At 41.4% G+C, this 72,089-nt stretch overlaps 1 protein-coding gene across 1 annotated transcript; it reads right to left on the bottom strand.

Moving 5' to 3' along the window:
• Positions 1-30,779: 30,779 nt before the first annotated feature.
• LOC124293537 lies at positions 30,780-32,010 on the bottom strand. The gene is made up of 2 exons (XM_046734640.1): positions 31,198-32,010; positions 30,780-30,915 (listed from the first exon to the last, which is right to left on the bottom strand). Coding segments are annotated over exons 1-2 (696 nt in total). The 5' UTR covers positions 31,892-32,010; the 3' UTR covers positions 30,780-30,913.
• Between the last annotated feature and the right edge of the window lie 40,079 nt (positions 32,011-72,089).

Below are 72,089 nucleotides of genomic sequence, written 5' to 3' on the forward strand. Positions count from 1 at the left end.
TGGTATAAAGTTTCCTATGCCTCTACACAAAAACAACATTTCAAAATTTGAGAAACTTAATGGACTCTCCATCAACTTTTATGGTACAGACCAAGGTGATCGGAAGAAAAGTGAAACTGTACCGATTCACCTGAGTCAGAAAGAGGCTGTTGAAGCTGTAATACATCTCTTAGCGACAGAAACTGAAATCACCGATGATGACGATGATGTTGATATGGAAAATTATGAAAAAATAGAATCTTTTATTTTACTTGTATTCGAAATCTGTCTCGATTAACAAGTTCTCAAATTTCTAGCCGTGATGGTCGTACTTGGTTATGTGATAGATTTTTGACTCACTTTCAATCTAAAAGATGTTTGACAAAGCACAAAGTTTATTGCATGAGTTTGAACGAGACCAAAGTTGAATTACCCACGGAGGAGAAAAAGATACTGGAATTCAACAATTTCAAGCACAAAGAAACCGTTTCATTCTGCATTTACGCGGGTCTTGAATATTTGACGCAACCTACTCATATTCAAGTGTCAGAAGACAGAACGATTTACCAGAACCATGTTCCGTACAGCGTAGCATATTACCTCCATTGCGCCTTCGACGATTGCATTTTAACGTTTAAAATTAACCGTGGAGAGACTCGCATCCAATGGTTTGTAAATAAGTTGGAGAAATTGGCACATTCGTTACGAGCATATTTCCACAACTGTTGTACCCATACAACCGCTTAATTGCAATCAGCTTAACGAATTTAATTTATTAACGGTGTGTCACATTTGCGACAAACTGTTTACGCTCGAAGAGGTCAACCATCGTGATCACTGTCATTTCACTGGAAAGTACCGTGGTGCTGCTCACCGAGGCTGTAACCTAAATTATCAGAACTCACATACTATCCCGGTGATATTCCATAATCTGTCAGGTTACGATTCGCATTTTCTGATCAAAGCATTGGCGACAACTTTTAAGGGTACTATTCAGCTTCTACCCGTTGATAAAGAAAAGTATATTTCGTTTACAAAATTTGTTAAAGGAACGAACCTACAGATTAGATTTATAGATTCGTATCGTTTTATGCCCAGCAGTTTCGAAAAATTGGCAACGTATTTGAATGATAACCAAAAGACAATCACACGTAAATCTTGCACTGGCTCCGACAAACTTGAGTTATTAACCAGGAAAGGTATTTTTCCGTATGAGTACATGGATGGTTGGAGGAAGCTTGAGGACGTTCAGTTACCGCCCAAGGAAAAATATTATTCAAAGTTGAACAACCAAGATATTTCAGATGAAGATTCCGGGCACGCATGCATAGTTTGGCATGCTTTCAGGATTGCAACGTTAGGAGAGTACGCAGACTTGTATTTACAAACTGACGTTTTTCTATTGGCAGATGTTTTTGAAAACTTTCGCAGAGTTGTTGCGCAACATATATCCTGGACTCGTTCCATCATTACACCGCGTCCGGGCTGTCGTTTGACGCAATGATAATTTGTACTGACATCGAGCTCGAGCTTCTCACCGACGCAGATATGACTATGTTCATAGAAAAAGGAATTCGAGGTCGTGTGTCCCAATGCTCTCAACAGTATGCAAAAGAGAATAACAGGTACATGGGAGATGCTTCCAATCCAGAGCTAGAGGGGTCGTACTTTATGTACATCGACGTCAGCAGCTTGTACGGTGCTCTCATGAGCTATGCTCTACCGTACAATTCCTTTGAAAGGATCTGAAATTTCAAGCAAAGTCATGTTCTTACCATTTCGGACGAAGCCGAGTTTGGCTACATAACAGAGGTAGACTTGGAATGTCCCGAGGAACTGTATGAAATGCACAAAGATTTGTCACTTCGCCCGGAGCACTACATACCTCCGACCTCAAGTAACAAGCAACCGAAATTGACGACCACGCTACTCTCCAAGCGAAACTACGTTATTCATTATCGCGTTTTGAAGCAATGTTTCGCGTGAGGTTGAAAATTAGGTAGAATTCATCGAGTTCTCAAATTTAGACAAACAGCGTAGCTTAAAAAATACATAGATTTAAATACAGATTTGAGAAAACAATCAAACAATGAATTCGAGAGAAATTTTTATAAATTAATGAATAACGCCGTTTCGGGTAATGTAATGGAGAACGTTCGGAAATACAGATATGTTAGATTGATTACGAAATGAGATAGAAGGTATGGTGTTAGAGCTACTATAGCCTAACCAAATTTCCACAGCTGTACAGTCTTCAATGAAAATATGATAATAGTTGAAATGCGTGAAACGAGAGTCAAACACAACAAACCAATGTATGAAGTAGGGTGGGTCAAAAAAATCAAGAATTTTTTTTGTTTGGATCTGACACACGAAAACTAGTTGCCAGGTACTTCTAGAAAGTACTCACCAAGTATAAGCTCTTAATATTAACGGGAAGATTATGCTCATCATAATTTTCCATTTTCAATTTAGTATCATATAAAAATGGTCATATCTTATCAACAATAGATCGTTTGACCAATCGCAAAGTCAATATTTGTAGGAAATTGAACGCTCCACAAAAATAGTCTCGTATACTTTTTTTATTAATCCAACCATTTAAAAGATATTCAAGGTCAAATATTGAAGTATTTTAGGGAAAATAACTTTTTTTTTTGAATTTTGTAACTTAATAAAAAATAATTATTGTCTAATGAGTTTCAATTATTTATATAGGAAATTGAACGCTCTACAAAAAAGGTCTCCTGTAGTTAATCGATTAATTTAGCCATTCAAAAGATATTCGCAGTAGAATTCCAATGCCTACTGATTTCAATAGGTTTTCAATAAAGATTTTCAATTTGTTTATTTGATTCGTGAATTTTGAGATAATTAATGTTCTATTTCCGGAAAAGAAGGTTTTTATTTAAGAAATATCATTTAACATGTCAGCAGAAAAAAAATTCTATTTTACCATATGAAATTTTATAATTCTATACAGTATTGATTCAATACTAAGTAGTTTCAGTATTGATTCAATAATGTGTAGAATTACAAAATTAAATCCTAAGTGATTTCAGTATTGATTCAATACTGCATAGAATTATAAAATTTCATATAGTGAGATAGAATTTTTTTTTTCTGCTGACATGTTGAATGATATTCCTTAAATAAAAACCTTCTTTTCCTGAAATAGAACATGAATTATTTAGAAATTCACAAATTAAGTGGATAAATTGGAAATATTTATTGAAAAAATATTAAAATCAGTAGGCTTTCAATGCGAATATCTTTCGAATGGCTAGAGTAATCCATTCACCACAAGAGACCTTTTTGTAGAGCGTTCAATTTCCTATAGAAATGATTAAAACTCATTTGACAACTCATCGAACAACTCTGCGGAAGTTTTCAAAAACGTCTGCCAATAGAAAAACGTCAGTTTGTAAATACAAGTCTGCGTACTCTCCTAACGTTGCAATCCTGAAAGCATGCCAAACTATGCATGCGTGCCCGGAATCTTCATCTGAAATATCTTGGTTGTTCAACTTTGAATAATATTTTTCCTTGGGCGGTAACTGAACGTCCTCAAGCTTCCTCCAACCATCCATGTACTCATACGGAAAAATACCTTTCCTGGTTAATAACTCAAGTTTGTCGGAGCCAGTGCAAGATTTACGTGTGATTGTCTTTTGGTTATCATTCAAATACGTTGCCAATTTTTCGAAACTGCTGGGCATAAAACGATACGAATCTATAAATCTAATCTGTAGGTTCGTTCCTTTAACAAATTTTGTAAACGAAATATACTTTTCTTTATCAACGGGTAGAAGCTGAATAGTACCCTTAAAAGTTGTCGCCAATGCTTTGATCAGAAAATGCGAATCGTAACCTGACAGATTATGGAATATCACCGGGATAGTATGTGAGTTCTGATAATTTAGGTTACAGCCTCGGTGAGCAGCACCACGGTACTTTCCAGTGAAATGACAGTGATCACGATGGTTGACCTCTTCGAGCGTAAACAGTTTGTCGCAAATGTGACACACCGTTAATAAATTAAATTCGTTAAGCTGATTGCAATTAAGCGGTTGTATGGGTACAACAGTTGTGGAAATATGCTCGTAACGAATGTGCCAATTTCTCCAACTTATTTACAAACCATTGGATGCGAGTCTCTCCACGGTTAATTTTAAACGTTAAAATGCAATCGTCGAAGGCGCAATGGAGGTAATATGCTACGCTGTACGGAACATGGTTCTGGTAAATCGTTCTGTCTTCTGACACTTGAATATGAGTAGGTTGCGTCAAATATTCAAGACCCGCGTAAATGCAGAATGAAACGGTTTCTTTGTGCTTGAAATTGTTGAATTCCAGTATCTTTTTCTCCTCCGTGGGTAATTCAACTTTGGTCTCGTTCAAACTCATGCAATAAACTTTGTGCTTTGTCAAACATCTTTTAGATTGAAAGTGAGTCAAAAATCTATCACATAACCAAGTACGACCATCACGGCTAGAAATTTGAGAACTTGTTAATCGAGACAGATTTCGAATACAAGTAAAATAAAAGATTCTATTTTTTCATAATTTTCCATATCAACATCATCGTCATCATCGGTGATTTCAGTTTCTGTCGCTAAGAGATGTATTACAGCTTCAACAGCCTCTTTCTGACTCAGGTGAATCGGTACAGTTTCACTTTTCTTCCGATCACCTTGGTCTGTACCATAAAAGTTGATGGAGAGTCCATTAAGTTTCTCAAATTTTGAAATGTTGTTTTTGTGTAGAGGCATAGGAAACTTTATACCATCATACCGTAGCACTGAGCTGAAATGCGGGTACGAGCTGGTCGCGTTGGAATTGTTGTTGTCGGCTGGGAACAGAGCTGCGGTGACCGACCAAAGAAAGCTTACTGCCTTCTTGTTTCTGATGTTTACCACAGCCTTCTTATCACTGATATGCTTAGGTCACGGGGTATGCGTGTACAGACCACACAGGTTTATACTGGTTAATGTTGACGGCAAGATTTATAACTTCAAGTAACGACCAGTCTGAATCCTTTTCCTGGAAATCTTCCACCTTTTTGAACAAACGCTCTGTCGCGTTTTCGATGAACCATTCGATAATATCCGATGTCTGGAGGATGATATTATTTCTCGTATTGAAAAAATTGATCTTTTTCACCGTGTGATCATCTTTTCTAACTTCAAATTTACAAGCCGGGATAACTTTGGCTCTCAAGCTCCTGTCTTTCCTTCAAGCGTTTTTTAGTCTTGTCACACCAAGCGTCTTCTAGAAATGTCTCCACAACTTCGTGCTCCATATTCACGATGGATCCAGTTTGAAATCCCCCCTCAAAAGCTGATTTTAAATCTTTCCAGTGAACTGGATCATTTCTTCTTTCTTCCCGCGTACCTCCACCCGTTGTCTGAATACGTTTAAATTTTTCCGCGGGCGCTTTCATGAGTCCGATCGTTGTGATAATTCTCGTCTCTTTTTCAATCGATGAAGCCTTTCGCAAAATTTCGGTGAGAAGCCGAATCTTTCGACTTCCGACTTTCATCCATTTTTGAATTTCTGGTGTTAATGATGATGATCGGCTCAAGATTTTGTACGCTTTTTCCATAATATCGATTAATCTCAAGCACTTCGTGGATTCCATCTTCAGCTTTTTCCTCCCGTATACTTGACAAGTTGATACTGAATGATCATTTGCAGTGATGAGCGTACATTTCATAGGGCAGCTGTACGTATGTTTGTGTGTGCGCGCGCTGTGTTTTGCATTCCTAGAGCGATAGTAACCCAACACCGCAGATCCTTGGCTCTGAATGTATACTACTGCAGCTATCGGTCAACCTTACACTCCGGTCTTGACTAAACCCGTTCGAAATTTATCGTAGAGTTCACATCACAGTGATAAGCCAAAAAGAATGCCATGTGGATGATAACGTATCGACATTAACGTTGGTAAAAAACAATCCTCAGAACCATTAGTAGTATAGAGGCACTTTGGGGTGTCACTACAAACCCCCCTAGCACCCCTCTCTGGCGCCAGCTCCTCGCCTGGGAGTGACTTTGGGACGCCTTCCCCTTCCCCCGCCGCCCCTCGCCATGGAGCGAATTTTGGGGCGCCTTTCCCTTCCGCAGCCGCCCCTCGTCCAGGAGGTATTTTATTCTAGAAGCTTCTCCGGACGACCACCCCTTTCCCGCAACCCCTTGCCAAGGAGCGGTTTTTCCGCCTCGAAGCTCCGCGGCTCGTCAGCCCTTCACCCGCGACCCCCTCGCCCTGTGGTGAATATCGTGTGGCGACCCCTTACCCCGGGTACCGTTGACCACGAATCAGATTCCGGACTCCATGGGATGGCGTCTGGGCCTGTGCACCCTGACCATGCGACGATCTCTTTCCCCTTACCCTGGTGCCCCTGGCCGTGCGGCAGACTCTGGGGCCACCTACCCATCTGCCCCGCTACCTCCGTTCACGAAGCGAACTCTGTGACTTGGATGTTTGGGATTACAGGTCTTCCACCCCGGCTCTCGTCCTTTCTCCATCCCTGCTCTCCGCGTCGGGTGCTCGTGTCACTGACCTTACCCAGCCGTCAGTGTTTATCCTAAGGTTCACGTGTGTTTGGAAAACATAGACCTGGTCACTCTCTCTCTCTCTCTCTCTCCATCTTAATGTAAGACTATAGGCATACTCAGATGTACGAGGATGCGGGCCGGTGGGTGAGGAAACAGAACTCAATGGTGGATTGCATACAAAAATTGAATTTCATTTTCACAGGTTTATTCAGACAGCGCAAGTGCAAATACCTACATGGTTATTACTATTTGTTTGCTTGTTGTTGGAGCTGGATGTTTTTATTTGTTATAGTTACAGCGCCCCACATCACCACTATACTTATAATAATTATAGCAGTCACGAGCAAAGACAGTACCATCCATGGATAAGGCTCTTCTTCGGGCACGTACAATGGTCCATCTACAACATCTGCGTTCGCTTGGCGGGGTGTAGCCGTGTTGATCCGAGACTCCTTGCACGAAAAAATTCTCAAGGTAACACATACGTTGTCTGACATTTCCTCCTGATTTATTTCGAGTTGTACGGTGCCCTTGGTCATCATTGTGAAATAGCGGACAGGAGGTTATCCCGATGATTAGTGATGGTAGTGTCGAAATAGTTTGTTCAGTTTCGATGGCCTGCTTGATTTCAGCAGCGAGGTATGATGGAAACAGCCGCGTAATTTCAAGGAAAACAATACTGAGGTAATTCTCGGCAAAGGTAGGATTCGCTGACGACGCGATGTGTTTTAGGACAGCGCCGTATTCTTTCTCCGCTATTTGCCTGATGCGATGAAGACTCGGTTCCTTGAGGTGCGTCAGATTCACTTTCTCGGCTATGTATGCGACGTATGATTTCTAGCACTCGTTTACTGAATGGGCTAAACGCTGAAGCCTTCGTAGCCGTTCGTCGACTCACACAAATATAGCTTTAAGTCCGTTAGATGTGGATTTCTGCATTACAATAATGGGTTGATACACTTTCTGGCGTTTGGCGGGTGACTGAAAGTTCTCATCCTGGGTGGGCAGTCTGATTTCTTATCTTCTGAATCGGTGACGTCGGATTCCGTAGGTATTTCGAATCTGACGGCTCGCTGACCATGTGCTGTTGACAATTCGACGTTGCAGCCACCAAGCTCAATCCGATTAAAATACCATTCGGCATCGGTGTATCCTTCTACTTCATCGGAATTCCGATGCCTCGTTTGATTCGGGCGTCCCTTATCAAACTATATCAAGCTTACGCCGTTGATTATATTTTGTTTCCACGATGGGGAGTAAGACAGATGTAAATATGTCTCCAGAAAACCCAACGATCTCGATAGGCCTGTATCAAACTTGCATTAGATTTACGGCTCGAATTCGGTGCTATAGTCGGTGCCAACAGTTGCAGTCTATCGAGGTATGTATACGTAGACATTGCAAGAGAAGAAAATAATGGGAAGGGTTACGGGTGTAGACAGCATGGTTCATGTTATACACGCAATGTTTGGGACTTGTGACGGCTCGTAGGCTGGCTCGCGCTTTTCCGACGTACAGCCTTAGGGTATGTTGTTTGTTATGCCTTAGTGGTCGATGAGGGAATACAAAGGGGCCTCACCGGTCGTATCATTTCGTTGACGCAAGATGAGTCTACAATCTCCGTAGGTCTGCATTAGGTTTATATCTCGTTTCCGTTTCTGAGGCTGGTGCAAACAGATTCAGTCTATCAAGGAATGTATACGTAATCATTGTAACAGAAGAAAGTTGATGAGAAGAGTTGTGGGTGTATACAGCATGGACCATGTTATACCTGTGATGTCTGGGCCTTGCGTCGGACAGTAGGCTGGTCCCCGCTTTTCTGACGTACATCCTTACGGTATGTTGATTGATATGCCTCAGTGGACGAAGGAATACAAAAGGGGGTTTCATCGGCTGTATCATTTTGATGTCGCAAGATGAGTCTACAATCTCCATAGGTCCAGTATGCATTAGGTTTATAACTCGTTTTCTATTCTAAAGGTGGTACAAACAGTTGCAGTTTATCGATGGCGGTATACATAGACGTCGCATGAGAAGAATATTAACATAATTCTCAAGTACACTTGTTTCTAACCGTCACCAACCGCCGAATCAGCTCCACGATGTGAGGTAAGAATTGCGAGTGAATCCATCGGATCGTTTTCTATTTTATCTCTAAATTTCATATGTCTCGACGAATACCCGTTCGCCCGTTAATGAAAGTAGGCTTTAGGGTATGCAAGTTTTTCAACAGGATAAATGACGTCAGCTGTACAACTTTGTTCGATTATGAGAAAACCATGATTATCGCTATCAATAAATTTGTTTTGCCAGACGTAGCAGGCAGCCTCCGCGTTGGGTCCGGGTGGCTTTGTTTTATCTTTTAGCCCGGCTGCGGGTGTCTCACTGCGAACCGCCGCGGAAGGTCGACGCTAGCGGGCTATAGTGAAATTTCGTACACTTAGCTCAAGAAGCGGGGTGGTAACGTATTGTAATAGCATTTGGCATAAACAAAACCCAACCTGTTGAACTAATAAATAGTTGTGGGCCCGGAGATCTTCTCAATTAGGAAATCGTGGTGTTGCTGAAAACAACGATTCTCTCTCTTTCAATTATTGCCATATCTCTCTATCTAATAAAAAAGTTTCAAACAAATGAACGTAGAAAAAGATTATAATAACAATAGTAAAAAAAGATTATAATAACAATAGTAAAAAAAGATTATAATAACAATAGTATACGCATGAAGTTGGCGGTGGGGTGAGATACCGAAAACAAAACAGAAAGCATCTAGCAAACCCTTTGACAGCTGTCATCGGCTGTTTATGACAGTCTTTGACAAATATCTTTATAGGTATCTGTTTCTGACGCGCAAAAAATGAACATGCAAACGAAAATTATAACGATGATTCCCGACAGGAATTGTCTTTTTCGCGCGTTGGCGTATTGTGTATACGGCACTCAAGATCGACACGCAGAGGTGAGACTGAGTATCGTTTCAAATATAGTGGATAATTGGTCTACATTTGCGGGTTTTATTACAGGTAATGAGTCAAACGGTGCTGTGATTAGGTGACCTGGTGATTACAAATCACATATGAATAAAAATGCAATATATGCAGCTGCGGAAATTTTTAAGATATGTTAAATCGAGTATCGCGAAGAACAAATTCATCCACACCGGATCGGATCACAAAATGGAACACAATTCTCGCTACTCTTCACCGGTGACGGAGAGAGTGGACACTTTGATGTCTTGCAAAACCAAAATAAAATTCAGATAGTGAGTAATAAGTATGAAAAGTAACAATCAAATAATAGTAAATCTAAATATATCACCGAACAGTCAAAAGGACAGCCAGGATTTACGATGACAATGGAGAAAGGAGGAGTTTCAAGCAGCAGACAAGGCGATGAAGATGGTGGATGGTCGGAAGTATCACAAAAGAAAGAGGAAAATAAAATTGTAAGTGCGAAGAACCAAATAAGCCATAGAATAATATCCACCAAATATTCGTATAACCAGGAAAGAGGACGACCAGGATCGATGTTGACCACAAGAGAAAGAGGTGTTTTGCGGAATGAACATCAACGCAAATATAGAGAAAAAAATAATATAAAGAAGGTGATTCTGGAGAATAACCGGCAGAGCGGCAGTAAAAATAATTCAACGAAGGGTGTCGAAGAATTAGAAGAATCGATTGCGATGATTGATTCGGAAAATAAATCGAGAGGACGACCAACCAATGTGATGTACATAGAAGAGCGAAAAATTAGACGACGGGAACAGCAGCGAAAATATAGGGAAGCGAACAAAAAAAATCATACTGGCTTTTCAAACAACGAACAGAAAGGAGGAGTTTCAACCAGCAGACAAGGCGATGAAGATGGTGGATGGTCGGAAGTATCACAAAGGAAAAAGGAAAATAAAATTTTAAGTGCGAAGAACCAAATAAGCCAGAGAATAATAATAAACAAATATTCCTATAACCAGGCAAGAGGACGACCATGATAGATGTTGACCACAAGAAAAAGAGGTGTTTTACGGAGTGAACAGCAACATAGATACAGAGAAAAAAAAAATATAAAGAAGGTGATTTTGGAGAATAACGGGCAGAGCGGTAGCAAAAATAATTCAGCAAGTCAAGGAGATAGACAGATATCAATAGAGAAGGAACACCAATTTTCAACCAACGAATGGAAGCTTAGATTGATGAAAAAAAGAAAAGTAAGCACAGAAGGAATTGAAGTGGACAGCAAGTGCAGGACCTGTCATTAAATCAACATGAAGGAATTCGCCTGTCTACTAGACAATGCGTAAGGAAATAGTGAGGCGCGAAGCGCCGAACAACGAGGCGCGCAGCGCCGAGATGGGGTTGGCGCGCGAAGCGCGCAGGGGCGAAGCCCCTAGTTTTTAAAATAATGCAATCAATCGCCGATTAACGATCTCCGTTACGCGGTGGTGAAGGCAGCTAGCCAGGCTAGGAGGGTCAACGCGAGTCTTGTGCGTGTGCGCCCTGTTTTCCGTCGGGAGCTGTTGTTCCGCATATCACATGCGGAATTGCTTCGGCATTTGCGACAACTTCTGGCGGTCTGCGGGGCACGGGCCCTGGCGCACCTCCACAGCACCGGTGCGTCGCGGGGCTACGAGTGCCTTAGTGCAGCCGCGAGTGTGATTCGCCAGCGGGGTGCCGCCCGCGTCGCCGTTGTTCGGGCGCTGATGGCTGAGTATAACGAGCGAACCGGTAAGTTGTTATTTGTGTTGTGCGCAGTGTACGTTTGTGTGGAGTTTGATTACCAGATCTTCAGAGTGGGGTAAAAAGATAAAAGAAAATATGTAATATGGAAAAATTTAGATCAAGTTTTCCAACCGTTAGAATTCCGCGCGATGCTGGGGGACTCCGCGGAGAATGAGGCGGCTCTTTGCGATGTCGTCGTCGACGCCACCGATAAGGTGATTGCGTCGCAAGGCGTAGCGCTGTGGAGGCCCGCCAAGGAGCCGGTTTCTACCGCTTGTGACCGTAAGTCCAGATGATTGTCCGTACGCTGCAGCGCTGTGCCGTAGCAGGGAGTTGTCATGTATAAATACGTTGTGCGCGAGTGGTATATCAAAATTTCCTTCTGTTAGAATTCATGATGGTCGATACCAGCGAGAACGAGGCAGCTCTTCTCGAGGGCTGTGTTTCCTGCGAGGAGTTGGCGCTTGCGGAACAGACATGGGTGGATGAGGCGATGGTGGACGATAGGACCGCTGAGGAGCCGATTTCTGTCGGAGCTCGTGACGGTTAGTCCAGATGATTTGTCGGTTCGATATGCCGTATACCATGGAGTACCCGTGCGTGAATACGTTGTGCCTGAGCGGTGTTCCAAGAGTTCTAGAAATCTTCTTTTACGCGTGTACTGAAGGTTATTGTGTCCGTTGCAGAAATCGATTCATCACAGGCGTCGAGCTTAGTGTTGTCACGTCCAGGTTTGTCAGAAGTGTTGGAAATTCAAGGTATATAGGAAAAGTTTGAAAACAAAAATGCAGACCAGGTATTCTGATATGAACTCACGAGCAATTTCTTCTCTGGTGGGGGCGGGTAATTAGATCCGGTCGATGCTTATGAGCTGGCGGTAGCAGAAGAAGAAGAAGGTGACAATTATTCTATATCCCCAATGGATGAGGTGATAGTATTCTCGTGGCCGCAGACGCCCGAGAGTGGAATATTCACTCAGATGAGCTATACACCGCCGGCGATGGACAAAGATATTTTTTAGGGCAACTAATCACGCGGGTACTCTAGAGTGTGCGTTTCTAGTAAAACCGCGAAATTCGTCTATATTTGCGGATTGACGACGCTTTACCACGGAGTTTAGTCTTATTTTTGTTTTATATGTACAACAGGGGAGCTTATGCATATTGTTGGTCCGTTTTGCGTGAACGAGGGCGCCAGTACCTCGGGCATACAGATCGGCGGGGGTAGGGCCCGGAGGGCCCCGTGTTACGATCCTGACGTGACATTAGAGTCCGACGATGACAATGACGATGCCGATGACGATGACGAGACACAGACAGCTTCCGACGTGATGTTTGAATTCGACGACGACGCTGACGACGACGAGACAGAGGGTGCATACTCTGGAAACGTGGGCAGAGAATCGGAGCGGGAGAGTGAAGCTGCAAGCGAGATGGAGTCAAGTCAGGCATCCGATGACGGGGCTGATTCACTGGGTAACCGTTTCACGGTTATCGGTGAATCAATGAAATTCATTCGTAAATTCGCGTTCACAGGGCGTGAGTTGCGAATGAAGATCGCGGCCCCTGAATCGGGTGGTAATCTAGTGGAGTGGCTGGAGGACGCGTTCAGAGATCTGCATGCGTATGCCGTAGCAACGTGTCGGAGTAGCGACTACATAGGTTTCACGTTTAGCGCGGAGAGTTTTAATCATGGTCCTGCGTGGTTATCGTTCCGGCTGATGAGGGACTCGCGGTACAGTGACCTCTGGAAGTCAGTTTTCAGCGTAGCCCAGAGCGCATCAGAGTCCGGCGTCGACAGCGTCTTTACCGTGACGGTGAACAGTGTTGGAGGACCGGAGGGTCCGCGGAAAGCCGAAGCCGATCACGCACGCGGGGGTACTTGAAAAATCCGTCGTGCAAATTGTCAACAATGACGGGTTGTGTTTACCTCGTGCTCTCGTTGTAGCCAAGGCTTACGCCGAGAGAGGCCCGAACCGCAGTGGCGCTCTGTACGACCATTACGAGATGGTGAGATTCGCTAGGTCCAGTTTCCAGCGTGCAGCAGCGCGTGATCTTGTTGCGAACACCGGTGTCGAGATTCCGCCAACGGGGTGCACAGTGCATAAAATCGCACAGATCCAGAACTATCTGGCACGCGAGGGATTGCTCATCACAGTGTACGAGTTGGGGAGGCTAGGTACCGGCGAAGCGGTATTTTGCGACGGCACTGCCGTGGTGACAGCGAACGGAACAGGCGATGTCAGGCACCGATTGAATCTGCTGTACTATCCCGAAGAACAGCATTATTGTCCAATTGTAAATTTAACCGCGGCGGCTGCAGGGGCTTTTTTCTGTCAACCCTGCAATGAGAAATTTAACAACGGGTACGAACACTGATGTTCCGTAAAGTGACCACAGTGCCTCGCATCGCCACCGTGCAACAGCGAGTCTCGCGAAATCGAGTGTCCCGATTGCAGACGCGTGTTCCGCGGTAACGGTTGTCTGGAATACCACCGCAGGATCGGTTCCTTCAGTTCGCGTCGCTCCGTTTGTGCAGCGCTGCGTATATGCCGGAATTGCGAGCGATCCGTAAATCTTTCGCGGAGGGCACACATTTGTGAAACTCGTTTTTGCGTCACGTGCCGGTGCAACAGACCGTACAATCACTACTGCTTCATGACGCCACTGAATGACGCGACAAGACCGAAACGTTACATCTTCATTTTTTATGATTTCGGAACACAGCAATGCGAGACGGTAGACGGTGACGCGACCACAAAAATACATGTGCCAAACTTGTGCGTAGCGCAACAAGTGTGTACGCAATGTATCCACGATCCCGATATATCGAACGGCTGTTTTGCTTGCGGGCTCGTACGTGAGTTCGTTTTTAGGAGGGAACCGGTGATGGAGTTGGTAGACTTTGCTACTCCGCCCGTTCAGGACTTTGCCCACATCGTATGCATTGCGCACAATGCGAAAGGTTTTGACGCACAATTTATACTGCGGCATATGGTTGAGCGGGTTGGAAATCCGCCGCAGGTCATCCTAAGTGGGAGTAAGATCATTATGCTCAAAACCGGTCACACCCAATTTCTGGATTTCTTAGCATATATGCCCATGGCATTATCGGCGCTATCGAAGGCTTTTGGGCTACCGACTACTTCCGTGAAAGGTGTATTCCCCCATCTTTTCAATACCCCTGAAAACGTGGGTTACGTGGGACCGCTCCCCAAAGCGAAGTTTTACTCTCTGGATACCATAAGTAGCGATGCGCGAGCAGAGTTTTACTCATGGTACAACGAGGCTGTAGCGAACGACCATCTGTTCGACTTTGACGCGGAATTGTTGTCGTACTGTCAGTCGGACGTGGATATTCTGCGTCGTGCGTGCGTAGCATTCGGGGACATATTTCTGGAGTGCGGCAGAGCGTGTCCCTTTACCGAGAGCACGACAATTGCCTCGGCTTGTTCGGTGCTAATCCGTAAAAATTTTTTACAACCGGAGGGAATAGGTATCCTGCCACCGGGCGGCTATCGTCTTGCCGATGCCCAGTCTCGTAAGGCTCTGGAGTGGTTGGTCGTGAAAGAGCGCGAGCTTGGTATTGACATCAGGCATGCCGGAAACGGACGTGAGTTTCGGATTCCGGAGACGGGTCGCAAGGTAGACGGATACCATGTCGCGGGCGACGGTACGCGACACGTCTATGAGTTTCACGGTTGTTTCTGGCACGGCTGTCGTAAATGTTTACGAATCAGTCGCGATAGGCGTAGCGTCAACGGCGAGACGTTGGATAGGCGTTTCGAGGAAACTCGTGCAAAGATCAGCCGTATGCGCGAATTTGGTTACCGCGTGACGGAACAGTGGGAATGCGTGTTTGATCGGAGCTTGAGGGAGAAAAAGGAGATAAGGGAATACGTGGCAACACACCCGCTGACCGCTGGCACTGCCACGAGCGAAGCACTCAATCCGCGTTATGCGTTCTACGGTGGTCGAACGGGGAACGCTTCCCGATACTACGAGGTGAAAAAAAGATACAACGGGTAACGCGTACGAGGAAATACGATACGTCGATGTTTGTTCGTTGTATCCGTTCATCTGTAAGAAGGGAAGGTTCCTTGTTGGCCACCCGACGGTCTACGTTGGAGAAGAGTGTAAGCTCTTGACAGGGTCAAGCGGTTGCGACATCACGCGAGTTGAGGGGCTCATCAAGTGCCGAGTTTTACCGCCTCGCAATCTTTATCACCCTGTTTTGCCGGTGCGCATGCACGACAAATTTATGTTTGCCTTGTGCCGCTCATATTGTCAGAGTTTGAACCAGGACGAGTGTAGACATGATGACGAGGCTGCGCGAGAATTTGAGGGCACGTGGGTGTCGATCGAATTAAAAAAAGCCGTGGAAATGGGATACAAGATCAGGAGCATACGCGAGATCTGGTCTTATACGGTGACATCGTTTGACCCGACTACTCGTCAAGGTGGGCATTTCGCCGGCTTTATCGACACCTTCCTCAAGATTGAGCAAGCGGCAAGCGGCTGGCCTGCTGAATGCGAGGACGAGCCGGCTCGAATGCGCTACCTTGATGAGTACGAGCGGGTCGAGGGTATACGGCTAGATCGCGACCGTATTGCTAAGAATCCCGGCATGCGATCAGTTTCCAAATGATGCTTAAATTCGTTTTGGGGCAAGTTCGGGCAACGCGAGAATCTGGTAAAAACAGAGGTTATAAAGACGCGTTAACGGTTGCTCGAGCTTTTGACCAACCCTGAAGTCGAGGTGTCCGGTTTGCTGCCCGTGAACGACGATGTGTTGTACGTGCGTTGGTCACACGCGCAACACAGCGTTAAACCGTCAGCGCTGGCAAACGTCGTGATTGCCTCGTACACCACTGCTCAGGCTCGGCTGAAGCTCTTCTCGTTCCTTGAGAAGCTTAATCGGCGCGGGCTCTATTACGACACCGATTCAGTAATTTATACCCGAAACCTCCGAAGGCCAAACGAGTATGAACCTCCCACGGGCAACTTTCTTGGCGACCTGACGGACGAGTTGGCGTCTTACGGCCGTGGAAGTTTTATACGCGCTTTCGTCTCGGGAGGGCTAAAATTCTATGCTTTCATCATTAAACGTCCGAATGGTGAAGAGGTAGAAATTTGCAAGGTAAAAGGCATATCACTGAATCACACGACGAGCTCGAGAATCAACTTCGAGGCCATCAAGCGAATGGTGGTAGGAGCCGCTGCACCCATTCCCTTGGCGTATCGCGCCATTCGTCGAACGGAACTGCACGCAGTCGTGACGCGCTCTGAGCGCAAAACGTGTCAACCGGTCTACGTGAAAAGGCGTTGTTGCGTCACGAGTTTCAATACGCTGCCCTACAATTACCGCAGTGGATGATGACGAAGAACCCGGACTCCGAGCAGTTGCACACCACCACCTCCGTCTTCTCACCCTGCGGTAGTACAGACACCCGGACGGCAAGCCACGCGCGCGTTTGAGCGACAGACAGATAGACAGACAAACAAATAGACAGACAGACAGAGGACACCGAAGGGATTCTTACCCCAACCGTCTGCTATTCCGACCGGCGAGACGCCAGGCCGACCCATCAGATACTCTCTTCTATGTGTCCCACCAAACTGTATAAAGGTTAGTACCACGCTTAAACCCTACGCATGAAAAATTGTGAAAAAATCTCGCATTGCTCGTAGAAATTCGTCTCGTAAACCGCGGCGGGGCGCGTTGTTTTCAAGCTGATGTCACTGCGCGCACGCGTACGAATAAGCTCATGGCGTACGCGCCTCACACACAATCAGCTCGACCGCGCCCGCGCCGATGAGCTCGTACCTGCGCGGTTACGCTTCCGCGTGCGCTTAAATAAGCTCATGGTCAGCGCACAAAGGGAGTGCCGCCGCCGCCCCCGCTGCCGCCACCGCCGCAGCCGCGAGCAAGCTAACGTAGTAAAAGAACGTGTTTTCAATTGTTTCAATTTTTTATAGATCCCGCGTCATCTCTGGATTATGCTTCTTTTTCTTCTTCTTCTTCTTCTTCGATGACGGACACACATTGGAAACATCCGTTATCGGCCATTGTAGCCGGGCCATCAGGATGCGGTAAATCAAATTTCGTCAAGAACTTTCTGCGTCATGGAACGTCAATATGCGACACAAGATTTAGTCGTGTCATATGGTACTTTGACGAATGGCAGCCGCTTTCTGAGGCAGAGGTTACCGCTACACGCCGATTACGAGGGTGACAACAAACCGAAACTTTTGGTAATCGATGATCTGATGCAAGAGGCTTCAAACAATGTCGTCGTTGATCTTTCTACCAAGGTCTGTCATCATAAGAACCTCAGCGTTTTCTACACAACACAAAATCTCTTTCACAAGGGCCACGGTCAACGAGATATTTCCCTCAACGCAAACTACTTAGTCTTCTTCAAAAATCCACGGGATCGTGCCCAAATTCAACATCTTACCAGACAGGTGTATCCCGAAGATCCGAGGTTTCTTGTAGAGGCCTATCACGACGCTACCGCAGCGCCACACGGATATCTGCTTTTCGACCTGAAGCAATCCACTCCGGAGAATTGCTGTTTCCGATCAAACATCTTACCTTCGGACGATAATCACTATGTCTACGGTCCGCGAAAGGATATAAAGGTCACCAATGCGTACCGGATTCCAGTCGTTCAGCTGTGATGCCTCGAATACGCCGTACCGCGTCCGGTCGCAGAGCTCGTGCCGGTTTCACCAAAGCAAACGCAGTAGCGCTGCACGCTCTGCAGAAATTGAACCCGTCGCAGAGATCGGCATTGCTACGCAGGGCCGACAATTCGCTGGTAAAGACCATTTGCGAGTGTACATAAAACACCTTGAAGGGTAACGTAGCACTGTCCAGAATTCAGAAAAATCGTCTGGCACGTCATAAACAGACATTACGGCGGTTGACCAGCAACCAGGGTGCCTGGAAGTCCAAAAAACGTTTTCTTGTTCAACGTGGGAACGGAGTTCTCACCCTCTTGCTCGCTCCGTTACTCGGGACTCTAGCTTCCAGCCTCTTCTCCAAGTAGCAAAATGGAACGTACAAAGAAGATGGTTTTATTTCCTATGGAGAGTATGGAGAGATTTCAACAACGCGTCAGCGAGGGTATAGCCGCTACGCTTTCACCTGGAAATACAACTACCACACGCACCGATCTCGCTTCAAGACTCGACAACGAGATGAAGGACATCTTGAACAAACCGTCGAAAGACGACGCAGAAAAATGGAAACTCTATCAGCAGGTACTTCAACGATATTTGTTTTTTCCAAACGACGCACGCAAACCCATGAAATTAGACGTTCTCAAGGAACAGGAGGAGGAGGAAGAGGAGGAGAAGGAAGAAAAAGACGGAAACACAGCCGAAGAATCAATGATATCTTCCACCATAGCTGCGAAGCGGTACCAAGGAAGTATCGTGCAAAGGCCGAAATGCTGATGCGCGAACTCGGCAGCGTACCGGAACGATTTTCTTGGGATGCCGCAGGAACCGTCTTGTTAGACGGCGTTACAGTTCCCGGCGCAAACATCGTCGACCTGGTCAATCATGCCGTGCGATCTGGGAAGACTTTTACTCCTACAGGGGCTGGTCAGTTTGCACGGTTTCTTCAGACGATCAACGTACCCTTAGAATACGTGGGGAACGATACGCTTTGGAAACACATACGCACATTCGAAGCTCCGAGTCTACCGACGGTAATAGCGCGACAACTATTGATACACACCGACGTAGTTCCCCGACGAAGCGACGAAGTTCCGCAAACGTTACACCCGTAACCAGCCGTTCTCACGACGTAGGATACGCTTTACGCAAACACGCCACCGGAGCAAAATCCGGTTGGAAAACACTTCGGCTGAAGAAAAATGACGATTCTTCTTGAAGAAACGTATTACAATCCCTCGCATACTGCCGGTTACGCGGGAGCACGAATTCTGGAAGATGTTGCACGCGAAACAACGTTTCCAACATAGACGACGTATGGGAAGCTGACCTGGCTGACCTGAGTTCCATGAAGAGCCGCAACAACGGTTTTCGCTATCTCCTGGTGGTCATCGATGTATTGAGCAAGTACGCATGGGTGGTCCCGCTGAAACGGAAGACAGCCGCAACGGTTGCTGAAGGTTTCGAGCAAGTGTTACACACTACGCCACGCAGACCCGACCTACTGCAAACGGACAAAGGTAAAGAATTTGTCGGGAGTGCTTTTCAGAAGATACTTCGCGACAATGAAATACGATATCGTGTTACTCGTAATCCCGACGTGAAAGCAGCTATCATGGAGCGATCCAACCGTACACTCAAAGAAGGCCTGTGGCGTTACTTCACGCATGAAAAGACGAGACGCTACGTCGATGTTTTGCCACAAATCGTGCGAGCCTACAATAATACAGTTCACTCGAGCATCGGCATGGCGCCGTCGGAAGTGACGCTTCGCAATGCTGCGACAGCACGTGCCCACATGCAAAAGCGTTATCCTCCGCGTCCAAATGGCAAACCGAGATTCCATAAGAATGATTTTGTACGAATTAGTAAAACCAAGGGCACATTTGAAAACGGCTACGTGGCAAACTGAAGCGAAGAATTATTCAAGATACGACGAGTGCTTGCACGTTCTCCGATAGTGTACGTCCTGGAAGATCTTAACGGCGAAGTAATCGATGGCTTGTTCCACGACCCTGAACTTCAGCGTGTGGAGGGGGAAACACGGAGATGATAAAATAGCGTGCTATTGCAGCATATCTCGCAGTCGTTGAGTGTTCACCGTTCGACTCGTGCATCAAAGAAAATCAAAATGTCCCGGGATCAGTTTTACCTAACTTTACCGAGCAACAGCTCGATTTAGTTTTTTCCGGAGAATCGGACGTGCTGTTACAGTACCCAGTTATGCCATCAGATTCAACTAACGGGAGACTGGAAAGTCGGTCTGGCCGAAATTCATTATCCACTCACGTTTAAACACCCTCAGGGGTATGCGACAGTGAAAAATGAAACGATACCCTATGTCACGTATTACAATACTACTGGGGAAAGTGGAGTTGAGGTATCAGATTGCAAGGTATCCGAAACCAACAAATCATCAAGGATCCCCGGCTGCCAGATGTTTATTTATTGCGATCTGGTGGAGCCACGTATCGTTGGAGATGTTTACGCCCTGCTGTTACGAGTTATTCAAACATGCGGCAAAGACAATATCTTACAGGCCGAATCAGAGATGAAAACACTATCGCCACTGTACTACGTACCACTGATGCTCATGAACTTTCAAACCATCGAGATCGATATAAGAGATCAATTCGGTAGCCCAGCACCATTCACGAGCGGGACACTGACGGTAACGCTGCATTTTAGACGGGTTCAGTAATTGACTAGAATCACAGGAGTCGCTCAGCAAAAGAGAGAGGGAGGGAAAACATACCAGGTACGACATGGCTCATTATATGCAACATTACGAAAATCAGCTCGGCGGTGGAGGCATAGAGACGGTTTACCGAGGAGCACCGCATCAACGCGGGCACGGGATTGGCAGCTTCTTGGAAGGCCTGTTTCGTCAAATACTACCTCTGCTGTCCAGTGGTGCTCGCGCGGTCGGAAGAGAAGCACTACGTGCAGGGATGAACGTCATGACAGACGTAAGAAACGACATTCCGCAGCTCCGTTCAAACAGGCAGTCAAGAGTCGTTTCGTAGAATCAGGACACAAATTGAAAAGAGCTGCTGAAGAAAAAATTGATAAACTCATAAAGCGCAGCGGTTATAAAAGGTGAACCGGCGGATTAGCGCGTCAGTCAAACATTGCCCACGTCAACAGACTTGTCGGCGCGCACCGAGCAGCTGGTACTACGAGAAAAATTAGACGAAGGTCGAAAAAGAATACATCGGCCAAGATAACCAAGCGTGCCGGAACCGCCAAGAAAACTAAACGGAAAAAGTGTTGTGAAAAACGGGAACTTACAGACATATTCTGACCTCGGTAGGCCCACGCGCCGCTCGTCTTCAACCTAAACATCAACAATGGCCTTCCTGCACGCGCACTCGGGTGAGTGTATAAAGTCGGAACTGGATTTGTTTCCTCTACCACCAACGCAGACGTCTATCGAGGCTAGTCAGTGGGTACACTACAAGCCCGTATCATCTCTAACCGACGATTCCCCGATTGAATGTGTTCAACTGTCATCGACTTGGCACACACTATGCTTAGCGTACAAGTGAAGCTACAACCGTCTGCTCCTACCCCACCGGCAGGCGAAGGCAACGCGGCTACTCTGCATGCCACTCCGGTAAACAATCTGCTTCACTCGATGTTCAATCAAGTCGATATATTCTTCAATCAAAAACTAGTCTCACCAGCCAACAACTCTTACGCCTGTCGAGCATATATGTATAGAGTATACATACGAGGTGTGTTCAAAAAGTAAGGTGACTTTATATTTTTATGAAAAACTATTTATTTATTCATCAATATTTATGTTGTCCCCTTCAAAGTAATCCCCCTCAGATATAATACACTTGTGCCAACGCTTTTTCCAATCCTCAAAGCACTTCTGATAAGCACTTTCTGGTATAGCTTTGAGCTCTTCCAGCGATGCAGTCTTTATCTCCTCAATCGTTGCAAATCTCCGTCCTTTCATAGGTCTCTTCAGTTTTGGGAACAGGAAAAAGTCGCATGGGGCCAAATCCGGTGAATATGGTGGCTGAGGCATGATTGTGGTGTTGTTTTTGGTCAAAAAACCTCTCACAAGCAACGATGAGTGAGCAGGTGCATTATCGTGATGCAAAAGCCACGAATTGTTTTTCCACAATTCCGGACGTTTCCTTCGTATTGCTTCTCGCAAACGGCGCATAACTTCAAGGTAATACTCTTTATTGACCGTACGACCTTTTGGTAAGAACTCCTGATACACTACGCCACGGTAATCGAAGAAAACAGTGAGCAAAACCTTGACATTTGATCGAACTTGGCGTGCTTTTTTCGGTCTTGGCTCTCCTGGGCTCTTCCACTGGGACGATTGGACTTTGGTTTCGATGTCATAACCATATACCCATGATTCGTCACCAGTTATGACCCTTTTGAGTAAATCAGGATCATCATTGACGTCATTCAACAGCTCCTGAGCGATGCTCATGCGACGATTCTTCTGGTCAAAATTAAGCAGTTTCGGAACAAACTTCGCTGACACACGTCTCATACCCAAAACATCCGAAAAAATTTCATGGCACGAGCCAACCGATATGCCAACATCCTCAGCAACTTCTCTGATAGTGATTCGACGATTTTCGAAAACAATTTTCTTCACTGCTTCAACGTTTTCATCTGTTGTTGACGTGCTGGGGCGTCCAGAGCGAGGTTCGTCATTGGCATCTTCTCGGCCATCTTGGAAGAGCTTGTACCACTTATAAACGTTTTTTTTACTAAGAGTAGACTCACCGTATGCCACTGTCAACATTTCAAGTGTTTTGGAGCACTTAATTCCATTTTTTACACAAAATTTGTTGCAAATTCTTTGATCCATTTTTCTTGATAGCAAAAAATCGCCGAGCACACCAAAATACGTCTCACCTTTGTATCTGTCAAAAACAAACTAAACATGCTATACACTTGAAACTGTGTACAGATGTTCGGGACAAGTGTACCAACATAACATAAAAAAAAATCGAAGATCGAACGGACATAGCCCGCGAAATTAGAAAAGTCACCTTACTTTTTGAACACACCTCTACACCATACACGCAGGAGTACAGACAGAAACACTGGACAATGTCATACTCGGACAACTATCGAAACGAGTGATAATCGGTTTTGCCAGCAATAAAGCCTTCAAAGGCGACAGACAGCGCAATCCGTTTAATTTTCAAAACTACTCTTTGAATTTCCTGTCGTTGTACGTCGACGGGGTGCAAGTCCCAACGAAGCCGCTACAGATGAGTTTTGGCAAAGACGATCTCTGCGTGGACGCTTATCACACCCTCTTCTCCGGTACGGGGATTCATTTTCTGAACGAAGGAAACGGTATCGACCGACAGCAGTTCGCTAAAGGCAATTTTCTATTGACTTTTGACCCAACCCCTGATCTCTCGGCCAACTGTACATCGCACTGGTTGCTCATCAAACATGGAACGCTCAGGATCGAAGTGCGGTTCGACGATGCCCTCAAAGAAAGCGTGAATTACCTAGTGTATGCTGAATTTGATAATCTTATTGAAGTTGATGCTGCACGTCAGGTCATTACAGATTTTTCGGGCTAAGAAAGAGAGAGATCACGCCCCTCCTATCACGACCGCTTCTATGACATCCGAGGTGGTGATTTCCGTTAGAGAGAGAGAGAACACTGTGACTTCACCACGACAACGTCTTCGAGGGGAGCAACAGACCGGCTGGAGATACCCGATAAACAAAAATTGAGACGGGGATTGTAACACAAGGCTGTATATAAACATCCGTAACTACGGTGCCGAGCCAGTCAGCATTCGAACCACGCCACTGCAGGTTCGCTCTTACGGCTTTCTATTCATTCGACTACATTCTTTCAAGTTCAAGTATAGATTACGTGACGGATATTCAAGGGTTCCGAAACATCTACGGTAAATTAATACCGAAAGAGGTGGCAGTCATCACCATCGATCACCGCTACTCGGCACATTGGTTAGTAAAACCTCTATATCCCTTTACGGTTCTGCCACTCAAAGAACGTGGCGTGAACAATTACGTAACGTGTTACCATCATGGCATCGAGTGGTTTGAAGGTGACATCTCGCTGCTTCAATTAGACGTTAACCTCCAAGAAATCGCACATAACGCTCATCGAATCTTTGCCCGTGGACACGAGAAATCCAAATATATTGAAAATGGTACCACGCGTCAAGTATTCAACTTGGAGGACATCGATTGCCCGGCGTTCGACAAACTGGAACGGTCTTCGGTATGGTGCTTCTTCCACGGCGTTAAGAAGGAGGAATTTTTCGCATGTGCGATGAACAACGCACTCAATCTGAAGAAATGGATCAACAAAAACAATATTTTAACTGAATGCGATTATACAGAAGCATTGTCAGCCAGTAAGCGCACCATCACCGGAGAGGAGAGTTCGACTAGTAATCAGCCACCCCAGGTACCAGAAAGAAATTCCTCGCTACAAGCAGTAATACCAGAGTCAGTCGCTTAACTGAAAATCTCTCCTGATCCGTCTGCACCTACGTCAGACGGCGAAGTTACCGTTCCCTACGACATACTTACTACTGCGATTGGCTCACATACCTCCTCACAATCTTCTACGAGTGGTATAATTGTCTCCGATAACGAGGGCGAAGAAGAAGAAGAAGAAGAAGAAGACAAGGTACAAAATGGACAGTCTAAAGATATGGAGCGCGATTCTAGCGATTCCGAACGGGAAGACCGGGGTTCTTGCAGTGGATCTGATATCCCTCACCTGGACACGCCCGATAGCCTTTGTGTCAAATACGGATGATCACACACGCTCCGGTAGCCACTGGGTGGCGTTTTTCGTCAGTTCCTCGGGACACGGTACATACTTCGACAGCTTCGGATTACCACCATTCGTGCCTCATCATAAGCGGACTTTACGAAGAAATTGCAGACGATACGACAGGAACGGCAGACAGCTTCAAAGCCTCACTTCTGAGATATGTGGACAATTTTGTATTATGTTTATGCACTTTATGGCTGCTGGTTTTTCTCTGCGGGATTTTCTCAATATATTTACTCCTGACCTCGAAAGAAACGATCGTATCGCAGAATTATTCCACAACCGAATAGCCCATGTCACAAAACGCAAAACTAACACCATCAATTCAAATCACATTTATCCTATAAGTTGTCTTTAATGTTGTACCTCTAAGAATTGTAGTGTTGCTGATTATAAGACTGGTAAATAAAAAAAAAACCTTGCTAACATATCTTGTGTGATTATAAGAACATTGTAATTATCATTTATTCGTTATCTGTAATAACCATGTATGTATTTGCACCTGTGTTAACCGAATAAACCTGTCAGGATGAGATTTAATTTTTGTACGCAATCCACCATTGAGTTCTGTTTCCTCACCCACCGGCCCGCATCCTCGTACATCTGAGTATGCCTATAATCTTACATTAAGATGGAGAGAGAGAGAGAGAGAGTGACCAGGTCTATATTTTCCAAGCACACGTGAACCTTAGGATAAACACTGACGGCTGGGTAAGGTCAGTGACACGAGCACCCATTGCAGAGAGCAGGGATGGAGAAAGAACGAGAGCCGGGGTGGAAGGCCTGTAACCCCAAACGTCTAAGTCACAGAGTTCGCTTCGTGAACGGAGGTACCGGGGCAGATGGGTAGGTGGCCCCAGAGTCTGCAGCACGGCCCGGGGCACCAGGGTAAGGGGAAGGAGATCGTCGCATGGTCAGGGTGCACAGTCCCAGAGGCCATCCCGTAGAGTCCGGAATTTGATTCGTGGTCAACGGTACCCGGGGTAAGGGGTCGCCATACGATATTCACCACATGGCGAGGGGGTCGCGGGCGAAGGGCTGACGAGCCGCGGAGCTTCGAGGCGGAAAAACCGCTCCTTGGCAAGGGGTTGTGGGAAAGGGGTGGTCGTCTGGAGAAGCTTCTGGAATAAAATACCTCCTAGACAAGGGTCTGCGGGGGAAGGGGATAGTGCCCAAAATTTACGCCTTGGCGTGGGGCGGCGGAGGAAGGGGAAGGCGCCCCAAAGTCACTCCCAGGCGAGGGGCTGGCGCCAGAGAGGGGTGCGAGGGGGGTTTGTTGTGACGCTCCAAAATGCCCCTATACTACTACCATTAACCCCTTGTAGCCTCTCATGACATTTCTGTAACAAACTACATAACATCTTACAACATCCATACTGAAGGTATTAATGACAAGTCCTTAGATGCTATTCATTCTAAAATTTATGGTTTGGGTTACAAGGGGTTAATTTTGGAATATCGCGTGGTTGATAACGTGGGAAAAGAATGTGGGGTGATTGATGTTACACATCAGCAAACCTGCCGTGGAAAAAGAATTGAAGGTGGTTGATGTTACACATCAGCGACATCCACGTTGGTAAGAAACAATTCTCAGAATTATTAATTTTGGCACGATTTTGACCTTCGACCGATAAAAATTATCGTTAAAGCAGTGTGATTTTGACCGTTGACCGATCCAACTGTCGGTAAGGTTGCACGTTTTTGACCTCAAGTCGGTAAGGTAGACTGTGACGTCATCGGGGAGAAGCGTTTGAGTCTGGGGGGATATTGGTAAGTGTTGGTAACAGGAATCTGTAAGTAGAACTCTTCTGGTATTGCTACTTGCGAATGTTTGAATGGTTGAAAATACAGGTGATGCTACGAATCAAGGTGACAATATTGTAGGTTTTGGAAAAGTTTTGGGTAAAACTCTCATTTTGGTTCGTGATGCTCACGAGGGGAACCCACCAAAGTCCCTCCACCGATTTCATCCAAATTTGTCACACGTGTAAGCCATGACTAGCACACTAACTGGTGTAAGAAGTAAGACGCGCCTCTCAAAATTAGCTAATTTCTAAAAATCCGATATTGATATATTCTCGATATACATCCTACGTTAAGCAACTTTCGAAGAGTGCGTGGCGCAACGTGTAAGCGCTTTGTTTTAGAACCGCAAGGTCGCTGGATCGAATCTCTTTTTTTTCAATTTTTTTTTTATTCTTTACGTTATTCTAAAACAGATCTATCACGATTGTGCCAATTAATAATTTTTATCAATCAATTGTTATCGAAAAAAAAATTAGTATTTTTATACGTCTCCTGTGAAAAATCGAATTTCCTATGAAAATATACAATACTTCATTCTTGTACAATGTCAATGATTTTTAATATTTCATTCTCAATATTTAATATTCATTACATGTGCTAGATGCCAAAATAATCATTGCTTTCAATGCTTCTACGACCAGTACCACCCTGCTTCGTGCAGTGTTCCATAAATATATTATTATCAAATAAATGAAAATATTAATTTTGCACAAGTTTTCGTGTATACTTTCTTCGTTCCCAATCTCCTCAAAAAAAAAAATAATAATAATTATATTCCTAATTCCGCGTTATTATCTTTCATATGTAGAATAATGATAATCAACTGTAAATAAAATATTGAGAATTATTGACATTGTACAAGAATAAAGTATTGTTTATTTTCGTAGAAAGTTCGATTTTTCACAGGAGACGTGATAAAAATACTAATTTTTTTTTTCGATAATAATTGATTATTAAAAATTCATAATTAGCACAATCGTGATACATCTGTTTTTAGAATAACGTGAAGGATAAAAAAAAATTGAAACAATAAAGAAATTGCAAGCATCGAGATTCGATCAAGCGACCTAGCGGTTCTGAAACAAAGCGCTTACATACTGCGCCACGCGCTCTTCGAAAGATTCTTAACGTAGGAAGTATATCAAGGATATTTCGATATCGGATTTTTCGAAATTGGCTAATTTTGAGAGGCGCGTCTTACTTCTTGCACCAGTTAGAGTGCTAGCCATGGCCTACACGTGTGACAAATTTGGATTGAATCGGCGGGGAGACATTGGTGGGTTCCCCTCGTTAGTTAGAACTATCAGGATATCGTATGATACTGAACGTATTCATTTGTTACTACATGCTGCTTTGAGACAGCTTGTGAAATAACCAATGGATGCAGCTCGGTACTGTTGTGTATGTGCAAAATATGGCCGATGCCGGAGAGGAGGATATATGTAACAAATTGCGTATCTCATAGATATCATAGATTTATTCTGACGTAACTCTAGGTACAAGTGGTGGCGAGCACGATAGCCATATGCCGTCTCCCCGCGCTCGCGTTGCCGAGCTGCCCGCACGCTCCTGCCCACACATACTTACACACACACATACGTGCGAATTCGCTCCCACTCGCCTAAACGCTATCAATACATACCTAACACTTCCCCCTGTGAGAAAGGAAAGCTTTAGGAGCTTTTATCACCAAAGTAATTTTCAGAATCCGGGAAGCGGATAGGGCTTTTGGTTTTACGCTTAGGTCTAGAATTGCTTGCATCATCAGATGAAGCATCTGGCTCGTTAATTACAATAGTTGGGTTTGTCGTGGGCACGCTTGCGGAGGCATTGTTAGATTCATACAGAGAAACGTGCTCCGATTCAGGTACGAAGTAGTCGTAGTCATTACATTGTTTCAAGGTACCTTTTATAGCAGAGATTTGATTAGCATGCCTAATCCAGATTCTTCCGTCGTCTAATTTAATTTTGAATAACAGATTGCCCCTGTGTTCTAGAATCCTACCGAAGACCCATTTATTATTTTTAGTGTAATTACGGACTAGTACTCTTTGATTTATAGAAAATTTACAAGCTTTTACATTGGTAGCTTGTTCTTTGGCTACTCCTGGCTTCAACAAATCCAGTTTACATCTTATCTTACGCCCTAAAAATAGTTCTGCTGGAGTTTTACCGGTAGTGCTATGCGGTGTGTTTCTGTATTGGATTAATATTTTCCTTAGACTAGCATTCACATTCTTTTTATCGTCGACTTTTTTTAAAGCAAATTTGATCATTTGAACGAACCTTTCAGCCTGACCATTTGAGGCGGGATGGTGGGGTGCAGAGAATTTATGAGCAATACCGTGTAGTTTTAGGAATGATTCGAATTCTGAAGAAATGTAAGTGCCGCCGTTGTCAGAAACGAGTACTTCCGGAAAGCCGAATTGAGCAAAAATATCGGTACAAACATCTATGGTAGTTGAGGCTAACATGTTTTTGACAACGCGGATTTCTGGCCATTTGGAGTAGGCATCTACAAGAATGAACAGGATTACGCCCATGAAGGGGCCTGCAAAATCAATATGTATTCGCTCAAATGGTCTGGTGGCAGGTTCCCACAAATGAATAGGCACTTTTGCTGGGTTATTTCGGTTGCGCAGACAAGACTCGCAAGATTGAACCAAGTTCTCGATATCTTTGTCAATATTGGACCACCAGCAATGGCCTCGCGCTAAACTTTTCATTTTCACGATGCCGAAATGGCCGACGTGCAGTTCCTCAAGAATTCTCTGTTGGAGCTTTTTTGGAATGACAATTCTATCGGACTTGAATAAAAGATTATTTTCAACAGAGAATTCTCTGGGGTCGACATTCCAGGTGTCTTTAGGAGATAAATTTTTACCAGCACGCAAATTTTCGATGACCGATTGAATTTTCGCATCATTTTTTACAAGTTCTCGCATATCGAACACGTCAACAGACATTATATGTAGGGTCTGCGCGTGATAGACTTCTATAACATCTAAGGTGTGAGGCGTGTCACCCTCCATAGCTAGAGGTAGTCTCGAAAGGCAGTCAGCATTACTGTTAGATTCCGACCTGCGATACTTGATATCGTAGAAAAACCCGCGTAGGAAAATAGCGTAATGTTGCATGCGCATGGCGCTGTACGCTGGTAGGGGTTTATCTGGGCTGAAGATTTGTACAAGAGGACGGTTGTCGCAAATGAGAGTAAATTTGTGACCGTATAGGTACTGATAAAATTTTTTAACACCGAAAACAATGGCATAGGCTTCACGATCGATTTGGCTGTACTTTTGCTGAACTTTGTTTAATTTTTGAGAAGCGAATTGAATAGGCCTTTCGGTACCATCCTCGAAGCTATGGGAAATGACAGCACCGACCCCGACTGGACTTGCATCGGTCGCAAGAATAAGCGGTTTCTTTGGGTCAAAGAATGTCAAGCAAGTATCTTTAGTAAAGGCAAGTTTGATGGATTCGAAAGCATCTTGACATTCTTTTGTCCAAGAGAAATTAGAGTTTTCTTTCAACAGATTGTATAACGGAGCTAGTACAGTACTTGCATTTTTGATGAAGCGATTATAATACATCACCATGCCGATAAATGTACGCAATTCAGAGATGTTTTGAGGTTGGGGCATATCAGTGACTGCCTCGAATTTGGCAGGATCTTTGTGTATACCTTGAGCATTAATAACGTGACCGCAAAAACAAATTTCCAAGTCGCAGAAGGAACATTTACGTAGATTAATTTTAATGTTGTGCTCATCGAAAATTTTTAACACTACATGAATTAGAGCAATTAACTCGGGGAGAGTTTTGGCAGCCAACCTCAAATCATCCTGGAAGACGCAAACGCCTTTTATAGAGCGGAAAAGGAAATTCATTCTTTCCTGCCAAATAGCTGGCGCAGCAGCTATACCAAATAACATGCGTTTTACCCTATACAATCCGCGGGGCGTGTTGATGGTAAGAAGGTCCGCCGTAGCCTCATCGACAGGCATGTGAATGTAGGCCCAAGAACAGTCGATGCGGGCGAAACAGATACAACCCGCCAGATCCATGAACATTTCGTCTGTAGTAGGCATGTGGCAGTCGTTGATGATGAGTTGAGGATTAATGGTGACACTGTAATCGCCACAGATGCGGACATCTCCATCCTTCTTCAGTATTGGGACGATAGGAGTTGCGTAGAGAGAGGCGGGCACCGGTTCAAGTATGTCGTAAGATTCCCAGTTATCCAGGGCTGAGTCGACTGGCTCGACGAGGCGGAAGGGCACGTTCCGAGCCTTGTAGAACACCGGCTTGGCGTCGGGTTTGAGTTTTAGTGAGACAAGCCCCAGTCCTATAATAGGGGAAAAATCTTGCCGAACTACATTCTAGTATTTAACGGACAATTCTTTGGTAAACGCAGTTTTATCGAAACTGGAAATTTCTTTGGCATTAACTTGTAGTATAGGTGTAAATAGGCTTTGCGCGCCGTGCATTTTTATGAAACTATGTATCCATTCGCGACCGCATAACGGAGGGCGGTTTACATCAGTAAGATACAAGTCTAAGTTGAATTTAGTGTTTTCAAACGTTACAATGACTTTAATAAGACCGCGTACATTAAGATTGGTCTTACAGTATGTGACCAATTGTATTGAGGCGCGCTGCAACCGGGATCTTGGGAAAAGCTTCTTTGCGTCTTCGAGCCACATCAGTGAGACCGCTGCACCGCTGTCTAACTCGAACTCGACCTTCTGGTTATTGACGATGAATTGCTTGATGAACTTTTCACGGAGAGCCAGGCAGTTGATGTCCTCAGAATCCACTATTTGAATGTCCACGATCTCCACGCCGTAGTAATCCTCATCAGTGTACTCGGTATCTTCAACTTGGTGTACTTGATTAAATTTAGATTTGCAAACTCTGGATAGATGTCCAGGTTTCTGGCAAGAAAGGCAAACTGTAGACGTAGGTAGTCTGCAAGTGAAGGCTTTGTGGTTTGGATTTCCACACCTGAAACAGTAGGGCTTAGTGAAATCCACCGGAGGAACTTGCTGTTTTGGAGCAGAGTTTGCAATTTTTTTCTTTTTCGATGCGTCAGATCTCTTCTTTTGAGCATTAAGGTAATTAACGGCTGACGCACTGTCACGTATACAAGAAGTTTCACGGTCGCAAGTATCCATTGTAAGAGCCGTAGAGAGGGCAGATTCGAAGGTGAGATCTTTGGTTTCAATAAGCCTGCTTTGTATACGAGGCGTAGCAAGGCCAAACACAAACTGGTTACGTAAGGCTTTTGATGTGTGATCGCCGAATCCACAGTTGGCGCTCATTTTTGTCAAAGCCGTTGCAAATTCTTGAATACTTTCACCAGGTAGCTGTTTGCGCGAATTAAATTTGAAGTTTTCGGCGATTTCTAACACTGGAGGAGCGTACAGTTCTTTTAACTTAGCCGCAAGTTCGGCGTAGGACTTCTGATCGACTTGCGTTTCACCAAAAGTATCACACAAAGCATTATAAGCTGTATCGCCGACGAAATGGAGCAGATACACTACTTTATCTGAATTTTCGATTTTCATAATTTTTAAAGCGCCCTCGAATCTGTTCAACCAACGAGCCCAAGACGTCTCCCCCGGGATAAACGGTGTGATATGTAATGCATTTGAAGTCGTAACTGCTACTCCGGTTGCCGCTCCGGCTGCTGGGGCAGGTTGCTGTGGTGCTGACATTTCAGTGACCGGTGCCAAAGGTTTACTTTCGGTCTCACTCTCACAAACACTTTCGCTTTCGCTAGTGCTTCCGCTTCCAAGCTTCGCGAAAGATTTGAACAAATCAATTTTGGAGAGATTGAGATGAACTTTCCGCGCTCACGAGCGCTTGCGAAAACACACACAGCAACAAACAAAAAACTTTTTTGGAGCACTAAACACCGTTAGATTTCAAGTTTTTGGCACCGAAAATATAATGAAAATGTTGATCCTCGTCGCCAATTTGTTGTGTATGTGCAAAATATGGCCGATGCCGGAGAGGAGGATATATGTAACAAATTGCGTATCTCATAGATATCATAGATTTATTCTGACGTAACTCTAGGTACAAGTGGTGGCGAGCACGATAGCCATATGCCGTCTCCCCGCGCTTGCGTTGCCGAGCTGCCCGCACGCTCCTGCCCACACATACTTACACACACATATACGTGCGAATTCGCTCCCACTCGCCTAAACGCTATCAATACATACCTAACAGGTACGTCAGGCGTATTGAATAACAAACGAAGATCTGGCGTTGTTCCACCCTATTTCAGTAAACAGACGTTAAGATTCACTCAAACACTTCTTCAAAACCTACATTATTATCACGTTCATTCGTAGCACCACCTGTATTTTCAACTATTCGAACATTCGCATTACGTTTATAATCATTGAGGTGCTTTTCAAGACGCTTGAAAATTTTTATACGGCCCTTTTCAAACACGGTAATGCAGATCAGAGTACCAAGGTACCTCCGCATACCGCTAGGTAGCGTAGCGCGCATCGTTTAACCAGGTTTAATAGTAGAAACCTGCATAGAAGACGCCCGCTGCATTATGAAAATTCGTGAATCTTTCACAACAATGCTCATCAGCATCGCAATGAATGTAATCGATTGCATAAAATCTTGTTCCGATTATTTCGGAAATGATTCACGTACATAAATGTACGTTAATTCTGCATTCGACAAATGTCAAGTTGACGAGAAACAAAACTTTTTTTTCATCAGTAAAATATTAACTTTTTTGTAGCAGAAACGTTCCCCACACAAGTGACGAAACTTTCGTCTCTCGTTCTTGGACAATGCCGTGAGTCCTGACGAAAAACTTATTTCACACTCTATTACTTATAACAAGTCATAGAGTTTACGAATCAATAGTGAGATTGAAAAGTAGTACCAATTACCCTTACAACTGACGAAACTTTTATCTTTTGCTCATAAACAGAGCGGTGGTTACTGGTGAAAAACTTATGTCACACTCTATTTCTCATTACCAGACATAGAATCTATGAATCAATACAGAGATTGAAAAGTAGTACGGATCACCCTTACAACTGACGGAACTTTCGTCTCTCACTCTTGGACAGAACGGTGATTACTGGTGAAAAACTTATTTTACACTCTATTACTTACGACAAGACATAGAATCTATGCATGAATTCAAAAATTGAAAAGTAGTACGGATTACCGGTACAACTGATCAAACTTTCGTGTCTCTCTCTCTTGGACAGAGCGGTGATGACTGGTGAAGATTAACTTACTTCACCCTCCAATCTATTATCTACGACAAGGCATAAAATCAATAAATGAATACACAGACTGAAAAGTCATATGGATCTCCCACACAACTGACGAGTAACTTTCAGCCTTTGCTTTTGAGAGGGGTACTTCAGAAAAAATATTTTCCTGGTTGATACATATAAATAAGAAAAAAAAAAATTGAAATCAATCATGTGCAAAGATATAAGTCCTCACCATGGAGCAGGACGATGATTCCCGTTTGAGAAAAATTATTCCAATAAAATATACTCGAAATAAAATAAAATCTATTGCTGGATCTATCTTAGATCCCTGTTAACAATGAACCAAGTGATAGGCGAGCAACGCTGCAAGATCACGTCCTGAAGCAGGCCAGAGATTCACGTTTGTGAAAATTATTGTAGGGTCTGGTAAATAACTATGTACGATAATATGTTCTACGGATATCTATTTATTTTGGTGCGTTCGTCAGGAACGCTGGCGTACAACCAACTTACATCTATCGTCAGATGATACGTGTACACACAGACCTAGGTATACACATAGGTGTGTGTATCCATATACATATATGTATACAATGTATCCTTAGTCTCAGACTCCACACTCTCACGGGTTTATTCGTAAGCCGACATACGTTACTTATAATTAATCGTTGTAGCAGTGGTTCGAAGTTTAATGTGCTCCGAACGCCTTGGACCCGAATCACTTTGGTCCGAGGGGGACTCGTTGATCGATTGATTTTCTGTCGTTAATACGTCTAGTCCACATTTTATTAATTGATTTGCGTGTCGGGTCCAAGGTGGTTCATTTTTTAATGACACTTGATGAGTTACGCTTGAAATTATAATTTTGTATATTTTAGCTGGAGACCAACCAGTCTTCCCCCCCCTATAATCCCTCGACATAACTGCATCACCGAAAGAGAAATTTATTTTCCTCGTGCCCTTATAATGGTGACATTGTTTCTGTTGATATTCGCACATTTTTTCTCCGAGGGGCGGTGGACGCAACAAGGAAAAACGAGTTCTTAATTCGCGTTTAAACATTAAACTCGCAGGCGTTTTATTGGTCGCGGCATAAGGCGTATTACTATAATCGAAAAGGAATTTTCTTATAGCTGCTGACAGTGTGAATCCGTCTTTCAACAAACAGTATACTTTGTTCTTGAACGTTTTCATCAGATTTTCGGCAGCTCCGTTAGTAGCCAGAAAATGAGGTGGTGGCGTGCTATGCCTGATGCCGCCCCTTTTTACAAAGTGAGAAAATGCTTCTCCTTTAAAAGTCGCAAAATTATCAGTTACTAAGTGAGACGGGTATCCAAAACGAGTAAATACTTCTTCGAAAATTGCAATCGTCGGTTTTTCGGACATATTTTGCATTATGAATGCTTCCGGCCACTTTTAAGGACTGTCTATCATTAATAAAATCATTTTTTCATGTATGGGCCCTGAAAAATACGCGTGTACGAGGTGCCACGGCTTGAGTGGCCATTTCCATGGTGTTAACGGAATTTTTCTTGGACTTGTATTATTTTCCAGGCAATTCATACAATTTTTTATAATTTTTCAGATTTGTTCATCTATTTGAAGCCACCAAACAAAAGACCGAGCTAACAATTTCATTTTATTTATTTCGAAATGGGATACATAGAATTCACGCAAAACTAATTTTTGTAAGTTGTTTGGAATTATAATCCGGTGACCACATAATAGGCAATTACGGTCTACCGAGAGTGCATCCCGTTGTATCCAAAATGGTTTTAGTTCGATGTCTGCAGGCTCCCTTTTGGTCCAACCGTCGAATCAATACCTTATAATTTTACTTACACGGAAAGTCTTTCCGCTGACATCCTTCGATGTCAATGAAATTTATATATGTTATTCTACATCAAAATCTAAGAGACACGTATTTTTTTTTATCGGCGGAAAAACGTTTCTAGGGGGTGAAATCATCCTTTGAAGTTGAGACCTCCGAGGGGTACTTTTCAGGTTTCACCTATTTTCACTCGAGATAATCGAATGCACCCAAATGAATAATTACCTTAATGATAAACGATAAAAAATGGAACTGGTTTCATATCGGGGGGTTGCATAGGAAAAAAGTTATGGGAGTTGAAATTCATAAAATCGTTATAACAAAAAAATATTGCACCTATTTCGATGGATTCAATCGCACTTTGAAGAGCGAAAAAAAAATAATACATACGGTTTTTTGCGTTTTTCTCGCAAATCAAGTTAAGGGGGTGAACTACCCCTATGTATGTTTACATTTAATCCCAATAAAACGGCAGTTATTCTCTTCTTTTGATTCCTTCTCCTAGTGATATGTTTTTTTTTAATTTACCACAACCGTATCACGTATATAGCATTCAATGAACGGTTTTATCTAGGAGCCAACTTATTTATACATCGATCTTTCGTTGAAAAAGTATTTATATCTGACTTATCGATAATTCTGACTGATTTATATTTGACAATGAGATGCCATAAGCATACGATAAGCGCTTACACATATTCGTTTTGGTAGATGAGACCAAGTTTTGGGACGACGCACAAAAAACTGCGTAGTCAAGTAAAAAAAAGAGAGTGTACAATATGCTTGTATCTTTTATTGATAATATGTCAACAATTGAACAAAATAATCACCATAGCAATAAATTAAAGTGAATGTATATTCATATGCTCTATTAGGCGTTGTAAGTACTGCAGTAATGATAGTCATTGAAAAAGTGTTTAAAACATGACGACTTTTTACACCAGAAGCAGCGAATATCAGCAACATTTTCACATCCTGGAACTTGACAGTGTGAGTTGCAGGAATCTCCAAATGCAAAGTGTACAGGATTTTCAAAATTTGCTGGTTTTTCCTCTATGTAACCACTTTTGTACCAAGAATGTTTGAAAAGATCGATGTAACGTGGTGACGACAGCTGGTTATGAACAAGTGACTGAAGCTTTATGATATTGTTTCTCAAATGAAAATCAATATCATAATTCATCAGAAGACAATTATCAGAAAAATGTCTAACAACATTTTTCCATACTCGGAATCCAAAAACATCGAGGGGCTGGATTTTTCCGGTAGTTCCTTTAGGTATAATCATTACTTTGACATCTCTATTTGAAGGTTTCACTTCAAGTACAGCTTGGGGACAGTGTGCAGTCCAAGAATCAATCAGTAATAAAGATTTTGAACCTACTTTCGGGAAAAATCTATGCTGCAACCAAATTTTAAAATGATCTGAACATAGAAAAACCTATTATTTTTTCATTCGAAAAAATGTCTATATGAAAACAGTCGAAGTAATTTATACCTGAAGCAAGCTTCCCAGACTTGGATACTTCTATGTACACATTATCTAGTCTGAAAAGCGCTTTCTCCACTATTGGACCAATCTTGCCAGTTGGTTCTTTCAAAACCAAAAATAGAGGAGATAGCAACTTGCCGTCAGCTGCTATAGTCGGCTAAATAGTGTTACTATGGCTCGTAGAAGAGACTGATTGTACAAGACATTGTACTTGCTTTTCTCCTTCGACTGCTAAAGTTCGTCCGGAATGCATTTCTAGTTGGAAGCCACTCTGATCTGCGTTCAATGTTGTTGAAAATCAGTTACGGTTTCTGTAGCTTGAAACACTTGGGGTAAGGAATGAACGAGATCACACAACACGGTAAATTATTCGTGAAATGAAAAGATTGCGTTCATTAATGTATGGTAACGAAAACTGATACACATGACTGTATCATGGCGCAAATACATGCAGACTGGAAAGAAGGCGGAAATCCACAGACCAAAGTTCAGAATCAAAACAAAAACATATCTTACGTATTAACGTCTTATTCTAATTCTATCATTGACTAGCTCGATCCTTCGTCTATATCCACACACAGAAAAGGCGCCAATATTTGTATATTTTCAACACTCCCTCTCGACTTTTCCTGTGTTACTCAATCACACTTGATACAGGTTCAATTTTTTACATTTCAGTAGCATTATTACTATTATTTGTTAAGTTGCGCATATGCGTTCACGCCATTTTGATTGCCCTAATACATTCCGTATTTAAATCGAAAATACTTAATCCTATCTTGAGGTAATGGCTTGGTTAGGGTATCAGCTAGTTGCTCATTCGTATTCACATATGTCACATTAATTTCCTTAGCCTCTTGTTTTTCACAGGTAAAGAAAAATTGCACTTCTATGTGCTTAGTTGCTTTGATTGATTCTGGTGTTTTGACCAATGTGATTGCTCTCATGTTATCGTAGTAAATTATTGTCGCTTATGTCTGATCACAGTCTATGTTTGACAATAATCTTCTAAGCCAAAATACTTCTTTACTCACAGAACAGAGTGCAATAAACTCGGCCTCAGTAGTCGACGTTGCCGTGATCGTTTGACGCCTTGAGCTCCAACTTACAGGACCAGAATTAATCAAGCAAACCCAGCCAGTGGTACTAGCTCGTGTATCTACATCTCCTGCAAAATCTGAATCTGAATATCCTACCAACATTACATCATTCGATCCTAGTTTGTAGCTTATACCACAGCTCATAGTAGCTCTCAAGTATTTTAATACTTTTTTTACCCCTTGCCAATGCTATGCACTTGGTTTCTCCGTGTATCTACTGAGTATTCCTACAATGTAAGCAATGTCTGGTCGTGTTCCGACCATTAAGTACATTAATGAGCCAACTGCTTGCCTGTAGGGACAATTACCCTGTATACAATCAATATCATTCACTTTTTTTTAAGAATTTTAATCCTGGATCTGCAGGAATGGAGACTGGGTTGCAATTCTCATGATCAAACCTACGTAAAACTTGCTCTGTATACGAGCTTTGGTGAACTTTGAGTTTCCCCTCGTCTCGATTCCTTTCGATCTGAAGTCCTACAAAAAATTCTGCCCTCGAATAGGTTATCTGGAATTCCTTGTGCATTTCTGACAATATCATATTCATTTTATCCATACTCTCTCCACTCATCAAACCATCATCCACATAGATCGCAAGATAAATTTTATTTTTAGCTTTTGTGAACACACACGGATCTGCTCTCGATTGCACAAAACCGCACTTCACCAAGAAGTCTATTAGCTTCTTGTTCCACTGCCTTGAGGCTTGTTTCAGACCATATAAGCCTTTCAACAATCGGCACACTTTGTCACTTATCTTGAACACAGTCGGCTGCACCATGTATATCTCCTCCTCCAGGTCATCACGTAGAAATGCTGTCTTTACGTCGAACTGGATTGTTTCCCAGTTCTCTGCTGCTGCAATGGTTAAGATAGTTCTCACAGAACTAAATTTTGCAACGGGAGCAAATGTCTCGCCATAATCAATCCCTTCCTTTTGAGAACATCCTCTCGCCACCAATCGGGCCTTGTGCCTGTCAACTGTACTGTCTGCCTTAAGTTTTCGTTTGAAAGCCCGAAAACTAGTGATTACATTAGCATTCTCAGGTCGAGGTACAATCACCCAGGTCTGATTGTCTTCAAGGGATTTTAACTCAGCTTCTACAGCATCACGCCATTTTTCGGCGTCATCTGCCTCCAAAGCTTCTTCAAGGGTTACTGGCTCTGCGTTGACCATGAAAGTTTCAGCTATGACCATGCTTGCTTCCTCTTCATCACATTTCTCACTTTCTTTCGATCCTCTTCTTGTCTGATATGGTGATCTTGGGATTGGGAGTCGTGGATTCTTGTATTTGTATTTCGGTGTTTCAGGTTAAGACTCTTGAAATACCTCAGTTGACACTTCCTCTCTCTCAACTGGTAAAGACGGCTCAGGAATGGCCGGTTGATGAACGGTCGATTTTTCTGTGACTATCGGAGGTTGAGTGACTTCATTAAAATCAAGTTGCGACGAATACATATCCTCCTGCCGTCAGGTTTGTACACCCGATATGCTTTATTTCCTTCGCTGTATCCTACCATGATACATTTCACCGAATTCTGCTTCCACTTTGTACGCTGTTCCTTGGGTATGTGCACCTAACAATCACAGCCAAAAACTCTCAAATTTTTGACAGATGGTTTTTGACTAAACCAAACCTCAAACAGTGTCGTTTCTCCTGCCAGTGTATCGGAGGCTATTCTGTTCTTGAGGTACACAGCCGTATTTACGGCCTCAGCCCAGAGATAACGTGGCAAGCTTCGCTCATGAAGAATAGCCTTTGCTGACTCTGAGATCGTGCGACTTTGACGTTCTATAAAGCCATTCTGCTCTGGAGCTCGTGGTGTTGACTGGCCATGCTTGATTCCCTTTGTTGAAAGGAAACTTTTTACCTTATCGTTACAAAATTCTAGACCACAGTCAGATCCAAGCGTTTTCATTTGATGTCTGTCTGCTTGAACTTTTGCTAGAAATTTTTGTAGGTATTCAACTACGTTTCTCTTGTCTTTAAGAAAATAACCGAAACAATACCGTGATAGTCATCTTTCAGAAGCAAAATGTACTTGGCCCCTCCAAGCGTCGTCTCACTCATCTTACCACAGAGATCTGCGTGGAATATTCACCCTGGTATGTTTGTTCGCTCACCTGTCCCTGGAAATGGCTGTCTATGTTGCTTACCATAGGCACATCCCTCACAAAAAGGATTTTCAGGATCTGTATTGAACTGTAGATCATCCACCACTCCTTTTTCACGCATTTTTCTCAACATTTGGTAATTTACATGTCCCATACGCTCGTGCCATAGCTTTATGTTCACTCCTGTCACTACCATTGCTTCTTCTGTTGTTATCGTGTTTATATTTAGTCTGTATGGTAGCAAGGATATGAGGTGCTAGTTCATTTTTACCCATGTATATTTCCATCTGAATTTTCCATAGCTGGTAATTCTGTCCATTGAACTTGTGTATTTAATATGTCCTTGATTCTGCCATTTCTGCTGACACTTCAGGAATGTCTATCACTACACTCTTATCAACGGCTTGAGTTTGATCAGGTCCAATAATTGCGCTTGATGAATCAAAAGTTTCTCCTAGAGCAGAGTCATCAATTTCGAAAACTAGGATGCCTTCACCGTCGGCCATTCACCTGACACGCGAGAATCCGATAACTATTTGCCCACACACGCAATGACACGCGTCTCTGGGCCCATAACCTGTTGAAAATTAGTTACGGTTTCTGTAGCTTGAGAAACTTCGAGTAAGGAATAAACGAGATAACACAACATGGTGAATTATTCGTGAAATTAAAAAATTGCGTTTATTAATGTATGGTAACGGAAACTGATATACAATACTGTATCATGGCGCAAATACATGCAGACTGGAAAGAAGGCGGAAATCCACAGACCAAAGTCCAGAATTAAAACAAAAACATATCTTACGTATTAACGTCTGATTCTAATTCCACTATTGACTAGCTCGATCCTTCGCTTATATCCACTGACAGAAAAGGCGCCAATATTAGTGTATTCTCAACAAATGTATTTGACAATCGGTGCGTTCTGATATTTTGCTTTACGTCATAGACAAATTTTTGAATTTGTTGTTGCAAGACTTTTCCATCTTCAATTGTTTTGGATGTAATGAATTCATTAATTTTTCTCGATACAATACGATGAGCTGCTTTGAATGAGTTTATCCACGTACGACATGTTTTGAAACGAAAATCAGTATTCCCTATTTCTTTTTGAGCATGTAAGGCCCATTTTTTCAAATCAGAATCGTGCACTATTAAACCAGCATCCACAGCAGCTTTGAAATTTTCCAAAGTGTGACCACAATTTCGTGCTAATTTTCCTTTGTTTGTCCCCCCCCTTGTTCAAATTGTAGGCCCACCGGTGCAATCGTCGTATAGATTGCACTTTCTTGAACTTTTGTTTAACACTGCCCAAACCCAAATTTCCTTTCTTCCCGCTGAGCCAATAGTCAACGGCTTAATTTGCACTCGTAAGATAAGTCTTCGTTATCACGAGCGCATGTATCAGGCGAAAGTTCTGGTTCATACACGGCGTTTGCCCATTCTTAATCGTCAACAATTTCCATTTCCCAATCCTCAAACGGTTCTTCGAAATACAAAGAATTTTCTTCTACCATTTCGAAACCACTGTATTTGTTCATTGCACTCAACAAAATATTTTCAAAGTTTTCTTTCAAATGTATTTCATCGTTATTTACTGGCGAATTCGTTAAACGCATAACTTTAAAAGTTGCGAGAAGCATTCCAATAACGTTCAAAGGATTTATCTTCATTTTTATCAATATTTGCAATTTCGTTTTAAATAGTCTCGAATTGTAAGTGACTTCTTTCGTCGTGTAAAAGAAAAATAGCCGACTGTGGTGATTATATTCCGCGATCGTAGTTTTATCACTGCTTCTACGTCGTATTTCAAATCTAATTATGGGGGCGAGTCACAGACTGAACAGAGGTGACTCCCAGATAACACCTTCAAGTAAGGGAGGGGGGGATTACGATAACTACGAAAATATGTCAGTATTCACTAAATTTTTGTGAAAAATATAAGAATCAGATATTTTTAAAATTCGTCTTGTGGTATATTCATTATTAACTAATAAAAAGATTGTTATCCGTAAAAGTTATCTAATCTGTCATTTTTGGCGGCAAATATAAGTAAGTGAATTCTTTTAAACTGTGAATGTGATTCGTATGAATACCGTAAAAAGTTACAATAAATAAAAAATTGATAAAGTGGTAGAATTTTCAGCGGAAAAATTTTATTTTTTCCAATTTTCCTTGCTCAATTAGGTGAAATCATGTATTTAAATGAATTTTATATGAAATGTTTTGAGTAAAAGTAGAAGGGTCTCAAATTGCCTTCAAATACAAAACGAACCATCGAAATTGGATGCATACTTTTGTTTCTATCACTTTCACCAATTATGGAAATGTGAATTCGAGAAAAATCTGTCCATCGTTTGATACGTAGATGATGAGAATGTAGAGAAAAAACGTATCACGAAGAGAAGAAATAAGAAAAAAAAGAATTACTGCCGTTTAATTGAGATTAAATGTACACATACATAGGGGTAGTTCACCCCCTTAACTTGATTTGCGAGAAAAACGCACAAACCTATATGTATAATTTTTTTTCGCTCTTCAAAGTGCAATTGAATCCATCGAGATAGGTGCAATAGTTTTTTTGTTATGACGATTTTATGAATTTCAACTCCTATAACTCTTTTCCTATGCAACCCCCCGATATGAAACCAGTTGCATTTTTCATCGTTTATCATTAAGGTAATTATCCATTTGGGTGCATTTGATTATCTCAAGTGAAAATTGGTGAAACCTGAAAAGTACCCCTCGAAGGTCTCAACTTGAAAGGATAATTTCACCCCCTAGAAACGTTTTCCCGCAGATAAAAAAAAATACGTGTCTCTTAGATTTTGATGTAGAATAACATGTATGAATTCCATTAAAATCGGAGCATTTCAGCGGAAGACTTTCCTTGTTAGTACCAGATCGGCCGTTGTTTCTTCTTTTATTCGACTTTAATCCAACGTTGCTATGTCAAATTTTCATATCTCGTCTGAGTAAGTATAATTTATTTGGTGCGAAACTTGATGTGTTCAATTTGATTCCGGAACGTTAAAAGGTAACCTGCTCAACCAATCTGCATAGTTTTCTTTCCCTATAATATGTCTAATTTCATATTTAAAAGGCGTTAAAAAATATCGACCATCTTAGGAGTCGCGCTGCAGCCATCTGCGGTATTGCTTTTTCCAGGTGAAAAATACGAGCCAAAGCCCCGCTGTCAGTTTGAAGTATGAATTTATTACCCCATACATAGTCAAAAAATTTTTTTACGACAAATATTATGACCAAACCTTCTTTTTCTACATCCGCATAATTTTTCTCGGTATTATTCAAAGTTCTACTACTGAAACATATAGGATAGTCTTGATCATTTATTGTGTGCGATAGCACTGAACTTATACCATACGGAGACGCATCGCACGTAAGAACAAGTTGCTTTGTAGGGTCAAAATGCGTCAAAATTTTGTTTGAAACAAGCTCACTTTTTATATGATTGAACATTTGTGTGCAGTGGTTCAACCACTGAAATTTTTCATTTTCTAAGCAATCGAATAAAGGATGCAATTTTGAAGCGTAATCTGGTATAAATTTATTGTAGTTATTAATCGACCCTAGAAAGCTCTTTAATTCTGCAATGTTTTTGTGGACATGCTGCCTTTTTTACACAGATGATTTTTTCTTCGATTGGTTTAATACCTTGTTCATTTAATCTATAACCTAGATATTCCACCTCTTTCTTGAAAAAACTACACTTCTTGAATTTAAGTGTCAATCCTGCATTTTGGAGACGTTGCAATACTGTACTCAGTATTATTAAATTTTCATTATTGTTTTTACCCGTTATCAAAATATCATCTAAAAATACGATAACTCCAGGAATTCCTAACAATAATGATTTTCAAATTCTCTGGAAAGACCCCAGTCCTGTCGAAACACCATACGGTAATCTGTTATACCGAAACAAACCCAGATTCGTGCTAATGACTACAAATTTTTTTGATTGTTCTGCTAATGGTATTTGTTGGTATGCTTCGGATGAATTGAGCTTTGTGAAGATTGTCGCTCCGACGACCGTATCTACAACGTCTTCAAAACGAGGCAATGGTTGTCTATCAATTTTCATATTTTAGTAGTATAGATACGACAGTTCTAACCCAAAGATGGCGGCGCTCCCTACTAGCTCCCCCCTCGCCGCCCCCTCTCTCCCCCTCGACCCGCGGTGATGCCTCCCCCTCCGCCTAAACCCGTGGCGCTACCCCCCTCACCCCCCCCTAAAACCGCGGCATACCCCCTAGCTCCCATGTAAAACCATGGCGCTGCCCCCCTAGCTCCCCACTGAATCCGCGGCGTTCCCCCCTTTCGCCACCCCTCCTCACCATTTGATCATTTTTGCGGTTTGCCGCAAGATGAATACTTTCATGGGATTTGACACATACACACATACGCACACACACACACACACACACACACACACACACACACAAAATTAATTAATACGAAAATAAATATATTAATTAATTAATACAAAATAAAAATGAAACATAATCACTTTGATGTATGATAATATGTATGTAACAGTGATAATAATAATGAAGATAAACGAAAGAATGAGTTAGGAAATGATTGAAATAAATAAATGAATAGAGAGAGAGAGAGAGAGAGAGAGGAAGTGAGAGAAGCGTTTATTCATCCGCTCAGGGACAAGCCCCCTCAGGCTGCACATGAATAACCAAGAACGAAAACACAAAAATTAATAAATACGAAAATAAATCAATAAATTAATTAATACAAAATAAAAATCGAAGGGACAATGATGAGCTTGAGATTTATCGATTGCTTTCGTTTCATGGCCAGAAGTCTTGACAAACTCTCGTCATATTTGGCCGATGCCGACAAATACATAACGCGTAAATTCTACAATAATCCGACTCAGTTCAGTTTGACAATGAATTATTTGCTTAGTCAGGTGAGCAGCCATTTTGATTTTTTTATTGTTCCGCGTCATACAATTACCATAAAATTGTTATCTCTGATCTTACCGACAGTCAGTGTTACCGGGTGTTGCCACCTCCACAGCATTATCGATCAATTAATATTCCACCGATCGACTCTGCGTGATGATTCCAATGCTCGCTGCAAGATGGCTACTTTTTTCACAGCTACTTTGTCAAACACCTGTTTCGGCACGAGGGATTTTTCAAATGTGAGAGAAGTTTCAAACCGCAATTCGAATTTGTACGAACGGAGACACGCTCACCCTCCACCGAGCAAAAACCAATCAGCCAATCGTTCATGGTGTGTACACCATGTGACATACAGGCAAAAATGTAACGCGACAACAGTGAAAGCTGGGAAAATTTTCTCAAGAACTCGCTACACGCTTTTTTGATGATCGATTTTTTTTTCGTCGCATGTCCCATGCTAATATGGGGTTGGGGGGTTTGCAGGCTCGGACTTGTTCGCTATAAAGAGTCGTAACCTCAAAAACGGTATGTGCGCAAACCATCCGGTCAAGAGATGGCAAGACAAGATTTTTCCCCCATCAAACACCGCCCATTACCTGTTTTTCGTTGACCGATTTTTTTCCCATCACAGGCCTCATGCTGATGAGGGTTGGGGTGTGCAGGCTCAGACTTGTTTGTCATGAAAATTTTTATTCTTGAATGGCTGCGATGGTCCATCACTGCAGCCCTCCACCCAGTCACCACAGCGCGCTGCTCACTACCTACTTTTTCGTTGACCGATTTTTTTTCCCATCACATGCCACACGTTGGTTGGGATGTGCAGGTTTTTGATTTTTGCTTAGTCAGATTAACAGCCATATTGATCAATTTCGCAACCTCACCCCCACTTACTATCCTTGAATAAGTAAACACACCGGCTTGCAACCCGCTGCATGTACATTTTTTACACGGAAACTATGATTCGTCTAAGAATTGAAATGAAATATTCAATTATACAAAATATTACCACATTCTCTCCCCTCATGCATTCTGTAACGCTAAATTCTGTTACCCTCGGAAGAGGACTTACCGTTGACACTTTGGCTCGGTTCTCCACTTATTCAGAACATTAGACTATAAAAAAATCAATTACGTTGGGCGCTAGACGCGTTAGCGTCGATTTTCAAACAATAATACGAATCACTGAAAATAACACGAAACCGTACAAAAAATAAATAGGGAACCCGTTGTATGGCTGGCTAGGCTCAGGTACTCACACGAACTCGTAGAGTGGCGGTATTCAAGGCAGCTAACGATAATTGATTAAAGAATTAGAGGAAATAATGAAATAAAGAAGAAACTCAAGTCAGGAAAAATGAACAGGTCAATCGATCATATATTGTCGAGAAGGTTACATGGTTGAGACAAGTAAATGCAATGGTATCGACAGCAATAGTTAATAAAATGAGCAATCGTTATTCACAAAAATTTCGGTAGAATAGAATTGAACGGTAGCTTTGAAACGAGAGACGGTGATTACCGAGAAAAATGAACGTAGGTCGGGAGAAGCGATACAATGCAAGAATTTACTTAAAACTACACGTCACTGGGCGACGTGATCTTACCCAAGTTGCAAATGACGATACAATAGGCAGGAAATAAATAAAAATATAATAAGCAATAACCGAAATAAAATAGGCACACTAAGGCACACTAAGGCACACTACTATTACAAAAGAGTATGGAATGAAATTTGAAGCCAATAGGGCTTAAAATACGATAGAAAACACAAAAGCAGTCTAATAGAAATTTACAAATAATCAGAAAAGTTATGAATTTAAAAGAATTAGTTATTCGGCAGTTACGAGGTCTCTCAGACACGAAAATAATTAATTACTGAAATCATGCAGTTACACGGCGGCTTACTGCAACTCTCATCCGTGGACCATGATTCACACATATATGTCGATAAATACCATAAGAAACACTAGAAATTGTGAGCAACTTCGTAACGATACAATACAAGGCAGAAGCCTTACCTTATTAGATGTTCTCAGGCACACAACACTGAGGTTAATTAAAGTACAACTTGAAGAAAAACGGAAGAAAACTAGAAATACGGCAGGAAATTTACGGAAACAAGGATAAAGTCAACGGTAAGTCAACGGTAAAGGGTGTGAAGAAACGGTAGATAAGGTAAAGATAGAACGAAAGGAAAAGGATCGGTAGCTTAAAACGGGAGAATACACGGATCACTCTGAGTTGTCACTCAGCGGGTCAAGCGTAGGATAGACGGAGGTCGGAGTTCGGCTCGCCGATCTCGCGGTTGTCGTGAGGTGATTCTCCTTCCCTTTGATTGGTTGGTTGAACCCCACCGCAAATAGGCCATCCCCCTGTAGCGAATATTGCTTACGGCGTGGTCATGCGTTTCCGAAAATTACCGCTAGATGAGGCGCAATGTGCTGCTCGTGATTTCGTCATTGACACCAACTCGTACGATTTAATAGCTGCTTCAGTTTACTGTCCAGGTTGCCTATCATCGGGGACTTCTTTGACAGAGGCATACACAGGGTGCCTCTCGGTCAGAATTAGCGAGTGGAGAGTGACGCCTCACTGTTCACTTTCACCGGCTTTTGTACAGGCAGTAGCCAGCTACCTATACCCGAGGTCATGCGGTCAGACGGTTGGCTAAACCGTGGACCATGACTCACACAATTAGTCCTTGCCGACAAGAAAGCTGCGTCGATCCTCGGAACGATGGCTTTATCAATCTGGACGTAGTGGTTTTGGGTCGGTCCGGCACCAGGCCGGTAAGTCGGAAGATGGCAGGCTATACGGTCTGCCCTTTACGCCATCCTTACGGCATCCGATGGAACGGGAGGCTGGTTCCTCCTTGAGGAGCGGTGCCCTCGGCCGTCGGGAGGATTTTTATCTCCCTGTTCACCGGCAGTCGAGGCGATACGGAAGGTTTGGGTAGATGCTACCCCAGGTGTATAGAAGTGTACCAAGGTAGTCAGTATAGTCTGATTAGACCGTCGGTAGGCGAAGTCGTTGAGAGCTGGAAACGGTAGATATCGGTCCCTCGGTGGTCGGGATCGTTCTCGTCCAAGTAGTTTATTAGCGTGCGCCGAGGCGCGAAATACAGAATTTACAAAAAAAGAATTAGTTAAAAGTAGTTATTGCCTATCTTGTATCGAGTTCGGTTGGAGTACCCCGCTGAGGACGCGTAAACTAAAAATAATAACGGTTGTGTGCCCTTGTGACGGGCGATTCTAAAACGCCACGTTACAATACAGGTGTAACATATCATCAACAACAATAATAATAATAACAGCATTAATTAAATCTCCGTACATGCATAGATAACGATTTGGCAAAATTACCGAGTCAATCAAACGATACTAGACGAGCACAAGATCAAAATCAAGGCGTGGAAATGCAAACAATAAACGGTATCACAAATAGCACAAACGTGTTAGTAAATCAAAATACTATTAGAAATTTCTCAGAAGAATCCCCAAACAAAAAGATCAAGACACAACATCGAAACAAATTTCACTAAGGTTATGTAACCAAGATAAACGATGCTATATTCAAAAAACTTCACAGCTAAACATGAAAATAATTTATAACTAACCTACAAACTATTTGGAGGGGAAATGAGTTTTAACACATAGATACAACCAAATATGATATACGTATAACGGGCTGATATATTTATATATGTCGCATCGCCAAGGAGTTCGAGATTTTCAAGCGACTCTGCGTCCAAACAGTGTTCTCGATTCCCGGCCAATGCTTATGCAAACCCAAGTGCGAGGCGCAAAGGGATCGGGCTCTATGGCTGCGGAAGAGGTTGCGCCTTATGAGTGCATTCTGGGAACAGCCTCACCCCCTTATGGGTGGTGTGGAGGGTAAAAACAACGAATGGCTCGCGTGACGGAGTGACGGGGATTTTTGAAGTGGAAATAAAGGAGGCTTTGGACACTTCTTTTGGGACCACGACCAATAGAAGACGTTTTAGATCAGTAAACCGATATCTGAATAATGTACCATTGATCTGGATATCCAATAAAAACTGTATTTAACCGTGTCACTGCGGCAGTCAGTGAGTTAAATTGCGTGCAATCTGACATATATTAGGGTGGACCAAAAAAATCGATTTTTTTTTCACTTGGTACTCCGAAAACTTGGTTGGTAAAGACCTCGAAAACATTCGCTCCAAGTATGAGCTCTTAATTTTAATAGGAAGGTCCTCCGCCTCGCAGTTTTCTATTTTTTTCTTATGGTGAGGAAGAAAAATACATATCTACGATTTATGAAAAAAAATGTATATCATATTTTAGTAGGACATTAAATTCTCTACAAAAAAGGTTTCTTACAATTTTTGGTAGAGAATTCAATTTCCTACGAAAATATGATACACATTTTTTTTTTTATAAATAGTAGATACCGAGATGTGTATTTTTCTTCCTCACCATAAAAAGAAAATAGAAAACTTCGAGGCGCAGGACCTTCCGATCAAAATTAAGACCTCATACTTGGAGAGAATGTTTTTGAGGTGTCTACCAACCAAGTTTTTGGAGTACAAAGTGAAAAAAAAATTGTCGATTTTTTCATATATTTTATATTTATATATGTATCCAATTTCCACTCTCAGGGAAAACCCCGACCATTCTTTTCTCTCCGACATATATATATATATATATATAATTCCCACGACCCTAGTTTGAACATTTGTAACCGTAATAAGTAGTTATAGTCTGGTCGAGAAGTGAGTTCACTGAGAAAAATCATTAGAATGGTCTTAAAAATATGGCGATTGGTGCATTGGATTCAGAATTTGAAATGATCAAAACGGTATTTTTTAATCAATCCGCCATTAAAAATTTCAATATTTATAAACAAAAAATGAAAAGAAAAAAAGGAAGTCTCCGTTTTATAGCTATAATTTCAAAAACATAAAAGATAAATGAATTTTGAAAAAAGATCCTAAAAGAGGAGGAAATTTCCGATGAAAAAGTCCGTACTCCCGGAATTCTAGCTTTATTATTTATAATTTTAATTTAACGTTGAAAATAGGGCTCCGCGCGGCCGTTTCGGTGCCTAGGCGTCACCGCCTAGCGAAGCATGCAGCACGAAACAATTTTTTTATAACATTCAATATTAATTTAAAAATTTGAATAAATTATAGTGTTATCTAGACACTTGAAGGAATGTAGTCTTACCCAAAAAAAATTCTTAACTCGATTTTCGTTTAAGTTATTTCATTGTTAATTAACTCATTTTTCGTAGACTTGACTTTTCATAAAATCACTTGTAAAAGTTCAAAAAATAGGTCTATAAATTTTTTTTCTATTATGAGCTCTTTTTATATAAATAATAAACAAGATTCAGTGGTGAAAGTTTATAAAAGTTTTTTCATTTGTTTATAATGATTTTTCAAAGTTATCAAAAATGGAAAAATCCGGCTAATGTTATGAAAAAAATTTTTTTTCATAAATCTTGAATTTTGGTTGTTTTTAAATTAATATGTTGCGTTTATTAGCTTGGCTGAAAACTTTTTAACGCGTATTGTTTAAAAATTTATTATAAACAAATAGACAAGTTGAATATTTTTGAAAAATTTTTTCTGGTCATTTTATTGTCTTAGTGAAATAAAGATTTGAAAAAAAAAAAATTTTTCTTAAAAAAATTATTTAATTGTTTATAACTGTTTTTTTCATTTATCCACCATTTATATTATTTATTGAGAAATAATTTTTTTTCTAAAAATCATCATTTACAATTGTTAATATAATTATGAAAAAAAATTTTTTTTCTATTTGAATTTTCATTGTTTATTTTATAAACAATTTGTTATAAACAAATTTATATTTTCATTTTATTTTTTTTTCGTTGCTTTAAAAAATTACAAATACAGCCATGTGCATCAGTGTTGTAAAAAAAGTTTTTTGGGGTAAAGTATTTTAAAATTCAATAATAAATAGAGAAAAAATTTTTTTACAACTCTGATGCACTCACTTCTCGACCAGACTATTAATTTAAACGTAAGGGGAGTCGTTTATGACATTCGCTGATTGGGTTCGGGGTGACACATCTGGTCACCGAATGTAGCCACGGTCGCGGGATAGGTACCGTTATCTACCCGTAGTGGTAAAGAGGGAAAAGGGAAGCGGGCTGATGAGCCCGGTAAAGCTTTTTGGAATAAAGAGGTGCGAAGGAAGAGGCAGTTCTGATTGAGAGGCAGTCCAGTAAGGACACATCGAGTATCCTGTCGACTGTGGATTCGTTACCGAACTTCCCATAACTCATAAGGGATAGATTGTGTGCCAGCTATCGTGTTAGGAAACATTGAATTAAGAAAGTTCAGTATGGTAATATTAAAGTTGTACATCGATTATACGCATCATTTGTAATTTCTTTCGTTAAATAGGAATACCCGTTCAGCAAATGCGAAGAGTTCTGACGACATGATTACTACTCCGACATATATATGTAAGGTAGACGCGTTGCACTCCCTCAGTCTCTCGATTCAAAATCTCCCGCACGATGTACGGGTAGGTAAAACAGGCACCTGACTGTGCAATACAGAGAAAGTACGTACAGAGACTAGTAGAGAAAGAACGGCGTGGAAAATAAACATCGAATGTTGTTTCTTTGTTGCACAGATAAGAATTAAGAGTTAAGAGTTAAAATAGTAGATTATTAAGTTGTAGATACCAACTTTAACGTGAAGAAAACATAATTTAAAAAACTCTTTGCTTTACAGAAAAACCATCGTAATTATTTACTCGCCATCATTTATCACCCCATGACAGAACATATTATATATATATATATATTATATCTAAATATATACTAAAACTAATTATTCGACAGTGCGCCGTCGGGCTACCGAACAGACGGCGTCCTCAATCTCACTCGAGATCTCACCCGACTCGGAGCTTCGACGCTACCGCGAGCTGTCCTAAATCTAAACGAATCCGTAAACGCTACTATATTTTAAACGCAACTAAAACTCAATGCTCAAACTTCTCGTCTCAACTGCTGCTCAACGCAACGGCAATTTCGACTATACATCATCTAACCTCGACTAAACACTATCTTGACTAAACGTAAACTTAACTAAGCGCAAGCACCACTACATTCAACTTCAACTAAACACAAGCTCAAAGTAAAGCAACTCAAACTACATTATCTTGAATAACGGGTACGGAACTCAATGCAGGCGCAACTAAACGTAACCTAAACTATACGCAATCGCAACGCATCCGAACTTAATTCTTTTCAAAATCCTCCAAAACGTTACCCGCTAATCCGAGCACTCCAATTCGGCACTTCCCGACCTACTCGAGAGGTGACACCAAAAAAAAACGATAACGCGGCTCGACCCGGTACAGCGAAATTCGGCTATACTTGATTTCACCAACGAGAAAGATTCAACTAAAACCCGTGACTCTACTCAACTTTTTCGGAAACTCAAAATTTACTTTACTCTAACCCGCGTACTCAGGCTACAGTCATCAAGCAAAAGAATCGGCAAAAGAATTTCGAGTACTTCTCTACAACGCAAATCCAAAACGGCTATCCGTTACTCGGCAAGCCTTTTCGCAATTATGCTCGAAATTCAATCGCGGGGATAGAAGCAGCGCTTACCTTCTACATCCTTGCAACCCCCTTTCCATTCCCCTCGCGATTTTTGGGCGACTCCATTGCTTCGCGAAACTCCCCCAAAACGTGACTACAAATCACGACCGCCAGAACTAGAGTGGTTTCAAAAACCTACGATCTGCCGCAACACGGATCTCGATACGCTATTCCATACGTGACGTCATACCCACAAGAATACGCAATAATCGATCCGTCATCGATTTCGTCGATCGCGCAACTCGACGCGCACCTTCGATAGCATCGCTGCGCAGAACTTAAAGCTAGCTCGCAATCTCATCCTCCGCGCAGCTCCATGACGTCTTGGCGGTGAGCGTGGTGCTCCCTCGTCGCTAGTCGGTCCGTCGCAAGTTCGCTGGTCAATTGTTGGCGGGGTGAAGGGGAAGAGGCTGCGGCGCGCCGGCCGCCAGCGGGAATCGCGTCCACCTTGGATTCCCGCAATGCGGGGATCTTCGTCGGCTCCCCCTCCGCAGCCTCGACATCCTTCCTTCGCAATTGTCGCTAGTCAGCCACTTCGCAATTTCCTCGAATTCGGTGTCGACTTCTTGCCTGATGCCATTGCAGCTCGAAAAATAAAAAACAAAATAAAAACCTGAAATATCTTACGCTATTCGCTAAGGTGTCCCCTCTCGTAGTTTCGGATGCGTGACTCTAGTCCTGGCGCTCTTTTGCAAAAACTTCGCGACTCAATTTCGGAAATTCCTAGATTTTGGTTCCGCCCAGGGTTCAAGGAGCCCCTTGTAACGGGCATCAAAAATGCCACGTTACAATATATATATATATTAGTGTAATATATATAAGATAATCTTGAATATACCTCCTCAATATTTTAAACCTTATAAAATTCATGTCATAATCATTGAATAATACTTATTAATATTTATATATATATATATATATTATGATTTTGAATTAACTTTCAAAAATGAGAAATTTGAAAAAAAAAAAAATATTTTACATTAATTGAATTTTTTGAAACCAAATATGATTATTAAAAAAATCTTATATATTATTTAATTATTTGCTCACACATCAATCAAAATAAAATCAATATTCATTAAAAAAATGCCATTTGATGTGCTTAATGCATTGTAATTTGGAACATTTATACAATGTATTAGAACTTATCAAAAAGTTTGAAGAAAACATGCAGCTAGATGAATAATCAATTATTATATTTCATATTTTTCATTTTTGAGAATTAATTATCCATTAATTGAGGAAAAATTATTTATTTAAATGAATTGTTTTTTTTCATTCTGAAATTATTTAATTTAATGACCTGCATTTATATTCAACTTTGTCATGTATAATTTATATATATATATATGTCGGCGAAAAGCCTCGAAAAGGCGGAGAGGATGTGAAGCGTTTATTTGGGCGTTGATTATTCATATTTAGCGTGACGATCCCGACACGTCTGGTTAGCTCTCTAGCTAACCCGCAACTGTCGATTTCGTCCAAGCGTTGTTATAAACAAACCATTTGTTTGTTGCTAAGATTCCGTCATTCAGCTTTACTCTTAGCTTGCTAATAACGCTTGACGCTCGATACGGTGGACTCATCGAGAGTTCAATTTCAAAAGAAATATCCTTTTATTCACTAAATACATTTTAAAATTGAATTATCAAACGAGATTTGTGATACTCCGACATATATATGTATAAATTATACTTAAAATTATTTTTATTAAATAGGAGGATGATGAATAAATTTATTATTTATGTTTCATTTTGATGTATATATACATATATATGTATATATATTATAATTTTTAATCACCTTTCAAAAAAAGAGAAATTTGAAAAAAAAAAAAATTTCACATTGATTAAATTTGTTAAAAGTAAATATAATTATTAGAAAAATCCTATACATTTTTTAATTATTTGCTCACATACTAATCAAAATAAAAATGATATTCATTAAAAAAATGCCATTCAATGTGCTTTATGTATTGTAATTTGGAACATTTATACAATGGATTAGAACTTATCGAAAAGTTTAAAGAAAACATACAGATGGATGAATAATTGATTATTCAATTTCGTATTTTTGATTTTAGAAAATTAATTATCCATTCATTTGAGAAAAGTAATTTATTCTAATGAATAATTTTTTTTTATTACGAATTATTTAATATGATTACCTTTATTTATATTCAATTACATTATGTATAATTCGTATATACTTTTATGAATTATAATTGAAATTATTTTCATTAAATAGGAGGATGATGAATAAATTTATTATTCATGTTTTATTTTGAAAAATTTAATATAAAAAAATTCTAAAATCAAAATTTAATTAATATGACATATTTTTATTTTCTCAAATTTCTCTTTGCTTAAAAGTTAATTTTTAATTGTAATATATATATAATTAAAAATAAATATAATTATTAAAAAAATCTGATATATTTTTCAATTATTTGCTCACATATTAATCAAAGTAAAAATAATATTCATTAAAAGAACGCCATTCAATGTGCTTTATTTATTGTAATTTGGAACAATTATACAATTGACGAAAACTTATTAAAAAGTTTAAAGAAAACATACAGATAGATAAATAATTAATTATTTGATTTCCTGTTTCTAATTTTTAAAAATCAATTATCCATTAATTTAAGGAAAATAATTTATTCAAATGAATTTTTTTTTTTTCAAAAATAAATCATTTAATTTGATTACCTTCATTCATATTCAATTATATTAATGTATAATTTATATCTATATTCATGAATTATAATTGAAATTATTTTCATTGAATGGAAGGATAAAGAATGAATTTATTATTTATGTTTTATTTTGTTATATATATGTATATATTTATATATATATTATAATCTTTGATTAACTTTTAAAAAAACAAAAATTTAAAAAAAAAATATTTTACATTGATCAAATTTTTTGGAAACAAATATAATTGATGAAAAAATCCTGTATATTTTCCAATTATTTGCTCACATATTAATCAAAATAGAAATATTATTTATTGAAAAAATGCCACACAATGTGCTTTATGTATTGTTATTTGGAACATTTATACAATAGATTAGAACTTATTGGAACGTCCGAGGAAAACATACAGATCGATAAATAATAATTATTCAATTTCGTATTTAAAATTTTCAAAAATTAATTATCCATTAATTTAAGAAAAATAATTAATTTTAATGAAATATTTTTTTTTATTATTGAGTCATTTAATTTGATCAACTCCATTTATATTCAATTATATCAATGTTTAATTTTTATATATATATATTTATAAATTACATTTAAAATTATTTTTATTAAATAGGAAGATGATAAATAAATTTATTAATTATGTTTTATTTTGATACATATATATATATCGGGACAATATCTTGAAACTATACATTCAATGCGCATGCGCGAGTTTCATCGGCTGCTCGGACAGGCTGGCCACTTCGAGTTTTAGCTGTCAAACTCTGTTTCTGACGGCGATGTAGTTCATACGAATTCTTGAGGTTAGAATCTCAAACAGTCGAGATAGTGACTCGGAAAGTTGATGCTAATGCTCTTTGAAAATTGGCTTTATTCGACTGAAATGAGAAATCTGTTTAAATGTTGGGTGGTTGGAAGAAACGCAGCAGGTAGGTGGGAACATTTTATTTGATCACTTTCATTATTTCGTACATTGGAAGTAACAATGAAATTTTTTTCGATCAGCAGGTGATACGGTCAAAATAATTTCATCTCTTATATTTACTGTTATCTGCCTATTCAATTTATCACACTTACAAAGATCGTCGCCACTTTCAAGCAACTAAGCAACTTTTTCACTCCCTTGTCATTTCAGGTAGTAATATTGAATTTTATCACTTTTTAAAATGGGACATTAAACCGAGTGTTCAAGAAATTTAAATATCACACTATCTGTAACAGAACTGTGAATCCTTTTTTTCTCGAAAATAGTTCAACAAAATTTGAAAAATAGTTGATAGTCAATGTATTTTTTCCGATCAACAAATTATTGCTACTACTATTGAAAATTGTCTAATGATTATCAGAGTTTATTTCGAAAATTTTCAATGATGTTCGATTAAATAAATGGAGGGAACCTAATACTCAAATTGAAAATTCAAGTAACATTAGATTTATTAAAATGATTTCTATATTGCATGTGAGTGCAGTTCGAAACAAACAAAATCTAATCGGAAGCGTAGGAACCAGGAACTCAATGGTGCACAGAATGATTCCTCGGAAGAATGAATTGGCAGCAACGGTTAAGTAACAAACTTATCGCTATTGGCTTGATCAAAGTAAAATGATGGGATATTCAGCCATTATCATCTGTAGTATATCACGCTCTTCAATTTTGCCTCAACTGATGTTAAAAAGGTGGCGATGGCCTGATGAAATTCACTCTGGCACCTGATGTCTGACGAAACAACCAGGTTTGATGGTTATAATGATTGCACCGCTCGATAAACCAGGATCCTTGCCACCTAAACGTTTTGACCATCAGGTAAGGCATGATTTTCCTCGTGTCAATCAAAGTTTAAACTTCGAGCCTGCTGAAAAAAAAATAATTTTATCTTTGAATACATGTTGAAATATTGTGATAGTCAAAGATCACGTAATTAGAAATTTACCTACATGCTTCCATGCCTGACAAATTTAGTCCCGCTTTGACAATGAATTATTTCGTACCTGAAAATAGAAGCTATTATTATCAGACAGGATCTTTTGGTATTTTCTGATACAACTAATTTCCAATAAAATGCACAAAACATCAATCGTTAATGAGACGCATTTTTAATTTCATGTAAATAAAGAACCTGTTCACAATAACCTTTGTTTTTACACCTACCTCTGTTCGTCCAGACTCCCACTTGTTAATGACATTACACATTGAATTTCAGATTTCTTCTTTCAATAAATAACACACAATTTCTGTATCATTTGATATTTGCTTTTCCGTTGAATTCTTTATTGCGTCGGTTGAATATCTTCCGATATCAATCACAGTATTGCGAAACGATACTATTCTTCTCAAACAATTCACGTGACGTAAAAATAAACAACAGCATAACCTTAATCCATGGCTTTACGCGCGAGAGATTTACAGCTTTAGTTTCATTTTGTGTACGTTGGCGTTCTGCTCAGCAGACGAAAACATCGCCGCGGGGCGATTTCACCGACCAATGAGATTGAATTATTTGGCGCATGCGCATTGTATGTATAGTTTCAAGAGATTGTCCCGGTATACATATATTATAATTTTCAATTAACTTTTAAAAAAAGAAAAATTTGGGAAAAAAAATATTTCACATGATTAAATTTTCTAAAAATAAATATGATTATTAAAAAAATCCTATATATTCTTTAATTATTTGCTCACATATTATTCAGAATAAAAATATTATTCAGTAAGAAAATGCCATTTAATGTGCTTTATGTATTGTAATTTGAAACATTCATACGATGGATTAAAACCTATTGGAAAGTTCAAAGAAAACATACAGATAGATAAATAATTAATTATTCAATTCTATATTTTTAATTTTCAAAAATTAATCATTCATTAATTTAAGAAAAATAATTTATTCAAATTGATTATTTTTTTTTATCATTAAATCATTCAAATCAATTACCTCAATCTATATTCAATTAAATTCATGTATAATTCATATTTATATTTATAAATTCTAATTAAAATTATTTTTATTGAATAGGAGGATGATAAATGAATTTATTATTTATGTTTTATTTAGATATATATATATATATATATATATATATATATATATATTGTAACGCGGCGTTTCAGAATCGCCCGTCACAAGGGCACACAACCGCTATTATTTTTAATTTACGCGTCCTCAGCAGGGTACTCCAAAAGAACTCGATACAAAATAGGCAATATCTACTTTTAACTAATTCTTTTCTGTAAATTCTTTATTTCGCGCTTCGGCGCAAGCTAACAAGATACTTGGACGACCACGATCCCGATCAACAAGGGACCACTATCTACCGTTTGCAGCTCTCGACGACTTCGCCTACTGACGGTCTCACCAGACTACACTGGCTACCTTGGTGCACCTTTATATACACCTGGGGTAGCATCCATCCGAACCTTCCGTATCGCCTCGACTGCCGGTGAACAGGGAGATAAAAATCCTCCCGGCGGCCGGGGGCATCGTTCTTCAAAGAGGAACTAGCCGCCTTCCTATCGACGAGGACCGATTGTGTGGGTCGTGGTCCACGGTTTGGCCAACCGTCTGACTGCACGACCTCAGGTACAGGCAGCTAGCTACTGCCTGTACAAAAGCCGGTGGAGGTGAACAATGAGGCGTCACTCTCCACCCGCTAACTTTGACCGAGAGGCACCCTGGGTGTGCCTCTGTCGAAGAAGTCCCCGAGGATAGGCAGCCTGGACTGCAAACTGGAGCGACTATGAAACCGTACGAGTTGGTGTCAACGACGAAATCGCGAGCAGCACATTGCACAACATCTAGCGGTAATTTTTGGAAAACGTACGACCACGCAGTAACCGATATTCGCCACAGGGGGATGGCCTATTTGCGGTGGGGGTCAAGCGACCAATCAAAGAAGAAGAATCACCTCACGACAACCGCGAGATCGGCGAGCTGAACTACGACCTGCTATTCTACGCTCGACCTGTTGAGGAACAGCTTCAATTTTCCAATTGCTCTCCCGACATCTCTACCGTTTTAAGCTACCGTTCTACCGTCTATCCTACCGCTCTCGTTCTACCGTCTATCCTACCGCTCTCGTTCTACCGTCTATCCTACCGAGTACCTTTATCTTTCTAAATTCCTTTCCTTCTCTTTTCCTTTCCTTCCCAGTTTTGCTATTCTATAGTATAATTTAAATTAGACTCAGTTTGTGTGCCTGAGATCGACCGTTAAGGTAAGGCTTTTGCCTTTGAATTGTACTGGTACGAAGTTGCTCACAATTTCTATTCTTTCTCGTAATATTTATCGATTTTGCGTGAATCATGGTCCACGGTTAAAGTTGCTGTAAGCCGCCGTGTGGCTGCATGATTCCGGTCATTAATATTATATTTATTGTTTCTTGATTGCATCGTGTGATGCCATTTTGTGTGAATCATGGTCCACGACTTCCGTGTGACTGCATGGTTTCAGTAATTCATTAATTTCGTATCTGAGCGACCTCGTAACTGCCAAATAATTATCTCTTGTATCTATGACTTTTCTAATTATTTGTGAATCTCTATTATTTTGCTTCCGTATTTTCTATCGTATTTTGAGCCCTATTGGCTTCATATTTTATTCCATACTCTCTTTGTAATAGTAGTGTGCTTTATATTTTATTTCTGTTATTGCTTATTATATTTTTATTTATTTTTGTGCCTATTGTATCGTATATCGAGTTCTACGGAGTACAAGCGAGCGTAGAATCACCCTTAGATATTACCGCATTTTTCTTTGGTACTATTGACCATTTTATATTATTTTTGCCTGTTATTTATTTCCCCGTATTTTGTTAAATTAAGTTCTGTAAACTATTCTTTTGTAGTGCGGTGTATTTTCGTATATTTCTTTATTTTGTAAACTCTCCGAAATTCTCTCACTCTCATAACTTTGTATTTTGATATTCTCTCAAAAGTTATGTTTAGGAATTCACTATTTAATTCCTCAATTATGTAACGATTGTAATTATCGAATCTACCGTATGAATAATTCTACCGAAGGCTACCTAGTCGATCGTCTGCCGACTTGGTAAATTGTTACTAAATGTCAATCTCTCATCTTGGTTATAATTTATGGTAAATTTGACGTATCATCTATCGAACTACCGTTACGTTGTTTTCTACCGATCGCAGTAAAATTCTCTCGTTCTAATTAACAGAATAATAATTTTCGTAGTGTCATTTGCAACTTGGGTAAGATCACGTCGCCCAGTGGCGTGTAGTTTTAAGTCAACTCTTGCATTATATCGCATCTCTCGGCCTACGTCTATTTTTCTCTGTTAACTACCGTCTCTCGTGTTAAAGCTACCGTTTACTGCTATTCTACCGATAATTTTTTATGAACAACGACAATTTATTTTATTAACTACCGCTATCGATACCATCTCATTTGCCTGTCTCACCTATGTAACCTTTTCGACAATACATGATCGATTGACTTATTCATTTTCCTTTTAACTGGAGTTTATTCTTTATTTGGTTATTTTCTTTAATTCTGGAATTACTGCTAGCTGCCTTGAACTCCGCCACTCTACCGGGATGTACGCGATCGTACCTGTGCCTAGCCAGCCATACAACGGGTTCTCTATTTATCCCTTTTGCACGGTCTTGTGTTAATTTTATTGATTTATATTATTCTTTGAGAATCGACGCTACGCGTCTGGCGCCCAACTTAATTATTTTGTTGTAGTTTAATATTGCGGATAAGTAGAGAATCGCGCCAAAGTGTCAACGGTAAGTCCTCATCCGAAAGTAACAACATTTAGCGTTACAAATTAGCGCTCGACGAGGGGCAGAAAAGACTTAACGTTACAAAATTGGCGCCCAACGTGGGGCCACAAAAGGCCAGCTACAGAAAAATTTCAGTTAATAATTCAATTAAAAACTTGAGAGAGAATAAGAGAGAGAGAGAGTGAAAGAGAGAAATTATTATTAACAAGAGAAACCTTTCCCCGCTTTTATTCAGTCAGTTACTAACCTAAAGATTCAAAAAGATCTGGAAAAACAGTTGATATTGAGTGACCAATCGACCCAAAATATTTAAATATTTAGCGGACCGGACATCCCGGATTAAAGATATTATTCCGACGACGGTATAATCCCTCGCGAGTCTTACTTCTAGCCGACGCATTGTTCGCGGAGAGCAGCGCGCGGCCGAAAACAATTTTTTCTATCGCCCGCTATAGTTGACGACTCACGAGCGAGACCGTGTTTACTGCTCGTGACCGCGTACTGACACTCAGGATCATCCGTGTTCGTTGCAAGCAGTATTTTAAATCGTAAACAACAATACATGCCTTCGTTGCCATCTGTAAAAGACTCGTGGATATATTTATTAACTGCAGCGGAATTACGTCACGAGCTAAGACAGCGCGCATTATCAGCAGAAGGAACTTTACCGACTTTACGAGATCGTTTAATCCAATTTTACCGAATTTCTCGCGGAGAAATGACTGATCCCGCGACTCCAGATAAAACGATGCTTAATGCCGAAGCCGGCCCCTCGTCTTTACAAATACCGACGGACGAGAGACAAAGCCCACAATCGACGCGTGAAATCGGAATAAGCACAGAAAATAATATGTCGTCAAATAATACTTCTCCCGGTAATATACATGATTCATCGTCAAACCGAAACAGCGCTCCGGCTATCGATGTCAGAGGTTCTTTGGAACACCGAACGCAAAATATAGACACTGCGCGTGAATACCTCCCGATACCGCCTAGCTTTACCGCGCGTCGCGAAGCTCCCCCATTCCATCATAACACGCCGCGACAGCCATTGGACTCATTCCCGACAGCTCAACCGCCGCGTTTTAATAATAACACCCCAAATACGCTCGCCGCACACGAGGCCATGAGAAAATGGAATCTAAAATTTGCAGGAACGCGTAACGAAGACTCTGAAGCTTTCTTAACGCGAATAGAGGAGGGAAGAACCTTGTTTAATTTCCGCGATAATGACATACTTAACAGTCTCCCGTTTTTCCTCTCTGGAGTAGCTTTATACTGGTTCCGAAACAAACGCCCTCAATGGCACGATTTCTCCGATTTTGAACGCGCTTGGCGTTATAGGTTCGGCGACCCGAATTTACAATTCACATTGCGTGAAGAGATCCGTAACCGTACGCAAGGCGAAAACGAGCCAGTCATTGATTACCTTACCTATATGCGTTCGTATTTCAATCGATTAAATCCCAGATTCTCACACGACGAGGAGATGGATTATGCCTATCGAAACCTGCTACCGCGTTTTCAAGTAGTGATAAGAAGAAGAGAGCTCGAAGATCTGGATGATTTAGAGGATATCGCCCGACAATTAGAGACGAGTTTTGCGGCTAGTAACAGATATCACGTACCACCGACTCCCGAAAACTCACTGCTACCGGAACTAGCATATCGCGGAGCACGCGCTAACTCTCGTCAATCGCGATTCGCGTTAGCCAACTTACATCTAGGGGACGAACCAAACGATGATGTTAATGCTGCGTATAGAACACCTATTCGAGAAAATCGATCAAACCCGAACATCAATAGAAGACCCCCGGATCCTAGACCTGACCCGCGTTATAACCAACGACCACCTAGGAATAATACCGGCAACCGGAATCATTACCGTCAAAATGAAAATCCGAATAACGTTAACTCGCCTGCAACTTCTACCGCTCCATCTACCGGTTCCAATCCATTTCTACCGTCTACCGAACAAATAACTGCACGCACAAGCTCCAGATTTGTGTGTTACAATTGCCAGCAACCTGGTCATCATCAGAGACAGTGCACCGCGCCGCGCACAAAATTCTGCTTCACGTGCGGATTGACAGGACATACCAGAGCCACATGTACCCGGTGTGCGGGAAACTACCACGGGAACCGCGCGCAAGGGCAACCTCGGAACCCAGACTCACAATAGAGCCCAAAACCTCGCTCGAACAAATTGTCAGACCTTGTTCTTTAACTACCAAAATTGATAATACTACCGAAATTAATAATACTACCGAAATTAATAACACTACCGAAATTATTGATGCTACCGAAATTGATAATACTACCGAAATTATTGATGCTACCGAAATTGATAATGCTACCGAAGTTATTGATGCTACCGAAATTATTAATACTACCGACATCATTAATACTACTACCGGTCCACCTATTGAACAAACTGACTTCTGCAGTCCAGTCTACCCGCTTCACGGGAAACCACTGTTATTTCTGATCCTCAAAATATGCGATTTACGTGTAACGGCCTTGTTTGATTGCGGTTCATCACGAACCTTTGTAAACTTGAAAACTTCGGTATTGATCGAATCGAGAGGGTTCTTAATTCAAAAATCTCATAACGGAGCAGTCGTAACGGCCGCCGGCCGAAAAGCTGACGTCACGGGTGAAATAATCGTGCCGATAGAATTGGAAGGAACTACCCGCGATATTCACGTTCGCGTTATACCTTCCCTTAGCTTCGATTGTATAATAGGTCTAGATTTCATTTACACATTTGATATAATAGTAGATTTTACAGAACCTAACTGGTCATTCAAGTATAATTCTCTCGTAACTTATAAATTTCAAACGCACTCCCGATTTACTCCCGATATCCAATGTAACGGAATTGTAGCTCTGAACGACGAGCAAACCGTCAGATTGCGGAATTTACTAAAAACAGAGATAGCTCCAGCGTCCGATAAAATAGGTGCGACTACTTTAGCCACCCACCACATAGACGTAGGTGACCATCCCGCGATTAGACAACGAGCGTATCGAGTATCGCCGAAAATACAAGAAGCTATCGATGAGGAGGTTGATAAAATGCTCGCTGACGGAATTATCGAACCCTCACACAGCGAATGGGCAAGTCCGATTGTAATGGTTAAAAAACCAAATGGCTCCTACCGTTTTTGCATTGACTTCCGGCAAGTAAATCAGGCATCCAAAAAGGACGCGTATCCGCTACCGCGAATGGACAGCATTCTGGACAAACTCCGATCCGCCCGGTATATTTCGACTATCGACCTAAGTCAGGCATATTTTCAAATCCCTTTAACTCAAGCGAGTCGCGAGGTAACTGCTTTCATTGTTCCCGGTAAAGGACTTTTTCACTTTACGCGAATGCCGTACGGATTAACCGGAGCACCGGCTACGTTCCAACGGTTGTTAGATCGCTTAATTGGACCAGACATGGACCCATACGCTTTCGCCTATTTGGACGATATTATCATCGCCACAAAAACATTTGACGAACACCTCGAGTGGTTACGATGCGTTTTACGAACTATCCGACACGCGAACCTCACGGTTAACCCTGACAAATGCGAATTTTGTTGCTCTGAGGTTAAATATCTCGGCTTTCTAGTTAACGAATATGGGTTACAAATAGATCCAGACAAGATAGCTCCCGTTGTAAATTATCCGGTTCCCCATACAGTAAAACAACTACGTCGATTTTTAGGAATGGCTTCTTGGTACCGAAGGTTTATTCCAAATCTTGCCTCGATAACCGAACCACTGACGCGGCTTTTGCGAAAAACCCAATTATGGACTTGGGCTGAATCGCAATCTCTCGCTTTTGAAGAAATTAAAAACCGATTAACTACCGCTCCGACGCTATCGTGCCCCGATTTTAATATTCCTTTCGTCGTACAGACCGATGCTAGCAATTGCGGACTAGGCGCCGTTTTAACTCAAGCCGACCAAGACGGAGAACACGTGATCGCATACGCGAGCAGAACCCTATCGGATGCCGAAAGGAAGTACTCTGCTACCGAACTAGAATGCCTCGCCGTTATCTGGGCAATCGGAAAATTCCGCCCGTATATCGAAGGGTACCATTTCACGGTCGTGACCGACCATAGCAGCCTCCAATGGCTTCACAAGCGAAAGAATCCTACCGGTCGATTAGCTAGATGGTCACTAGAATTACTTGGCTATGATTTCACTACCGTATACCGTAAAGGCGCCTTGAATCACGTGCCGGACGCACTCTCCCGAATCCCGGAACCTGATGTTGCTTTAAATTCATTTTCTACCGCCGATGAAGCTACCGCCACTATCGTACCAGATCAATTAACCTGGTACGACCGCCGGAAACGCGACGTCGAAAACACTCCCGGAAAGTTCCCGGATTGGAAAATAGAGACTGGTCATCTATACGTTCGACGCACAGATCCTTTAATCGGTACGTTGGTACAAGATTTAAACGCCTGGAAATTAGTCATACCCGAAGAGCAACGCGAAACTGTTTTACAAGAAGCTCACGATGACCCTCAGTCCGGTCATCCGGGAATAGAGAAAACCTACCGCCGTTTAGCTACCCGTTATTATTGGCCAGGGATGTACCATACCGCTACGGAATACGTGAGGAAATGCGATACCTGTCAAAAATGTAAAGTGACTCAAACTGCCCCCGCGGGTTTAATGGGAAGGCGCATCGTAGAACAACCTTGGATCGTCGTAGCCGCCGACATAATGGGACCATTTCCCCCGAGTAAATCTGGCTTTGCGTACGTACTGGTAATGCAAGATCTCTTCACCAAATGGATTGAATGCGCTCCCCTTAGAAAAGCCACCGGACAAAAGATTAGTGAAACGTTCAAAGATTTAGTACTATCGAGGTGGGGAACTCCCCAGGTATTGCTCACGGATAATGGAACGGAATTTAATAATCGTACAATCAAGGAACTTGCGGAGGCCCATGGCATAAAACATACCACGACACCACCGTATCATCCACAAGCCAACCCGGTCGAAAGGGTTAACCGCGTTCTAAAGACCATGATAGTTACCTTTTTGAACGACGATCACCGAGAATGGGACCGACACCTCTCAGACTTCCGATTCGCGTACAACACCGCGCACCATACCTCACTCAATACAAGTCCCGCTTTCCTAAATCTAGGCCGCGTACCCGAACCGATTAACTCCTACCGACGATCAGCTACCGACAAAATCGAGATAGAATCCACACCTCCAAAATTATGGGCAGAGCGAATGACACATATCCAACTACTTAGGGACTGGGTCACGGAAAACCTTGACGACGCCTTCGCTAAACAAGCGCGATACTATGATCTCCGACGGCGAGATCCAGCTTTCGCTGTGAACGACCTTGTGTTAAAACGACAGCACACGTTGTCGTCTGCTACTCAACACGTTGCTGCCAAACTGGCGCCAAAATTTAGTGGACCTTACCGAATCTCCCGTTTTCTCTCTCCGGTGGTGGTTGAACTACAACAAGTAGATGGGAATAATGTAGTGGGAAAAGTGCATGTAAAAGACCTAAAGACCTATAAAACTTAGCCTTCGTAACCCAACAGCCAAGCCAAGCCCAAAATCATGGGAGACGAGGCCCCTCCACCTGCCTACGTCCTGCGCGGCTGGCGTCGGCTGGAGCCGTTTGCCGAATTTATAAGGTTCATGCCGGTATGGTGCCCGGACCTCGCCCGTGAGATCCGGCTAGCATATATCGAGGCCGAGGAGGACGACCGAACACTCAGAGCGGCCCAAGCAGCCCGGGGGACCGTACGGGAAATGCCTGAAGGTGTGGACCAGGCGGTTCAAACTGACCCACCAAGCGAGACGGTTGCCTGCCCGCCTTGCTGCTGCCGCTGTCGTTATCCGAACCCCACTACCGATCCCTCTGTCACCATCCCACTGATTTCCCCCCTACCCACCTTTTCTACCGCTTCTACCTTTTCTACCGCTTCTACCTTTTCTACCGCTTCTACCTCCTCTACCGAACCCCAACCTTCTACCGTTTTCACCGCCTCTCCCGACTCCACCCGTTCTTCTGACTCTCCCGACACTACCGTTCCCCTTCACTCCTCCTCCTCCCTAACTTCCTCTCCCGAACACAGCGGCATGCAGGAAGAAGAATCGATCCGGCCACCACCAGCCAACCCGAGACCAAGACGAACCGTCAGGTTCGCTGAGTCCGGGGCCAGTAGAGCGGACACGACTAGACCGCGCGTATCACGGGCTGAGTCGCCGGACTTCAGCTTCACACCAAAGGTCCGCGTCGACGAACCTCCGACCGCAGCCGTTCCACCGCCCGCACCATCCACGTCGGCCCCAGCACCAGCCCCGGCGGTACGCGACCCTCGAGCGTGCTGCAACTGCGACGAGGTGGGGCACCTTGCACGCCAGTGCACAAAGCCCCGGAGAAAATTCTGCTATGGCTGTAAGCAGCCCGGGTTTACCAAGGCCGAATGTCCACGGTGCCGCGCTGGTTGGGCACTAGACTTTTTGGAGCGGTACCAAGTCCGGCCCCGCAAGGCGGACAGCGCTCATCTTACGGGTCCATACCAGCGCCGGGAACCGAGGGATCCGCCACCTTAAGTGCCCTTCGATTAAATTTCTTTTCTAAATTCTATTTCGGCCTATCTAATTCAAAATTCTATTTCGACCTTCGAGTTTTTACTAAATTCATTTAAATCTTTTTTTTTCTCTCTACCGATTTTTTTTTTCTAAGCTACCGTTTCTCTTTCTACCGATTCTACCGATTCTACCGTATCTACCGTATCTACCGTTTTCAGCTACCGTTAACCTACCGTAAAGATCTAACTTCATTTCCGCAACGCTAAGCTATCGGAAAACTTAATTCTACCTTCACCGTTCAAGTCATGGTCTAAATTCCACTTTATTTCTACCGTTTGATTTATCCTCAAATGCGTAACTTCATTTCTACCGATTTAAGCTACCGTCAAAACTTTACTTCAGTTCTACCGTTCTGAGCTGTCGTGAAAATTTAACGACCTTCCTACCGATTTAAGCTACCGTGAAAAAAAAAAAAAAAAAAACTCCGATTCTGACTTATTCCGTCAACGTTAGCTGTTTCGTAATCACTCTAAACAACCCTCTATATCAACTGATTTCTCGCAAAAACTGTCACTGACTGAAGTAAAGGCAAAAACTCCTGAACCAAAATCAAAAACTAACAATCACCGCTCGGATGTACAAGCCAGAAATTACCTAACTCGCTTTTTGTGTGATCTTTTACCATACTTTTCTGATTTTATTAACGGACGCACACTATCATACGTTAAAAACTACCGAAGCATACGCGTTTTCCGTTTCTATCGTCTCTTACGTAATTTCCGTTAATTTTTTTTTTTCGCTAGTGTTGTCAATGGACAACGAAACCAATTATTCGTCAGTTTACGGGTCAGCCTCCATAATTTCTAATAAGAGCCTTCGTGACTTTACCTAGGTAGAAGACCTGCCCGGTCTCCCCCTGGGGGGAGGGAGTTGTAACGCGGCGTTTCAGAATCGCCCGTCACAAGGGCACACAACCGCTATTATTTTTAATTTACGCGTCCTCAGCAGGGTACTCCAAAAGAACTCGATACAAAATAGGCAATATCTACTTTTAACTAATTCTTTTCTGTAAATTCTTTATTTCGCGCTTCGGCGCAAGCTAACAAGATACTTGGACGACCACGATCCCGATCAACAAGGGACCACTATCTACCGTTTGCAGCTCTCGACGACTTCGCCTACTGACGGTCTCACCAGACTACACTGGCTACCTTGGTGCACCTTTATATACACCTGGGGTAGCATCCATCCGAACCTTCCGTATCGCCTCGACTGCCGGTGAACAGGGAGATAAAAATCCTCCCGGCGGCCGGGGGCATCGTTCTTCAAAGAGGAACTAGCCGCCTTCCTATCGACGAGGACCGATTGTGTGGGTCGTGGTCCACGGTTTGGCCAACCGTCTGACTGCACGACCTCAGGTACAGGCAGCTAGCTACTGCCTGTACAAAAGCCGGTGGAGGTGAACAATGAGGCGTCACTCTCCACCCGCTAACTTTGACCGAGAGGCACCCTGGGTGTGCCTCTGTCGAAGAAGTCCCCGAGGATAGGCAGCCTGGACTGCAAACTGGAGCGACTATGAAACCGTACGAGTTGGTGTCAACGACGAAATCGCGAGCAGCACATTGCACAACATCTAGCGGTAATTTTTGGAAAACGTACGACCACGCAGTAACCGATATTCGCCACAGGGGGATGGCCTATTTGCGGTGGGGGTCAAGCGACCAATCAAAGAAGAAGAATCACCTCACGACAACCGCGAGATCGGCGAGCTGAACTACGACCTGCTATTCTACGCTCGACCTGTTGAGGAACAGCTTCAATTTTCCAATTGCTCTCCCGACATCTCTACCGTTTTAAGCTACCGTTCTACCGTCTATCCTACCGCTCTCGTTCTACCGTCTATCCTACCGCTCTCGTTCTACCGTCTATCCTACCGAGTACCTTTATCTTTCTAAATTCCTTTCCTTCTCTTTTCCTTTCCTTCCCAGTTTTGCTATTCTATAGTATAATTTAAATTAGACTCAGTTTGTGTGCCTGAGATCGACCGTTAAGGTAAGGCTTTTGCCTTTGAATTGTACTGGTACGAAGTTGCTCACAATTTCTATTCTTTCTCGTAATATTTATCGATTTTGCGTGAATCATGGTCCACGGTTAAAGTTGCTGTAAGCCGCCGTGTGGCTGCATGATTCCGGTCATTAATATTATATTTATTGTTTCTTGATTGCATCGTGTGATGCCATTTTGTGTGAATCATGGTCCACGACTTCCGTGTGACTGCATGGTTTCAGTAATTCATTAATTTCGTATCTGAGCGACCTCGTAACTGCCAAATAATTATCTCTTGTATCTATGACTTTTCTAATTATTTGTGAATCTCTATTATTTTGCTTCCGTATTTTCTATCGTATTTTGAGCCCTATTGGCTTCATATTTTATTCCATACTCTCTTTGTAATAGTAGTGTGCTTTATATTTTATTTCTGTTATTGCTTATTATATTTTTATTTATTTTTGTGCCTATTGTATCGTATATCGAGTTCTACGGAGTACAAGCGAGCGTAGAATCACCCTTAGATATTACCGCATTTTTCTTTGGTACTATTGACCATTTTATATTATTTTTGCCTGTTATTTATTTCCCCGTATTTTGTTAAATTAAGTTCTGTAAACTATTCTTTTGTAGTGCGGTGTATTTTCGTATATTTCTTTATTTTGTAAACTCTCCGAAATTCTCTCACTCTCATAACTTTGTATTTTGATATTCTCTCAAAAGTTATGTTTAGGAATTCACTATTTAATTCCTCAATTATGTAACGATTGTAATTATCGAATCTACCGTATGAATAATTCTACCGAAGGCTACCTAGTCGATCGTCTGCCGACTTGGTAAATTGTTACTAAATGTCAATCTCTCATCTTGGTTATAATTTATGGTAAATTTGACGTATCATCTATCGAACTACCGTTACGTTGTTTTCTACCGATCGCAGTAAAATTCTCTCGTTCTAATTAACAGAATAATAATTTTCGTAGTGTCATTTGCAACTTGGGTAAGATCACGTCGCCCAGTGGCGTGTAGTTTTAAGTCAACTCTTGCATTATATCGCATCTCTCGGCCTACGTCTATTTTTCTCTGTTAACTACCGTCTCTCGTGTTAAAGCTACCGTTTACTGCTATTCTACCGATAATTTTTTATGAACAACGACAATTTATTTTATTAACTACCGCTATCGATACCATCTCATTTGCCTGTCTCACCTATGTAACCTTTTCGACAATACATGATCGATTGACTTATTCATTTTCCTTTTAACTGGAGTTTATTCTTTATTTGGTTATTTTCTTTAATTCTGGAATTACTGCTAGCTGCCTTGAACTCCGCCACTCTACCGGGATGTACGCGATCGTACCTGTGCCTAGCCAGCCATACAACGGGTTCTCTATTTATCCCTTTTGCACGGTCTTGTGTTAATTTTATTGATTTATATTATTCTTTGAGAATCGACGCTACGCGTCTGGCGCCCAACTTAATTATTTTGTTGTAGTTTAATATTGCGGATAAGTAGAGAATCGCGCCAAAGTGTCAACGGTAAGTCCTCATCCGAAAGTAACAACATTTAGCGTTACAAATTAGCGCTCGACGAGGGGCAGAAAAGACTTAACGTTACAATATATATATATAGATATAGATTGAGGTGATTGAATTGAATGATTTAATGATAAAAAAAAATAATTAATTTGAATAAATAATTTTTCTGAAATTAATGAATGATTAATTTTTGAAAATATATATATATATATATCATGTATATATATTATATAATTTTTAATTAACTTTTAAGAGAAGAAAATTTGAAAAAAAAAAATGTCTTACATTGATTAAATTTTTTTAAAGTCAATATAATTATTTAAAAAATCCTATATATTTTCCACTTATTTGCTCACATATTAATCAAAATGAAAATGATATTCATTAAAAGAATGCCATTCAATGTGCTTTATTTATTGTAATTTGGAACATTTAGACAATGGATTAGAACTTATTGAAAAGTTAAAGAAAACATACAGATAGATAAATGAGTAATTATTTAATTTCATATTTTT

This window comes from Neodiprion lecontei, chromosome 3 (assembly GCF_021901455.1).
Source record: "Neodiprion lecontei isolate iyNeoLeco1 chromosome 3, iyNeoLeco1.1, whole genome shotgun sequence".
Lineage (NCBI taxonomy): Eukaryota > Metazoa > Arthropoda > Insecta > Hymenoptera > Diprionidae > Neodiprion > Neodiprion lecontei.

Excerpts from the sequence above, each read along its gene's own strand:
- LOC124293537 (XM_046734640.1), bottom strand. The coding sequence starts at position 31,891 with ATGAGCGCCAACTGTGGATTCGGCGATCACACATCAAAAGCCTTACGT.